General features: G+C 41.0%; 3 protein-coding genes, 1 non-coding gene and 1 pseudogene across 11 annotated transcripts in view; 2 read left to right on the top strand and 3 right to left on the bottom strand.

Moving 5' to 3' along the window:
- The first annotated feature begins 417 nt into the window (after nucleotides 1–417).
- On the top strand, nucleotides 418–22,935 carry LOC118817115 (deleted in malignant brain tumors 1 protein-like). The gene is made up of 16 exons (XM_036583820.1): nucleotides 418–651; nucleotides 2,273–2,584; nucleotides 2,749–3,054; nucleotides 5,393–5,689; nucleotides 9,122–9,427; nucleotides 10,598–10,888; nucleotides 12,084–12,422; nucleotides 14,510–14,605; nucleotides 15,623–15,934; nucleotides 16,070–16,375; nucleotides 17,496–17,792; nucleotides 19,255–19,560; nucleotides 19,637–19,927; nucleotides 20,621–21,004; nucleotides 21,240–21,359; nucleotides 21,835–22,935. The coding sequence occupies exons 1-16, from the start codon at nucleotides 609–611 to the stop codon at nucleotides 21,891–21,893; spliced, it is 4,065 nt and encodes a 1,354-aa protein (XP_036439713.1). The 5' UTR covers nucleotides 418–608; the 3' UTR covers nucleotides 21,894–22,935.
- A 3,951-nt stretch (nucleotides 22,936–26,886) lies between these two features.
- Nucleotides 26,887–37,563, top strand: LOC118817117 (annotated as a pseudogene).
- Nucleotides 37,564–49,109: 11,546 nt separating this feature from the next.
- LOC118816952 (C-type lectin domain family 4 member M-like) lies at nucleotides 49,110–64,083 on the bottom strand. 2 transcript variants are annotated; one of them, XM_036583556.1, is made up of 6 exons: nucleotides 63,651–64,083; nucleotides 63,433–63,528; nucleotides 59,833–59,997; nucleotides 52,898–53,043; nucleotides 50,798–50,892; nucleotides 49,110–49,395 (listed from the first exon to the last, which is right to left on the bottom strand). In XM_036583556.1, the coding sequence occupies exons 1-6, from the start codon at nucleotides 63,757–63,759 to the stop codon at nucleotides 49,251–49,253; spliced, it is 756 nt and encodes a 251-aa protein (XP_036439449.1). In that variant the 5' UTR covers nucleotides 63,760–64,083; the 3' UTR covers nucleotides 49,110–49,250. The 2 variants fall into 2 exon arrangements, with proteins under 2 accessions (XP_036439449.1, XP_036439450.1); XM_036583557.1 differs by lacking the exon at nucleotides 59,833–59,997.
- On the bottom strand, nucleotides 52,564–52,750 carry LOC118817178. Its single transcript, XR_005007976.1, has one exon. It is a non-coding gene; the product is annotated as a U2 spliceosomal RNA (small nuclear RNA).
- Nucleotides 64,084–67,760: 3,677 nt separating the features above from the next.
- The window catches only part of pcm1 (pericentriolar material 1), a 60,671-nt gene continuing 56,342 nt past the window's right edge, over nucleotides 67,761–72,089 (bottom strand). For 6 of the 7 annotated variants that reach the window (XM_036583553.1, XM_036583551.1, XM_036583550.1 and 3 more), the window contains 5 exons: nucleotides 71,732–71,804; nucleotides 71,371–71,582; nucleotides 70,181–70,273; nucleotides 69,896–70,019; nucleotides 67,761–68,679 (listed from right to left, as the gene is read on the bottom strand). In XM_036583553.1, the coding sequence (XP_036439446.1) occupies nucleotides 68,654–68,679; nucleotides 69,896–70,019; nucleotides 70,181–70,273; nucleotides 71,371–71,582; nucleotides 71,732–71,804 (528 nt within the window). In that variant the 3' untranslated portion in view covers nucleotides 67,761–68,653. The remainder of the gene's footprint in view (nucleotides 68,680–69,895; nucleotides 70,020–70,180; nucleotides 70,274–71,370; nucleotides 71,583–71,731; nucleotides 71,805–72,089) is intronic. The other variant, XM_036583549.1, reaches the window with a different exon arrangement.

The following is a 72,089-nucleotide window of genomic DNA, read 5'->3' on the forward strand; positions in this document are numbered from 1 at the left end:
TTGAAGAGTGTTACTACAGTTGCACAGCTGTAATTAGCTATTTGGTTACATTCCTAGCAGTAATGTTAGCTATCTGCATTTATCAGCTGGTAAAACAAAAAGACAAAAAAGAATATTTCAAAACAGCACAACCCCAAAAATCCACCCAAAAGCAGTTAGTTTCTCCCATCTTCAAGGTACATAATTAGTGGAGGCTTTTTCTAGTATTTGAAAACTGAGTATTTCACTCTAAAGAATATTGTGGAACCAACTCAGGATGCAAGTCAGCATGCTTACAGCAGATAAAGTGATTTAACGTTACATGTAATGTAAAGTTACATTTTTCATTTTGGCCACAGTGCCCCTTTAAGTTACAAGGCATGAGAGGCCTTGCTATGTGGTTGCAGAGATAAATCGTCTCTTTGCATTCCAGCTCATTTGAGTTATAGATTTTGGCTGTGCAGGTGGTTCTCCTACACAGTGACCCACACACTGGACTGAACCTGCGTACATGACTCTAGTGATGTTCTCCTGTTGCACAAGAGGAGATTACATAATACCCTTTCTGAAATACTGAAGAACTGCATATAGAAGGACAGACGGCAGGCTCTGGACAACAGTGGACAACCATGTTAACTGCTGTGATACTGATGATCATCTGCTCCACTGCAGGTAGGACAGGAGCTGGGGGGACAGGGTTTAACTTAAACGAGGTGTCTATACATAAAGATAACATAAAAGAAGTAAGAGTTGAAATGAAATAGCATTTCTGCTGTGGTTTTTCAGGAACTAAAAGAGCTTTGAATACATCTCTATATATCATTAATAACATATTTCACACAATACTGGCAGGATTGTGAATAAGAACTAGAGGCCATTGATCTAACCACTTCATGTCTACCTATTTTGGAATTCACTGTTACCTTTGTTGGTTGCTAACTGTTAACTTTTGACTTTAACTTTTTTTAAGAGTTTTGTTGCATCAGTATGAATTTTGGCAAATCACAGTTGGTAAGGGACCATGTTTTAAAACCAAGGCACGTTTATTTACATACTATGAGCAAACCAAGCATGAAAAAACATGAAGACAAAGCACTTAGGAGTGAAAAACAATGGATCATTGGATTAACTTTGTAAAATATTAAAAATTGTGAACTTAAAGTAACCTTCCTGTCATGCTGGAGTCCTTCCAATATGTATTCTTGCTTTGTGTCTCTGGGTGAAAGTTTCTTGCGCCCTCACGTCAGAGAGCAGGGGAGGGTATATCTTTATCTAGTGCAGTGCCAGGGCTGAGTGTGCACATATTATTGCTATAGCGTAGCAACTTAGTGTTTCAAACGTTGTATTGTGTTTTTAATGTTAATTCAGCCTTTTGTCTTATGTTTCATATTACTACTCTCCCCCTGTTAAGGTGATTTGGGCTTTCAAAATAACTCTCGAACACCGCTGAGGGACGCGAGTGACGGCGGGAGGAGAAGAACCGCGAGTGAGATGGGGGGGGTGGAGCGCGAGTTCCGGGACCCGCTTCCTGGGTGCCGCCTCCAGTCCCTACAGTGAGGTCACTTTAATTTGCCTTACATCCAACCTGGGTGGCTGACGTCCTCCTCCCGCCCTCACTTGCATCCGTCAGCAGTATTCGGGATTCGGGCCTTCGTGCCGGATCTCGTGGCAGTCATCGGGGCCCGGGGGATGGGAGCATGGCACACCTACCTATACATTTCATGTCATCATTTTCTGATAGGGTGATTAAGGTTGTCCAAATAACTTAAATATAGTTTTAATGCTGGAGGCATGATTAAGTGGTTTATGCTATCAAAAATATTCTACCTACAGTTGTATGTACTGAGCTCTTGTAGGACATTTTGACAAGGTAGGACAATTTGACAGTACACCAGATCTTCCTAAGAGGCAACATAAGTGGCTGCTTAGAGCCACCAGGGTCCCCCTAACAACTAGTTTGAATGGCTCTATGGCTCTATTTTTGCTTTGAACATCATAAACATCAGTTGGGTAACCAGTGTCTTAAAGTCTAGTGGGTGAAGAAAATCTACTCTTCAGATGTAAATATTTAGCCAGAAAAAATGTAAAAATGATTTATGGGCCTGATTGAGGGATAAACTGTAAATATGCGACAACGAGCTGCATGAAGCTGTTTCGGCCGGTAGTTTGAGACCACTGCTCTGGATGGTGTTTTCAACAACTACTTGTAGTGACAATGCATCTGTTTAATGACTTCAGTACAGTTCATATCAGAAGTTGGTGACTGAACTTCCTCTGTCTCCTCTTCATTCAGAGATGTCTGAGGTCAGAATGGTGGACGGCGATGGTCGCTGCTCTGGGATACCTCAAGTCCTTCATGAAGGACAATGGAGGAAACTGAGCAATGGCCACATTGAATACAGTACTATTGGGTTGCTGTGTAGAGAGCTTAACTGTGGAGACGTAGTCAGTGCTACATTTGGAAGTGATTTCAGAGGCAAGCATGGTGACCAATCTCTAATTGACCTGTATTGTGATGGCAGCGAGTCTCTTTCAGAGTGCAAAAAGTACCGCTCATCCATCCAACCTGATTATCTCAACATCAGCATTACTGTCAGCTGCTCAGGTGAGAGTTTATCAGGCTCAGATTTGGACTGATGTTCCAGTGTGACCACATTATGAGACTTGCTATGATATATTAAAATAAAAACAATGTATTTTACCCTCACTTTTTGCTTTTTATTTTACCCTCACTTTTTGCTATTTTATTTATTTGCTCTGTCCTCTCAGACTCTGTGAGGCTCGTGGATGGGGCTGGACGCTGCTCTGGGAGAGTGGAGGTGAAGTCCCATCAGTCCTGGAGCTCAGTATGTGAGTCTGACTTTGACCAACAGGATGCAGAGGTAGTCTGTAGGGAGCTGGACTGTGGGACTCCACTAATTCTACAGGGGGCGCTCTTAGGAGAAGGGAAACACCCATTTGGGACCAAAGAGTTCCAGTGTAAAGGCTCAGAGAACCGTCTCCTTACCTGTAGCACCTCAGACAGAGAGGAGCACACCTGCACACCTGGCAAAGCTGTGAGTCTCACCTGTTCAGGTAAGGATTGATCTATCTATTCTCCATCCATAAATGCTTTCTTTTATAGCTGCTGTTGCTAGGTTGGATAGGTGTTAGAAAAAGTCTAATTCAACCTAATGATAAACTGCAGGACACAAATCAAAAATACATAAATGGAGATTGTGTGATAGGTCACAGTGTACTGGGTGTAGTTTTTGGTCATGCTATTGAGGACAAACATCTGATTGACAGGCTAAGAAGACGACATCAGCTGTTGTAGCTAGCTAAATCATAACCACTAGATATTGGAGCACTGCTAAAGTTACTGAAAGGAATTTGCCAACATTTACACTGGTAAAGTCAAGCTGCTCAGTGGCAGCGCTTCGGAGAGAAAAACAGAAATGAAGTGGATAAAGTACATGCCCATGTATTGTCGCTGTAAATGCCCATTGCACTCAAAATGAGCTTAGACCTTCTCTATGGCCAAAATGAATGAGGTTTTCAGGGTCCTGTGTACTTTGTTCTCCTGAATATCACTGGATTATGAGGTCATCAGAGCCGTATTACTAATATTGCTAATCCTACTGTGCATCAATTCTTGTTCTGATGAGTTGTGCTACCTTATCGAAATCACATTTGGGTCTCCTTATCAAAAAGTACCATCAGCATTAAAACTACTAAGCTGAAGTCAGCTTCTTATTCGTCAGCTTCTTGTTAGAGTTTTCCTGTTCCACCTTAATTGTCTTTTTTTTAATGGTTAACTTCTCTTGGATGGCTTGTTATGATTATACAGATCCATATGTATGTAAAAAAAAATAAATTACCGTAGCACATAGTTCACATATTTCCACTGAAAACAGACTTTCTCAGTACATGTGAAAAAAAGTGATTTGTGGAGCATTTACTGGCCGCTTGGTTTTGTACAAATAAACTTGAACCTTTGAACTTGAACTTGAAAGGATTTTGCAGTTTTGTTGGCCTATTTGTTTTTGCTGTTCTGTCTGTTTAAACAGTGAGGGCTGTGTTCCATAATGGTCAAAGGTAAAAAGGACAGTGTTTAGAAACCGGGAGGCCAGGGGGCGCTAACTACTTGTGTAACGGTGCATATTCCTATTCAACTTTCACACAGACCAACTGCAACTCAAGGTCTAAGCTCAATTTCTCTATGGCCAAAATGAATGGGGTTTCTATCACACCCTGTGATAAACAAATATATTCAGACCCGATACATTTTGTACTGTGTACATTGTTCTTCCGAATATCACTGGATCCCATGAATTATGAGGTTGTTAGAGTCATATTAGTAATATTGCTAGGGCTACTGTGCATCAATTCTTGTTCTGACAAGTTGTGCTACCTTATCGAAATCGCATTTAAGTAGATACATAAAACTCTAGGTCGGATATTTTGATAGCCTAAATCTCCTGATCAAAAAGTACTATCAGCATTAAAACTACTAGGCTGAAGTCAGCTTCTTATTTGTCAGCTTCTTGTTGGAGTTTTCCCATTCCACCTTAAATGGTGCAGCAGTTGTGATTGAAGAATCTCTGGAAGAACGAAATGCACAGCATGTGCAATGAACATATACAATACAATAAAGCTTGCAAATATATTGAGCGAGAGTATAATGTATTCTCTGTTAAAAAGTCTTGAACACAGGGACACGAGAAGGTGTTTTAAGTTGGGGGTACTAAAATTTTAAGCAACGTATATGTGATGTGACCGATGACATCAAGCCAAATAATTTGTCTTTTTTTCCATTTTATTTAATTAATTCATTTATTTATGCAAATTTACATCAAACAAAACATGTCATACTGTGCTATAATGAGAAAAGATATACATATGACTGACACATCCAACCGCTGGTGTACAGTTTCTCTCTCTGCTCTCTTATTCTGGACAAACTCAGCGACCAATTGGATTATTGATTTGTGGCATGATGTCACGCCCATAGTCTCATGCTGAGACTAAGACTGAGACTGGGAAGGCATACTGACCAGGAGATATAACAATTGATAAAGTTTTATTATTACGTTAGATTATTATTTTAAGTTAAAAAACAATATGAGGCTACTTTGGGGCTCAGAACTGTAACTCTGGATAGATTTTCCTCTTTGAACCTCAGATGGGTCTTTACTTCGCTCAAATTATTATAAAATTCAGAACGTTTTGTAAGAAGTACTTATTATTTTTAAGAGTTGCAATCCTGAAATCAGGGGGTGCTGCAGACCTGTCAGCACCCCCACACCCATATCTTGAGATCTCAATTATTCAAATTACTGTCCAAGAAACTGTAAATATGTCTGATTTTAGGAGCTTTTCTTCTGGGAAAGGTATTGCTAATACAGTGATGGGCTTTCTGCGCTCTCTCCAGGACCTGATGATGTGAGACTGGTGGACGGGAGCAGTCGCTGTGCTGGGACACTGGAGATGTTTCGTAGTGGAGAGTGGAGGGGAGTGACTGCAGACAGATGGTCCATGAAGGAGGCTGCTGTGGTGTGCAGACAGCTGGACTGTGGTTCTGCTGTTAAATCTACAATGAGTGTCCCTGGAGGAGACGAGACCAGATGGGGTTTTCATATCGCCTGTAAAGGATCTGAGTCTGCAGTGAAAGAATGCACAATTTTGTACAGCTCGAAGATCAGATATCCTGTAGGAGTCGTCTGTTCAGGTATTTCAACTAATAACAAATGAGGTTTGAGAAACATTTGCAAGGTATAGTGGGAACCACAGCACTTAAAGACTTACACAACATAAACTATGTATAAATGAACAGAATGAAAAACACTTTGCTTTTAAATCAACAAAATCAAGAACTATCACTATTCTCTGAGGCCGTGGGTACAACCACCTCTTGGGCTAAGAAGTGTCATTATTCAAATACACTACATTCTCACACGCTTTAGGCTATCAACATACATACACATACACCTACAACAGTGTAAATGATATGAATCCACTCACTTTAGGTAATGCTAAATTAGATAATTAGGTAATTGAAATAATTTCACAAGTGTTTTTTTACTTGCAAAATTATTAAGTCCAGAGAAGCCCTAAGGTAGGTTTAATTTTCTGGATTGTTTTCTGGAGATAACAAGTTAATTATCCTGTGAAGTCCAGAGAGGCCATGACGTGTTGCTATAATTTTCTGGATTGTTATCTTGAGACAAGTTAATCATTTTATGATCTCAAGATAACAACTTTGTTATCTTGAGATAACAATGAGTTAATTATCCTGTGATCTCAGAATAAAGTTATCGTGAAATAACAAGTAAATTATTTTGTGATCTCAAGATAAAGTTGTCTTCCCAAAGCATGATCTCACTACCATTCAACATAATCCTTCAGCTAGCGCAGAGAATATCGCACCATAGAAATGGCAAGCAAACCTCCACCTTTAGGGTTTCTGGCTTTTGTTGTACACCAACAGAAGGGGCTTCTGCTTCACTCCTCATGGTCCTCTTTATAGTCCAGTGGGAAATGGCTCCAGTCTGGAATTTGTGTTCTGACTTGATCAGCATGTCTCTTCATTCTCTGTCTGTTCCACAACTTCACTCTATAAGAAAGAGGTAGAAGACTCGAATCACTGCCTCCATGTGTCCACTTTTTTACCAGTCTGAAATTCCAAATGAAAACAGCATCTCCAGAAGTCTGAAGCTTCTGAATGTCTCATGATCTACTCACTACATTAGTCATTTCTGCTGGATTTTGGACTTAAGATCTTGTTAAGTACATAAAATCTTGACTTCAGCTTTCTGGACATCAGCATTTTCATCTGTGAAGGTTTTGTGATAAGTTCTGTCCTCCAATTTGTGTGATAGCTCTGTACAATTAGGCATTACAGAATAAGATGAGAATAAGAGTTTCACACTACAAAGAGACACTAGACAAGGATGTTCACTGTCTCCATCTTTATTCTCAATTTTTATAGAACCACTAACAGCAGCAATCAGACAAAATAGACACATCAAAGGTATAATTACACAAAACACACAACATAAGATCAGCCTCTATGCAGATGATACATTCTTATACCTACAGGATCCATGTAACTCTCTATAAGAGACAATAGCACTTATGAATACATTCTCCAAAATATCTAGCTATTCAATCAACTGGAACAAATCTATAATTCTGCCAATCTACAAAGGTGGTCGTAATGGTGTACCCCAAACCCTATTCCCTGTCTTCACCATTGGCAACATTAAATACCTAGGCATCATTATATCCTCCGAACTGTCAGAGCTGTTTACTCTTAATTTCAAACCACTGATAAAAACCACAGAAGAAGATCTGCAACGTTGGATGATGCACTTACCTATTTCATTACTTGGTAGAATAGCAACTATAAAAATGTCCATCCTCCCAAAAATAAATGACCTATTTACAATGATCCCCTGTCCAACCACCCACTAGCTGGTTCAAGTCACTAGATTCTGCAATAACTACATTTTATTGGAAAAATAAAAACCCAATAATTAAACTACACTACAAAAAAAGCAAAGAACTAAGACTCGAAGCACCAAATTTTTATATATATTATCTGGCAAGCCAACCGCAATACATATATATCTGGACACATCCTGAACAAAAATATCATTCATGGTTAGAAATAGAGCAGGAAATCTGTAAGGAAATATCTGTATCAGACCTTCCATTTATCAATCACACAATAAAACAGCATACATGTTTCCGCAATGCTGTCATATCCACAACTCTGAGGGCCTGGTGGAAAATGCTCGACATTACCAATTGCACCTTAGCACCATGTAAACACACTCCAATTTGGCATAATCCCAGTTTCCTGCTTAACAACTCACCATTAAACTTCACCGCATGAAAACAAAAAGGGATCACGCATCTACATTATGTTTTCAAGGATAACACCTTTATCTCATTTGAAGATTTGGTCCAGACATTCAATATCGGGAAAAATCAATACTTACAATATTTTCAACTCAAATCTGTATTGAAGTCTAAAATAAATATTACAAATAACCATCTTCACCCACCCAAACTAATTGAAGACATTAATAAAACAAAAACTAATAAGAAATTGCTTTCAAAATTCTATAAACTTCTCGCTAATTTGGATAATATTGTTGTACTTCCAAGTTTAAAATGGGAAAAAGATCTCAGAATCTCTCCTGGGGTTGACTTCTGGACCCGACTCTGTAAAACCACTTTTACAATGACAACTAGTAGTCATTGTGATCTCCAGCTGATTCATTAGAAAGTAATTCACAGATCACATATCACACAACATAAATTGTATAAAATGGGACAAATGGGCGCAGACATACGCTCCTACTGCACTTTAGACACTCCTGATACCTATTTTAATGCTCTATGGACATGCCCACATATACAACAATTCTGGCACTTTGTCATCGACTTTATATACCTCACTCTGGAGTGTAGCATTCCATTATCCCCTCTGCGTTGTATGCTGGGTGACTACACCATTTTGAACCCCCACAACAATTATACCACCGCCATACTCATTACCCTTCACTATAGCCGAGGAAATTATCCTTAAACACTGGAAGACCAGGAACTCCATAAACATTACACAATGGAAAAAACTACTTTTAACGCATATATCACTGGAGAGATAAAATGCTATAGAAATGAATCAAATGGCAATATTCAACACTTCATGGGAACCATTTATTAAAAATATCTACCCGTTAGCACTGTAATCCACCCACCACTGTCTAAGCCTGTTAATCAATCCCCTCATTTCAGTAAACACTTAAATACTTGCAGTAGTTAGTTCACATATACATCAAGTACACATATCAACACACACCAGCTTATATACACACACACATATACACATGCACAAATATGACATGAATATGAAATATTACATTTTGTTAATCCGTTTCTTACATTGAAAACATTCCATAATATTCCATACATATGTCTTTCTTGGAACAACTTTGCTTGAAAAAAAGATTTTAATCTGCAAGTTGAAGAATCATAATCTATGTTTGGTTGATACAGTATTGTCATTTCTGATAGTGGAGAGATATCAAGTTATCCTTTCCTTATATTCCATGCTTTATTACAAACTCTGCATTTCCCTGCATTCTTTCAGACTCTGTGAGGCTAGCAGATGGAGCTGGACTCTGCTCTGGAAGAGTTGAGGTGAAGCCCCATCAGTCCTGGACCTCAGTATGTGAGGCTGACTTTAACCAGCAGGATGCAGAGGTAGTCTGTAGGGAGCTGGGCTGTGGGGCTCCACTAACTCTACAGGGGGCGCTCTTTGGAGAAGGGAAACATCAATTTGGGACCAAAGAGTTCCAGTGCAAAGGCACAGAGAAGAGTCTCCTTACCTGTAGCACCTCAGAGCGTCAGGAGCAGAACTGCACACCTGGCAAAGCTGTGGGTCTCACCTGTTCAGGTAGGAATTATACAACCCTATTTCCAAAAAAATTGGGATGCTGTAAAAATGTAAATAAAAACAAAATGCAATGATGTGCAAATCATTTAAACGCTATATTTCATTGAAAATGCTTCAAAGACAACATATCAAATGTTGAAAAATATTTGAATGTGAATTTGATGCCACTCTAAAATGCAAAGAAGAAATCATACATAAACAGGATCCAGAAATGCTGCCACCTTCTCTGGGCCTGAGCTCATTTGAAATGGACTGAGGAGAAGTGGAAAAGTGTCCTGTGGTCCGATAAATCAACATTTGAATTTCTTTTTGGAAATCATGGACACTGTGTCCTCCGGGCTAAAGACCACTCAACTTGTTATCAGTGCACAGTTCAAAAGCCAGTATTCATGATGGTATAGGGGTGCATTAGTGCACATGGCATTGGTGACGATGTGCTCATCTGTGAAGCCACCATTAATGCTGAACAATATATACATGTTTTGGCAACATATGCTGCCATCCAGACGACGTCTTTTTCAGGGAAGACCTTGATTATTTCAGTAAGACAATGCCAAACCACATTCTGCATGTATTACAACAGCATTGCTTCATATTAAAAGAGTCTGGGAGCTAAACTGACCTGCCTGCTGTCCAGACCTGTCACCACTGAAAACATTTGGCACATTATAAAATGAAAAATTCAACAAAGGAGACCCTGAACTGTTGAGCAGCTGAAATCCTATATCAAACAAGAATGGAAAACATTTCACTTTCAAAACTAAAGCATTCAGTCTTCTCAGTTCTGAAACACTTACAGACAGTTGTTAAAATAAAAAAGGTGATGAAACAGTGGTAAACATGCACCCATCCCAACTTTTTGGAACATGTTGCTGCCATCAAATTCAAAATGGGCGTTTTTTTTTTTTAAACAATAACATTTCTCAGTTTCAATTTGTTGTCAATTTGTTGTTGAAGCATTTTCAATGAAATATTGCATTTAAGTGATTTGTACATCATTGCATTTTTGTTTTTATTTACATTTTTCACAGCATCCCAACTTTTTTGGAAATGGGGTTGTACATGACTCTGACTCAGAAAGCATGTTTTTAAAAGACTCTTGTAAAAATGTCTGGATTCATAAGCACAGATGATTAATACAGCAAGTGATGTTTTTACACTCGTTTTCAGAACCTGATGAAATGAGACTGGTGGAAGGGAGCAGCCGCTGTGCTGGGACAGTGGAGATATTTTATAATGGACAGTGGAGAAAAGTAGGAGCCGAGGTCTGGAACATAAATACGGCTGCTATGGTGTGCAGACAGCTAGACTGTGGCTCTGCTGTAGCAGCTACAAAGATAAAATCTGATGGAGATGTACCTGAAGTGGGTGTTCTGATTTCCTGTAGTATGCTAAAAATGAAGAAATGCCATCCTATGAGAATTCGGCGTATTGAATACCATGCTGGAGTGATCTGTTCAGGTAATTCAACAAATGAAAAATGTAGTTAGTAGGTAGATTATTTTTTTGAGCAGTGTCTTGTGGTAGAATGTGGTTGGAACTAAATCAGTTGTCCTGAAAGCTCTCTATGTAGAATTGCACAACTGAAATGCACTGTTTCTCCCTGCAGTCTTCCTCCACAGGGCCTAAAGTGCACTATATGAGACATAGCAATCAATTGAGGTGTGGACTCGAGTCATATGACTTGGACTCGAGTCCGACTCGAGTCACAAATTTGATGACTTTAGACTCAACTCGAGAAAATCGAGAAAGACTTGGGACTCGACTTTGACTTCAAAACCAGTGACTCGGACTCTGACTTGGACTTGAACGTCATAACTCGGAAAGACTCGAGACCCAAAGTGGAAGAATTGTGGAGAGTGTCTGACTGCAGATGGGATTCTAGACTTTGAAAACACCACAAAGACACATACACAATATGGACAAAAGTATTGGGACGCCTACACGTTACGCCTACAGGGGCTTTTATTACATCTCATTCTAAATCCATAGGCATTAATATGGAGTTGGTCCCCATTTTGCAGCTTTAACAGCTTCCACTCTTCTGTGTTTATGGGAATTTGTGCCCATTCATCCAGAAGAGCATTTGTGAGGTCAGACACTGATGTTGGATGAGAGGGCCTGGCTCACAGTCTCCATTCCAGTTCAACCCAAAGGTGTTGGATGGGGTTGAGGTCAGGGCTCTGTGAGGGCCAGTCAAGCTCTTCCACACCAAACTCAACCAGTCAGGCCCTTATGGAGCTGCTTTGTGCACTGGGTCTCAGTCATGCTGGGACAGAAATGGTTCTTCCCCAAACTGTTCCCACAAAGTTGGAAGTGCAGAAATGTCCAAAATGTCTTGGTGCTGAAGCATTAAGATTTCCCTTCACTGGAACTAAGGGTTCTAGACCAACCCCTGAAAAACAACCCCATATCATCATCCCTCCTCCACCAAACTTTACAGCTGGCACAGTGCAGTCAGGCAGGTAATGTTCTCCTGGCATTCGCCAAACCCAGACTCGTCCATCAGACTGACAGATAGAGAACTGTGATTCATCACTTCACAGAATACGTTTTCACTGCTCCGGAGTCCAGTGGCAGTGTGCTTTACACCACTGCCCCAACACTCAATTTGGAACTGGTTAGCCCACCATCTCCGTTTCCACTCCCATGAGAGAGTCTAGGAGCCTCCAGGGGCCAGAGGTCTTCAAAGGCCACAGCTTCACCATCACCTGCTCCACTCAGCCGCAGTACCCAGGAGGATCCTTCCACCTTACACTGCCCTGGACCAGTAGAAATGACTCCCAGGCAGCTGTCAGTCACTCAGCCTCCTTCCTCTTTCCTGCTGCCGATGATTCCCACCAGGGGATCTACAGCTGTGTCTATGAGAATCAAGTGAGCTTTCAGAATGATGAGTTTCAAGAGGAGAGTCAGAAGTATTCTAATCGCTGGTCTCCTGGGCCTTTCATCCACAATTTCTCCTCTGAGAGTGAGCCTCTCTCCCTCATCGTCACAGGTAATTTGCTATTACAATTGTAGCTTTATGTCATGTTCACATGGGTCTTTGTTTAGTTGAGATGTTTTCCTGTTTCAGATTCAGATGGGGCAGCTGGAGTCTAGTCAGAGGACACAGAGAAGAACTTCCAGCAGCCCAATGCTGATGAGCAGTAGAGAGTGCCTGCAGAAGAGCTTGGATTAAGAGGAAGGCTTTTTAGGAAAAATGAATTGTAATGTAGAAATCTCTGCTGTCGGAACGAAAACTTGTATCTCCAAAATGGAAACTTTACAGGAGAAGCAAATAACATGCTTTACTTATAATGTAAGTCAATGGAACCAGATTTTTTGTCCAAGTAAGTTTGGGTTGTTTCTTTTGGTCCATTCATCAGGAAATTTACACACAATATAAAGAGCAACAGCCATTTTCAAAATATGTCAAAAACTGAAAAATGACAAAAATGGAATTATGAGGTTTTGTTCCAACAGCAGCGAAATGATTCTACCCAAATACTCAATGTGTATTTGAAGAAAATTATACAGACTTTTACTATTCATTAACATGGATCTAAATAAATCTAGATTTTTATCAGCACATTGAAATCTAGTTTGGTTAATGTTACGACTTCCATATACATTTTTAAGTGCACACATTTACACAGATGAGCCAAAATATTATGATCACCTGCCTAATATGCTGTTGGTTTGCCGCGTGCCACCAAAACAGCCTTTGCCTGCCGAGGTATGGACTCTACGAAACCTTTGAAGGTGCCGCAGGGTATCTGTAACCAAGATGCTAGGAGCAGATTCTTTAAGTCCTGTAAGTTGTGAGGTGGAACTGCCGAGGATTGGACTTCAGATGTTTGATCGAATTGAGATCTGGGGAACTTGTAGGCCTGCGCAACACCTAGAACCCTTCATCATGTTCCTCAAACCCTATCCAGCCCTATCCGCAGTGCCTGGGGAACAGTTGGGGGTTAGGTGTCTTGCTCAAGGGCACTTTAGTCACGTGCTGTCGGCTCAGGGGATCGAACCGTTTCCTAACCACCAGCCTCCGACTGCCCCAATGTACCCGGCCATCCATGTGATGTAAAAGGAAACAGAACTCATTAGAACAGGTAATATTTTTACCCTTTTCACCAGAAAATACGATCCAAACTGAGAAAAGTATTTAGATAGCCACATACATTGCTAACTTTAGCTTTCAGCTTCTTGTCCTTCTCATTTAGTGATTTCTGTCTGTAGAGAGTTACTACAGGCTGTGCTATTCGGCTTCCTAGCAGCCAAGCTTATATCGGTCTGCTGGCTAAGGTCGGCGTCCTGTTGACCTGCTGGCCACTACTTGTCCACCCTTGGACGACCGAGTTGGCATATAAGGTCTAACTAGTTTTCAGTTTCCTTAAACAGATCTTTAATGCTCAAAGCCTTTTATTTTGGAAAATAAACTAAGACAAATATTACAAACAACTGAGAGAAAAAAATGATCTAATTGAAAATGTTATTGCTGACACCGTGCTAGATTAAAATTATTTACTAAATTCATTTACAAAGGAAAATAAAAGAAAGAAATGAAGGACTGAAAAAAGTGGACTGTGAGTGGAAAATGAGTGATGAAAAGTGGCATTTTGTCTAATAGTCTGCTTAACTACCAGTGAGCCACCAGGATAATGCTGAGCAAAATGCCAGTGGACCACCAGCTTTGTAATCAGTGGGCAAACAGTGGTCCACTGTATTCTAGCTACTGGGGCACCTTCAAGATACCTCATCAGTAGAAGTTGTTCCTAGCATGTAAAACCGAATATTGCACTCTAGACACTACGGTGGAACCAATGTAGGATGCAAGTAAGCTTGTTTACAACAGGCATATTAATAGTTGCATTTTTCAGTTTGGCCAGAGTGCCTCTGTAAGCGATAGGGCATGAGAGGCTTTGCTAAACGCAGTCTTTTCTTTTAAATGACTTTCTTTTGAGAGTTCTAGTTTTTGGCTAATAGTTCTCTTATAAAGTGATCTACACATTGGCCTCTGTGAAGGTGTTTGCATGACTCTCTAGTGATGTTCTGCTGTTGCGCAAGAAGAGATCAGATAATACCTTATCTGAAACACTGAAGCATTGCATGCAGAAGGACTGCAGATTGCAGGTCCTGGACGACAGTGGACAGCCATGCTAACTGCTGCGATACTGATGATCATCTGCTCCACTGCAGGTAGGACTCAGAGCTGGGTGGACTGGGTTTAACATAGAAGAGGCACTTGCAGTGTTTTAGAATGTCAGGTAGGATTAAAGAAGTAAGAGTCTAAATTGACTGACTTTGAGCTGCTGTGCTTCTGTTGTGTTTTTTCAGGAACTAAAAGAGCTTTGAATAAATCTACACTGTTAACAATGTTTTTCACACAATTCTCTGAAGATTGTGAATAAGACCTATAGGCCCTGGATCTATCCACATCATGTCAACCTCCTTTTGTGATTTAGAATCTAGTTCGGTGATACATTCATTGGTTGCTAACTGTTCACCTTTGACTTGTTTTTTAAGAGTGTTTTAGTTATATAGCACATTTCATATACAAAGGCAAGTCAATGTGCTTTACATAATACAAGCAAACCAAACATGAAAAGAAAAATGAAGACAAACTGCTTAAGAGTAGAAAACAACAGATTAACATTATAAAATGTGAAAAATTGTTAATTTAAAGTGAACTTCCTGTCACGCTGCAGTTCTTGCTTCATGTCTCTGAGCGGAAGTTTCCTGTGTCCTCACGAGAGAGCAGGAGAGGGTATATTATCATGCTGGTTATAAGATTCTCTATTGCAGTGCCATTTCACAGCTGCTGAGGGCCCCTGTGGCCACCAGTTTCCCCCAACAACTTGTTTAAATGGCTCTATGGCTCTATTTTTGCTTTAAACATCATAATCATCAGCATAAGCTGATTTTCTAGAGCTTTGGCACAACAGTGTCTGGTGGGTAAAGCAAATCTGCTCTTCAGATTTAAATATTTAACCACAGAAAATGGAAAAATGATTTGTGGGCCTGATTTAAGGGTGAATTGTAAATATGTGACGAGCTGCATGAAGCTGTTTCGGCCGGTAGTTTGAGACCACTGCTCTGGATGGTGTTGTCTACAGCTACTCATAACGGCAAAGCATTTGTTTTAAGGATTAATTCTTTGGTACAGTTCATATCAGAAGTTGGTGACTGAACTTCCTCTGTCTCCTCTTCATTCAGAGATGTCTGAGGTGAGAATGGTGGACGGTGATGGTCGCTGCTCTGGGATACCTGAAGTCCTTCATGAAGGACAATGGAGGAAACTGAGCAATGGCTACATTGAACACAGTACTACTGGGTTGCTATGTAGAGAGCTTAACTGTGGAGACGTAGTCAGAGCTACATTTGGAAGTGATTTTAGAGAAAAGCGTGGCAGCCAATCTCTAATTGACCTGTATTGTGATGGCAGCGAGTCTCTTTCAGAGTGCAAAAAGTACCCCTCATCCATCCAACCTGATTATCTCAACATCAGCATTACTGTCAGCTGCTCAGGTGAGAGTTTATCAGGCTCAGATTTGGACTGATGTTCCAGTGTGACCACATTATGAGACTTGCTATGATATATTAAAATAAAAACAATGTATTTTAACCTCACTTTTTGCTCTCTATTGCCCTGTGTCCTCTCAGACTCTGTGAGGCTTGTAGACGGAGATGGACGCTGCTCTGGGAGAGTGGAGGTAAAGGCCCATCAGTCCTGGACCTCAGTGTGTGAGTCTGACTTTGACCAGCAGGATGCAGAGGTAGTCTGTAGAGAGCTGGACTGTGCGACTCCACTAACTCTACAGGGGGCGCTCTTTGGAGAAGGAGAACATCCATTTGGGACCAAACAGTTTCAGTGTAAAGGCTCAGAGAACCGTCTCCTCACTTGTAGCACCTCAGACAGAGAAGAGAACACCTGCACACCAGGCAAAGCTGTGAGTCTCACCTGTTCAGGTAAGAGTTGATCTATCCATTCTCCACCCATGAATGCTTCCTTTGATAGCTGCTGTTGCTGGGTTGAAACACAAATTAAAAAACTATATTTATTATTGTGTTATTCCTTTCAAAAAAAGGATTTTGTTTGTATGTGAAAGGTCACACTGCACTGGATGTTTTTGGGTCGTGCAATTGAGGATAAACATCTGATTGATAGGCTGGGAAAAATAGTTGACATTAGCTGTTGTAGTGAGCCAAATCATAGCCTGTTTTCACTCTCCAGCGCTGCAACTGAGTAGTTTTAATTTACCAGTGAAAAATGTTGGCAAATTTCTTATAATAACCTAAGCGATGCTTCAACACATAGTAGTTTAGGCCCAAGATTCTCAACCCTGGTCCTGGAGGCCCAGTACCTGTTATTGTTCATAATAACTACACAAGTAGGAGTAAAAGTAGGCATCGTCATAAAAACCTGAGTTAGAAAATACCTGCTGAAAAGACTGGTCAAATAGTAATTTTTACATTCAACAAGCAACGCCTGCGCCTTGTTGTAGAAGAGCTAGAGCAGGCACATTGTTGAAAATAAGGTATTGGATCATTTTCAGTACCCATGAACCTCTAAACTTCAGATATGAATGTTTTTAAGGGAGCTCAAGTTTCTTTCGGGAGAGCTAAGCTCTTCTTGGTTTCCAGTACTTCAACGTTACTATTGGTTTTGGTATCTTGTGAAGGAAACACGAGGCTGGGTTTGATCTGCAGAAGCGTCCGCTGACTCCATTTTCACAACCCAAAGCCCAACTGTTGTCCTGCAAAATGTGTCCTGCAAAATGTGACAATATGATTTGACAGAGTTGTGGGGTTTGACCTTTGGGCAACAAAGGTACCAGACAGGATGAGGGATGAAGAATCTCTGGAATAATGATTTCCTTTTCCCTTACAAATATTGAGTAGGATTTTACAGTATTCTCTATTAAATACAACCTCACAATGTTGCTATGAAAGAACGCAGTTGATACAATGGTAACTTATTTAAAATACTGTCCAAGAGACTGTAGTTGTAAATATTTCTGATTTTAGGAGCTTTTCCTCTGGGAATCTTATATCTAATACACTGATGGACTTTCTCCACTCTTTTCAGGACCTGATGATGTGAGACTGGTGGACGGGAGCAGTCGCTGTGCTGGGACACTGGAGATATTTCATAGTGGAGAGTGGAGGGGAGTGACTGCAGACAGATGGTCCATGAAGGAGGCTGCTGTGATGTGCAGACAGCTGGACTGTGGTTCTGCTGTTAAATCTACAATGAGTGTCCCTGGAGGAGGCGAGACCGGATGGGGTTTTCATATCGCCTGTAAAGGATCTGAGTCTGCAGTGAAAGAATGCACAATTTTGTACAGCTCGAAGATCAGATATCCTGTTGGAGTCGTTTGTTCAGGTAATTCAACAAATAAAAATTAGGTCTGAGTAACATTTTGGGAGCCAAAGCAATTATCTTAGCAATTAACATAGACAGCAAAAACTGTGTGTAAATAAACAGAATGATAAACACTTTGCTTTTAAACCTGGAATGAAATCAAGAAGTAGCACTATCCTCTGAGGCTTGGCTTCTTTGTTTTCTATTAAAATGAACACTTTGGGTACAGCCACCTAATGGGCTAAGAAAGGTACCCAGTGTCATTATTCAAATACATTACATTCAATCACCTAATGGGCTAAGAAAGGTACCCAGTGTCATTATTCAAATACATTACATTCAATCACTCACTATCAGGTTTTTTTCCTAAGGGAAAGGCACACCTGTACCATTTCATAACCTATTTCTTGTTTTTATAAAGAGAATAATAAATTTAAAGCTTTAAGATAAGACAGGATGGATGGCAGGGATGTCCAGTCTTATCCACAAAGTGCCAGTGTGGCTGCAGGTTTTCACTCTAAACAAAGTAGGACCGAAATTAAATATGGTTTAATTATGTTTGCTAACTAAAGGTACCCTTGAGGATACCATCCCACTGAGTTTAGTACCCTTTTTCCTCAGAGTGTAGGGAGTTCATGGTGGACTACCTGACTCCGGTGATCCAACAAAATCCTTCAGCTAGTTTAGAAAATGTTACACCATAGAAGCGGTAAGCAAACTTCCAGCCTCAGGCTCTATGTCTCTTACAGTACACCAGCAGACGGGTGTTTTGTTTGAGAATGCTCAACAAGTCCTAGTAGGGGAAATTCCTAGGCTCTTCCTGACACTCTTCCCAGGCTTCTACACAGGCCTGTGGATACTGACTCCACTCTGATGTTCCTGTTCTGACTTGATCGTTATGTCTCTTCATCCTCTGTCTGTTCTCCACATTCACTGTATAGGAAAGAGGACTTCACCTCCTGGATGTAGCTACCAAGTTATGATCTACTCTCAGTTTCAGTTGTTTCTGGTGGATTGTGGACTCAAGAAATTACTTGAGCATGTAAAATCCTGCATTTCTGCCTGCAAAAGTGTCGTCATTGCCTGTAGGGTGATGTGATAGGTGAACAGGAACCTTTAGACTCTTGTTTCAGCAGTTCCTCCTTGCATTTTTCTTATCACATACTTGAGACATCACAAGAGGTCAGCTCTTTTTCTGTGGAGTAACAGACCAATTATTTTTGCTGAAACAACAAGCCTTTTTTCTTCCGTTTTCTTCCCAGCAGGCATGTCTACTTTAAACATTAATGGTTGTACTTACGGGTGGCCATCTTAAAAACTGCACTTGGAAAAAGCTTGTTTAAGTTAAAGAACCATCGTTTTTTTTACAGTGTACTAAAAGATGATACAGGATTGTCAGCTTTGATAGTGGAGAGATATCAAATACCTCTTTCATTATATTCCATGCGTATCACTCACTCTACATTGCTCTGTGTTCTTTTAGACTCTGTGAGACTTGTGGATGGGACTGGACGCTGCTCTGGGAGAGTGGAGGTGAAGTCCAACCAGTCCTGGACCACAGTATGTGAGGCTGACTTTGACTGGCAGGATGCAGAGGTAGTCTGTAGGGAGCTGAGCTGTGGGACTCCACAAAAGCTACAGGAACCTCTGCTTGGAGAAGGGAAACATCCATTTGGAACCAAAGAGTTCCAATGTAAAGGGACAGAGAACCGTCTCCCTACCTGTAGCACCTCAGACAGAAAGAAGCAGAACTACACACCTGGCAAAGCTGTGTGTCTCACCTGTTCAGGTAGGAATCACACACAACTTTCAATCAGAATGCATGTTTTAAGTCTGAATACATGAGCATTGACGTTTTTTTCCAGAACCTGATGGAATGAGACTGGTGGATGGGAACAGTCGCTGTGCTGGGACAGTGGAGATGTTTTATAATGGACAGTGGAGAAAAGTGGCAGCAGATGTCTGGGAAATAGAAATGGCTGCTGCGGTTTGCAGACAGCTAGACTGTGGCTCTGCTCTGGCAGCTACAAAGTCAAAGTCTGGTAGAGATAAACCTGAAGTGGGTGTCCTGATTTCCTGCAGTAGGACAAAAACAATCAAATGCCGTCCTATAAGAATCCGGCAGATCGACTATCTTGCTGGAGTGATCTGTTCAGGTAATTCAAGAAATGAAAAAGTAGGTTTTTCAGCAGTGCCTTATGGAAGAGTGTGGCTGGACCTAAAGCACCTGTCTTGAAAGCTAGAATGTAAGGTCAACAAAGACACAGAAAACATGAAACCTGGGAACAGCAAAAGTTGGTTGTAACTATTTGCTAGATCTTGACAAGACCACAACAGTACATTCTACTATATTTCCTATGAAGCCTTTACATTCAAATACTCTGTAGATGGAAACATGGAGGATTTGCCATCTTACCTATTTGATAAACACATGACTAACTTTAGCTCGGTTGCTAGCCTGACCTGTTTTCCTGACATTTTCAGCCATTGCCAAACACAGTGAGCAAATCTCAAATCTTTAATCAGTGATGTAAAAGTAAGTTGCACCCTCCATTGACCACTGAATCCATTGACCAAGATGAGAGGATAAAGGTCAGTGACAAGCCAGAAACTTGCCAGAGACTTGATTCTGAAGCTCCTTCTTGTGATTACAATGATTGAGATGTTTATGAGCAATCTTTAATTCAATAACTCCAATGTTTAGTAGCATATGAAACTGGCAATTCCTGGAACTACAGATACATACACTGATAACATCACCACCAGACTCAGGTGCAAACAGTTTTTGACCAAATTTTCTTATTATCTTATTAAAATCTTTTTGGCTCACCTTTTGTGCTTGTTCACAGAGTTCCTGGCACATCCCACCATCTCTGTTTCTACTCCCATAAGAGAGTCTAGGAGCCTCCAGGGGCCAGAGGTGTTCAGGGGCTACAGCTTCACCATCACCTGCTCCACTCAGCCGCAGTACCCAGGAGGCTCCTTCCACCTCACACTGCCCTGGAACAACAGAAGTGACTCCCAGGCAGCTGTCAGTCACTCAGCCTCCTTCCTCTTTCCTGCTGCCGATGATTCCCACCAGGGGAACTACAGCTGTGTCTATGAGAATCAAGTGAGCTTTCAGAATGATGAGTTTCAAGAGGAGAGTCAGAAGTATTCTAATAGCTGGTCTCCTGGGCCTTTCATCCACAATTTCTCCTCTGAGAGTGAGCCTCTTCCCCTCATCATCACAGGTGATCTACTATTAAAATTGTAGATTTATGTCTATTTCACTTGTTTTTTTTTCTTTTGAATGGAGATTTTTTTCTCTGTTGCAGATTTAGATACTTAGCCGGTATCACGCTCTGTAAAGCTTTAACCTCAGGCATACTGCACTGCTGTTGCTTTGCCTTGTATTCTGTCATCACATAGTCAAGCAGAACCTTGTTTAATTTTATGTTTGTTTGTAAATGTGTGTTTGTGGTTTAGATTTTTCATGGACTCCATTCATCACCAGAATGCTGCTCGTTCCATTTCTGATGCTGATAACCTGCTCCTTCATCTTTCTCATCTTCAAGAAGTGTGGACATTTCTTCATTAGAGATGCAGGTGAGGGTCTACATTACCAGGACAGAACAACTTCAGCAATGCACTGGTCATTAATTCAGTGATCAGCTTAGATGAAAGTTTGCAACTCATTACCGAATCGTTTGCTTTGGTTGGATCAAGAATGTTAAGCGAATAACATGCTAACTTGTGATTTCTGATCTTATATCTCATACTGCTATCTGTAAAAATGGAGGACAGTATGGACAAAATTCAGGCAACACCTTTTTCATTCATAGAGATTACTGTCATACAATTTCAGAAACCACATAATCAAGTCTATTAGAGACTACATTAGCTGCATTAGCTGTGTAGCTCCACTGCAAAAGTAAAGAACCAAACTTCAGACACCAAACATGTCTTAGTCATTTACTACAATTAAGATAAAGGTGAGAATTTGTGTGTTTAAGATTTTTCACTAAACTGTCACACTGTTAAGGATTTTCTGTTCATCACTGTGGTGCATTGGTGTCTACAGGCAAGGAAAGGGCAGCAGCTGCAGTCCCAAAACAGAGCATCCAGCTGGTCTCCCTGTAGCTCAGAGCTGAAAAGAAGCAGAATGAAGCTGCCCAGAGACTTGGAACAGGAGGAAGAGGATGGGCCGGATTGGAATTAGGTTCATAGTGAGTGTGATGTGTTAAAAAGAAAGAATCTGCCTCTTTTTATCCCTAAAATGCCAGATAATTTGTGTTTAATACTAAAGCCCAACTGATATATCTGTTGGCTGGTAATACCAGCTGGTATTAGCAACCCGTGTTTTTTCTGTAAAGGCAAAAATTTCAGTGATAATTAGTAACTTTTTTTGATCACATGATCACTGGCATACAAAGTTGCACTCTGATTATTATAAAGCGAAACCTTAGACAGTTAAGCCACTTCTGTTTGGGTTTTCAAGCTTCTTAATGGCTTGTTCTTGAAATCTGTAATTGTGTCTGACGTGTTTCTATTTTACCTTCAACTGTGCTGAGGATTATTGTCTTTTTTAATGAATTGGTTCTTCTCATAAAATGTCCAAAATAGTGAGCTTTAGTTTGGTTATCTGGACTTCGAGTAAACTGTGAGGCTTGATTTGCTCAAGAATCCATTCGTCTTCTTGCTGTTCTGTACTGTTTCTGCAAATGTTGCAAAAATTCTGTCCATTATGTGACAGCAAAAATATATCTATATTCCCCCATTCCTGGGTGGGAGAAGTCCCATGGAATCTATTTTCAGGTCAGCCCAGGGGCCCTCCAGCATCTGTCTTGGCAGTTCTTCTTTCCTTTTACGATTGCTGCAGTGTAACTATTCTCTGTTCCTATTGCAGTTCTTACACAGATGGCGAATGTGGCCACATATGTAACATAAAACTGCCAGATTTCTGGTGTTCAGAATTCTGCGCCTGCAATAGCGCCTTTTGGATTTCTGCCTCTGCAGCTATTAGTTCCTTATCTCCCCGAAGATTAGAGATTGGAGGGTTAGGGTTTGGTATACTCCTCTGCTCAGAGCAAAGAGGAGAGCATGGAGAAGAAAGGAAATGGTCAACCTGTTAACATCTTTGTAAAAAGTTATCATCAATAAAGATATGAAGCCACCTCTCAAACATGCAGCATTTGTCAGTTTATTTCAAGTAACTCAACCTAAAGGATTTATCATTTGGTGAGCCAGTCAGAAGTTTAATTGGAAGCAATGTAGAACTGTTCATCTTCTGAAAACCACAGTTTTGTCTTCTAAAGAGCAAACACTTAAGACCCATGTGGCAGTTGCAAAACCAATCAACAAAAGGGCCCTACTACTACTACTACTACCTTTTGTTTTTTTTTTACTATGTTTATTTCTTTCTTAGTTTTGATTCTTAAATTTATCCTAAGTTTTGCCTTGTTCAGATGTTATTTTTTAGTTATAAGTACTTTTTTGGTGAACAGTGGGGAGACAGCTGGCCTTACCTACTCATGCAAGCAGCTTCTGGTGCTCCGTAAATCCGCTCCATGCTCCATTAATGTTCCCATTCCCAAAGAACTACGGAGACTGTTCAGGGTATGCAGAGCTGGAGTTAAAGCGAAGGCAAAGAGGAAGCGTTACAAGCCCTTCATCTCCTCCATCATCATGAGGATCATGAGGACTCTCGGTAATAACGTGGATGAACTGAAAGTGCTGATCGGGACCCAGCGGAAGTATCAGGAGTGTATTGTGGTTTGTCTTTCTGAGAAATGGCTTCACACTGACATTCCGGACTACTATGGACAAGACTAAGCAACAAACTCTGGCACCATTCCCTCCATCAGCAATAGCATCCTCCAAACTCCCTCACTGCCTCCACTTCTTCTACACCCCTAATTACACCCCTCCCTCCACCCCACAGCCATTGCCAGAAGACTTGCATCCCTCCCTAGAGGTGACAACCAGCTAGGTAAAGAGACAGCTGGAGAAGATGAAATTGGGCAAAGCTGCTGGACCAGATGGGATCCGCCCGACAGTACTGATGTACTGAGAGTCAGCTATGTGGGATTCTTCAACCTAAGCCTTAAACAAGGGCCTGTGCCAGTGCTGTGAAAAACATCCTGCCTGATTCCTGTTCCAATGAAGTCATCTATGATTGCAATGACTACAGACCAGTGGCCCCTACATCCTGGAGAGACTAGTGTTGTCACATCTCAGACCTCAGGTCAGCCCTTTCCTGGACCCCCTGCAGTTTGCTTATCAACAGGAGGTTGGCATGGACAATCGCTGCACTTTTGAGCAGTAAGACACCTTGTTATGTGGTCACATCACAGACACTGTGCTGGCAGTGCTGAAAATGGCAGCAGCTGGGCTACCTCTCCTGCTAACGATTCTGTGTGTTTTTGAATGACTGTTGCTGCACCAACTCAGCTGTTGTTGAACACTTCTGCTCTCCTGATATGGAGTACATGATGCTAAGATGCAGGCCCCCTACGGTGAGAATAGTTCATGTGTGGCCTAAAGGGGCAGAGTCAGTGTTACAGGACTGCCTTTAGTTTACTAACTGGAACATGTTTCAAACTGCAGTCACCATGAACTCTCTGGTTGATGCAAATGAATATGCCGCATCCGTCACTGGATTCATCAAGAAGTGTGTAGATGATGTGACTCAAGCAAAGCAGATTTGCACACTTCCAAATCAAATCTGGCAACAGGGAGCAACTTACAGCTGCCAGATGGACCTTAAAGGCTGGCATCAGGACTGCAAAACACAAGTACAGCACACAAATTACAGCCTAGTTCAACACCCACTCAAACCGGCACATGTGGCAAGGGATCCAAGCAATCACTGACTATAAAAGCAAAGTCAGTAAGTCAGTGACCACAGACACCTCACTCTCTGCGAACACTTTCTATGCCCGCTTTGAGAGCACTGCTCAGGCTCAGTTAACCACCACCTTCCTGCCCCTCCCTACAGAGAAGCCAGCCATCATACTCACTACAGATGAGGTAAGGAGGGCACTGATGAGGGTCTCAACTCGGAAAGTCACACGTCTAGATGCCATTCCTGCTTGGGTCCTGAAAGCATGTGCCAACCATCTGACTGACACCTTCACGGACATCTTCAACATTTCCCTGGAACAGTCTACCGTTCCCACCATCTTCAAAGCTACAGCCATCATCCCAGAACACTGAACGACTACCATCCCTTTGCTCTCACACTCATAGTGATGAAGTGCTTTGAGAGGTTGATATTAGCTCACATAAAGAGCAGTCTTCCTAGCACTCTGGACCCCCATCAGTTTGCCTACGGCATAAACAGATCCAATGCACACTGCACTCAACCACCTGGAAGGAATGGACAACTATGTCAGAATGCTGTTCATTGTCTTCAGCTCTGCCTTCAATACCATCTTCCCACACAGAGTGGTCTTTAAACTAAACACTCTTGGAATAAGTCACTCACTGTGCAGCTGGATAATGGCCTTCTTTGCCTGTAGACCACAGTCTGTTAGGATGGGTGACCAGACCTCTCCCCACATCACAGTAAGCACAGAATGCCAACAAGGCTGTGTCCTCTCATCTATGCTCTACACACTGTCCACATACCACTGCATCGCAAAAAACAGCTCCAACACCATCATCAAGTTTGCCAAGAACACAACAATAATTGGCAGCATCACCAACAACAATGAGGGACCAAACAGGGAGGAAGTGAAGCTCCTTACAGCGTGGTGCACCACCAACAACATCTCCCGCAATGTGAGCAGAACCAAGGAGTAGATTGTTGACTTCAGGAGAAGGAGCAGAGCACACAGAAGAGACAAAGGTGGAAAAGTTGACCAGCTTCAAGTTCACCAATGTCCACATAACTGAGGATCTCATGTGATCACTCAACACACCACACATTGTCAAAAAAGCCTAACAATGCCTCCACTTCCTTTCAAGGCTGAGGAGAGTCAACCTGCTACAGCAGCTCCTCTGCAACTTCGACAGGTCCACAGTGAAGAGCATCCTGACAAGCTGCATCATGGTCTGGTATGGCAGCTCCACTGCTGCTCAACATAAGGCCCAGCACATCACCGCAGCAGCACCTTCCACCCATACAGGACATCTACAACAAGAGATGTCTGAGAAAAGCCATCAACATCTCCTCTGACCCCACATACCCCAGCCATTCCCTGTTTCAACCTCTGCCATCTGGAAAGAGGTACCAGAACATCCAAGGCAGAACCACCAAATTCAGCTTTTTACCCACAGGCTGTTAAACTGGTCACACCAGGGACACCAACCAGAACATGAATTCTCTATGGCCCACTACTGATGTAACCCTGATCCACCCAGTTTACTCAGTGTAATGTCTACACACTGAGTTCTACTAGCTTATGGGACTGTATGCACGTTGCACTTCAACTGGAATTCACTATAAGCCGATATAACCAAACATTAAGTTGATAATGCTCATTTACCTGCACATATAACATCTGTGTTGCACACCGGACCTGGTTTACCTCAATATTCTTCCAATTAATACACACTACAAAACATATAAGTTGTAAATCACACAAGTCTACATATTTATTTATAGTGTAGAGTCTAAAGTTTGCGTTTTAAATTCTACCTCCACCTTCTGACTTACAGTTGCTGTTTATGCACATATCTGTATACACTGTCTATGCACATATTCTCATTTTCCTTTGGTCTGTTGTCTTTGCACTGTTGTCTTATTTTATTCTATTTTCCCAAATAGCGAACATATATCGGTTCGCTGGCTTGATAAGGTTGACACCCTGCTGACAGTTTGCCACTACTGGTCCACCCTCGGACCACGCAGATTACTTTTTTTTAATCTCCACAAACAGATTTTAAATGCACTTTTTATTTATTTTAGAAAATAAACCAAGACAAATATTACAAACAACTGAGGGAGAAAAAAATGATGACTAGGCCTGATATAAAATGATTGTATAGAAAATGTTTCTGACATTGTGCTAGAGATTTAAATGATTTACTAAACTAATTTACAAAGTATAACAAAAGAAAAGAAGGAAGGAAAAATAAGTAAATTGGACTGAGAGTGGAAAATGAGCGATGATAAGAGGAATTATGTCTAATACTCTGCTTAAACACCGTTGGGCTGCCCGGAAAACACTGAGCAAAATGCCAGTGGACCACCAGCTTTGCCATCAGCAGCCAACAGTGGCCCACTATCCTCTTACTATCAGGGTTGTTAATCACTCCACACAGAAGTAGCCAGACAGTGTTTCCTTATACTATACAACCCTGTATAGTATAATGACAATAAAATCGAATTCAATTGATTTGGTCCGTTTTTGCGTACATAGTGAGCCAGTTATCCTGAGTAAATGGTCTCTTTAATTTACAGTTTTTTTTTGTTGTTTTTCTTTTTGGAGAATGTTAACGTGACTCTAGTGATGTTCTCCTCTTGCGCAAGGGGAAATGACATAAGACCCTTTCTGAAACCCTGAAGAACTGCATATAGAAGGACAGACTGCATGCTCTGGATGACCCTGGACACCATGCTAACTGCTGTGATACTGATGGTCATCTGCTCCACTTCAGGTAAGACTCGGAGATGGCTGGACTTGGTTTAAATTTGAGAAGGTGCTTAAAGGATTTAGAGTCCGTATTCACGGGAACTGAGTAACTACATTTGTGCTCTGGTTTATCTGGAACTGAAAGAGCTTTGAATCTTCTCTACACCGTCAATAATACATTCCATATAATACTGACAAGATTGTGAAAACCCATCGGCCACAGATCTGACCACATCATGTCAACATCCTTCTGGGATTCAAAAAGCAGGTCCCCGTTACATGTGTTGGTTGCTAACTGTTAAATTTTTTACTACATTCTAAGAGCTTTGATTACAATAAGAAAATTAGGCTCGGCTATGATCACATTTTAGGTCTTAAACAGACTTTCTATTACGCAGCAGTTTTTTTGAGATGCACACTTGCTTCCTGTCTCTGGGTGGAAGTTTCCTGCCTCCTCACATCAGAGAGGAGGGGAGGGTGTATTATCATGTCAGATATGAGATTCTCTCATGTGTGAGTTTTGGTTCATTAAGCTGACTTGACAAAGCCAACTTACTGTCCTTCCTTGTCTTCCTCTTTATTACTCTATGCATTTTTTGGGTGCCGTTTTCATGAACTACAACCACAAAACTTTGCACTATATACCAACCAGGCATAACATTATGACCGCCTCCTTGTTTCTACACTCATTGTCCATTTTATCAGCTCCACTTACTATATAGGTGCACTTTGTAGTTCTACAGTTACAGACTGTAGTCCATCTGTTTCTCTGCATACTTTGTTAGCCCCCTTTTACCCTGTTCTTCAGTGGTCAGGACCCCCATGGACCCTCACAGAGCAGGTACTATTTGGGTGGTGGATCATTGTCAGCACTGCAGTAACACTGACGTGGTGGTGGTGTGTTAGTGTGTGTTGTGCTGGTACGAGTGGATCAGACACAGCAGTGCTGCTGAAGGTTTTAAGCACTGTGTCCACTCACTGTCCACTCGTTGCTGGTCCACGCTGCAGATGTAAAGCCAGAGACGGTAGCTCATTTCTTGCTGTACATTATGAGCTAATCACCCTCTAGTCCTTCACTGGTTGTTACAGGACGCTGTTGGCTGAATATCTTTGGTTGGTGGACTATTCTCAGTCCAGCAGTGACACTGAGGTGTTTAAAACCTTCAGCAGCACTGCTGTGTCTGATCCACTCAGACCAGCGCAACACACACTAACACACCACCACCACGTCAGTGCACCTATATAGTAAGTGGAGCTGATAAAATAGACAATGAGTGTAGAAACAAGGAGGTGGTCATAATGTTATGCCTGATCAGTGTATATGAATAGTGTGCCTGTGCTTTTGGAACCAATCGCACATACGGTTTTAATACAGTATGTGTTAAAACATGATTTTTTTGAGAAAAAAGTTTTGAAAAATCTGAAGGCCTTTACTCACCAAATTTTTATTTTTTTTTTGGATTGTTGTCTTGCGTTGGCATGGCGACACCCAAGATGAAAGAGCATCTGTGTTTCACAAACGTTAAATGAATCCAAATCTCCAAAAACTGCTCAAACGAAACTTAAACTGGGCTACAAACATCTGAGTTATTGCCTAATTGAAAGCACTCATTGTTTCAGCTTCTGAGTGAAGTGATGAAGCTCTAGATATTCACTTTTCCAAAGTGGACAGCAGCCCAGTGCCTTCGTGGCTGTTGTCTGCTTGGCTCTGTACATGGAAATTGCCAAAATTTTGCCCAATAGAGTTTGGTTGCAGACATGCACTCTCAGACAGATGCACTCTCAGCCCCAGTGACGTCATGTGGGCATGCACTCTCTGCCACAGCGGCAGAAGCCGCCCAACGGCATGGTAACTTTTGGCTGCTGCTGCTTAGCGACATCATCACTTAATCCATTTTTCGTCTACAACACGGCTAGAAAAATACATTTAATGTACCTCCCTGTTGAAAAAAGTCATAGAAAACATTAAGTATCTGCTGGTTCCTGGTGGTTTTCAGTAGTCGCTAATAGTAATCTGTATTTTCCTATTGGGTTCATATCACAGTTTAAACGATTTTAATTGTTTAATCTTGTGTTTTGGGACTAATTCCACATACATTCGATTGTTTCCTAATGGTCTCTAATGGCTACCATCAAGCCAATCCCTGTTAGGAAGCAAAACTCTCAGGTTTTATTCCTACCGCTCTAATCGTCTTCAGGATGGCTTTCATGGGTTTCAGCAGTAGCCTGTTTGTTTTTTTTTCTGCGAATAAACCCATTATGTCTTATTGTCGTGGTAGGTTTTATTTTGCAAGTTTCCATATTTAATAACCTTATTATCAGTAAGACTTAATACCTAATATATGTTCAGTGTAGCTCTTGTTGCCCAGCAGTACGCGTTTTGCTGTTTTTCCTCATAAAACCGACAAAAACACTGTGGTGGCAGAGCGGCACTGACGTCATTAATGGGCTGGCAGTGCATGTCAGGCTGAGAGTGCATGTCTGCAGCCAGACCCTTCTCAAATTTTCTTTTGATGGTCCATATTTCTTTGTTTCTTGTCCAATTGTTTTGGATTTCGAACTGTACAAACTCCGCCACACTCACAGCCGAGTATGCGTCTTCTAGACAGGCAAGATCTGCATTGTCTAGTGTGTAGGCTAATAGCTAAGTTAGTTATAGCTTAATTACAGTTACGGCTGCTTAGTGTGCAGCGTTCATGCTGTGTCTGCTTTTAGCTTGAATGTTTCCTCTTGCATGCAGTTCTGTTTTTTGCTTTAACATCATGAAAAAATAAGCCTAAAATGATTTTTTTTTGTTGTGTACCCAGCCACAGTGTCTGGTGGGTGAAGCAGATCTACCCATCAGATGTGAATTTTTAAATTAAATTAAATTTTCAGAAAAAGGTAAAAAACTTATTTACAAGTCAGATTTAAAAATAAATCTGTTTCGGCCAGCAGATTCAACCACTGCTGTAAAGATTTCTTATTTTGCTAAACAGGACTACTTTAGTGACAATGCATCTGTGCCTCTGTGTCTCCTCTTCATTCAGAGATGTCTGAGGTCAGAATGGTGGACGGTGATGGCCGCTGCTCTGGGACACCTGAATTCCTTCTTAAAGGACAATGGAGGAAACTGAGCAATGACTACATTGAATACAGTACTATTGGGTTGCTGTGTAGAGAGCTTAACTGTGGAGACGTAGTCAGAGCTTCATTTAGAAGCAATTTCAGAGACACACATAGGGAACAATATCTTATTAAATTGGATTGTGAAGGCAAATCAGCTTTTTCACGTTGCAAAAAGTACCGCTCATCCATCCAACCTCATTATCTCAACATCAGCGTTACTGTCAGCTGCTCAGGTGAGAGTTTATCAGGCTCAGATTTGGACTGATGTTCCAGTGTGACCACATTATGAGACTTGCTATGATATATAAGAATAAAAACAATGTATATTACCCTCAACGTTTGCTCTCTGTCGGCCTGGTTCGTCTCAGACTCTGTGAGGCTTGTGGACGAAGCTGGACTCTGCTCTGGGAGAGTGGAGGTGAAGGCCCATCAGTCCTGGAGCTCAGTATGTGAGGCTGACTTTGACCTGCAGGATGCAGAGGTAGTCTGTAGAGAGCTGGACTGTGGGACTCCACTAACTCTACAGGGGGTGCTCTTTGGAGAAGGAAAGCACCCATTTGGCACAAAGAGTTCCAGTGTAAAGGCACAGAGAACCGTCTCCTCACCTGTAGCACCTCAGACAGAGAAGAGCACACCTGCACATCTGGCAGTGCCGTGGAACTCACCTGTTCAGGTAAGACATTATCTAGCCATACCTCGCTTGACTGAATGTTGAGATGCTTGAACTGTGTAGTTAACAGTTAGCTAAAATAAATAATGAGGGTATTTAAAATTATGACAGTGTCAAATTCTTTCATATCTATCAAAATAGTGGGTAGAACAGTGCTAGTACCAAGTAGAAGGAGCTTAGATACTACAGATTCACACACTGACTTTGGTAGCACCAGAGGGAAACGTGAGATTAGTGAGCAGGCCAAACACGTGTTGATCAGGTAAATCATTTTTTGTTTGTTGAGCATTTAACTGTGCTAACTGTGTTCCATTATACTGTCCTTGGTATCATGACAGGCTAAATTTAGCTTAGCAAGGAGACTAAAACAGTTTCATACGCCTCAAGACTAGTTTAATATCCACAAGTTTTGGAGAACAAAGAAGAATAAAAAAAATAATAATTGTTGGTGTTGGAGTGACAGAGAGACCTGTTCTGTGGTCATCATCAACACTTTTATATATATAGTGCTTTTCCCATGTTCAAGGATGCTTTACAGTCAGAAAGTATCAAAATACATAATTAATAATACATAACACACACACACACACACACACACACAACTCCATGATTTCCACAGCTAGCGGAGGGGGTCTTCACTGACCACTGTATCCTAGAGTTACAGTCACATGATTTTTCTGTTGTGGCCGCCATATTTGGGACCAAATTTCTGGCTTCACTGCTCCACACGAACGTAACTTGAGGTGAAAGATGGCTAAAATTACTTACCTTACTTTGGAAGAGAGAAAATGTTACCTGGACAAAGTTGATAAAACAGGCTGAGATCCTTATACAGTTCACCCTGAACTCCTGATCCCACTTGAACTGCCGTTAAGCTACCAAGTTTGTGTTTTCCTGACATAAAATTACATATTTATCTCATACTCAGTCCCTCTCCCTATTCTGGAGAGTCTCTCAAAGCATTTAAAAGCACAGAAGCCCACCGGCTTTTCATGTCGGGGTGGGTAAAGGACCCCATGGTGTTGCATAAAGAGAAGAAAAACTCCATCATCATAGGAGGGTAACGACATCAGCTAATTAACACAGATGTGAACAATGCTAGCCTTTAGATAACTTTAGCTAATGTTAACAGCCGAGAGATGAACAGTCGCCCCCTAATGGAGCTGCAGACAGCCGGTATAACTTTACTCTCTGTTCTGGAGATTTAAATGAGGTGTGAATGGGGAAACATAAACGTTAAATATCAGACTGAATGTTGTGGGTCAGAAAAAGACGTTGTGTTCGACAGACAATTTTGGAACTTTGCTAATGCAGTTGTGTCAAGCAGAGAAAAACACTAAACTATACAGTGCAGGGGCTTCAAGACTCGAGTCTGAAACACTGATTTAAAGGTCTTTCTAGTCTCTTGTCATTCTCAGCCTCTGTTGGGCCTTGCAGGGAATCACAGCGAATTGAAAGCATTGCACTAGCGCAGTCACTACCTGATTTGTTCCTTAAAATGGTAGCGACCATGTCATGTCATGTGAAATGCTAGAATAGAGTTACTTAGCTAGCCCGGAAAGAGCTGCGGGGGAAACATCGCAACTACGGTCCATCACACAGAAGGCCTGCCAGGAACCCTTGAATGCCGCAAATGTCCTTAGCCATGAAGGGGTAGCATTTTCCTGCAGCTGAACACTATCATCATCATCATCATCACTTTTGTTTATATAGCGCCTTTCCCATGCTCAAGGATGCTTTACAATCAAAGAGCATCAACACATTAAACAACACCACATTAAACAAAAGGACAATACAGGTAAACATTCAAGTCTAAACAGAACAACGATAACACAGTGAAAACAAGTACGTCTTTAACAGACCAACAGTACAGGCATCCTTATAGCTGCAATACAGTATCACCCAAGTAGCTGGCCCAGGCAGCAACATAGCTGCAATGTACCGTCGCTTAGGCAGCCGGCCCAAGAAGCCTTGTAGCTGCGGCATAGTGCTGCTCATGCTGCTGAACACTACCAGCCCAGGCAGCCCCACAGCTGCAGTGCAGCATCAAGCAAGCAGCCAGCCCAAGCAGGGTTTGATCTGCTTCTGCAGAATCGCCCACAGTTTCAGCCGTTGTGGTCATCCTGTCATGGGGTAGCTTCACTTTCCCTACTCAAACTCAGGCCATACTGTTACTTCACCATCTGTAGGTAACTGCCTGCATTTGACTGGCAAAACAGAGTCTTTTAAAATGTGACCTCGATATGATTTGACAGAGTTGTGGGGGTCTGACTAATGAAAAGCAAATGTACCAGTCAGGGTAAAGGATGAACAATCTCTAGAACAATGAAATGCACACTGCACATTGAATTCCAATAATTCAAAATTTATAGAGAAAATGTAGATTAAAGTAACGCTGTAAAAATATAATTTTCTTCCTTACAAATGTATTAAATAAGAGCACAAAATATCCTTCATTTAAAGGTCTCACGATGTTGCTTTGAAAAATACCTTAAAAAAAGGTAAATTATTTAAAATACTGTCCAAATATTTATTGATTTAAGGAGCTTTTCTTCTGGGAAAGGTATTGCTAATACAGTGATGGGCTTTCTGCGCTCTCTCCAGGACCTGATGATGTGAGACTGGTGGATGGGAGTGGTCGCTGTGCTGGGACACTGGAGATGTTTCGTAGTGGAGAATGGAGGGGAGTGACTGCAGACAGATGGTCCATGAGAGAGGCTGCTGTGGTGTGCAGACAGCTGCACTGTGGTTCTGCTATTGCAACTACAATGAGTGTATCTGGAGGAGACGAGACCAGATGGGGTTTTCATATCGCGTGTTTTGGATCTGAGTCTGCAGTGAAAGAATGCACAATTTTGTACAGCTCGAAGGTCAGGTTCCCTGTTGGAGTCGTCTGTTCAGGTATTTTAAAAAACGAAAAATGAGATCTGAGTAACATTTGTAGGTAAAAGCTGTGACATTACATTCACCCACTCTTTAGGCTGTCAAGTTTTTCCTAGGGGAAATGCACATATTTGTCAATCTATTTTTTGTTTTTGTAAATTAAATAGCTTGAGGTCAAGACAGGGTGGATGGCAGGGATGTCCAATCTTATCCACAAAGGGCCAGTGTGGCTGCAGGTTTTCACTCTAAACAAAGCAGAACTGCAATGAAATATGGTATAATTATGTTCGCTAACTAAAGGTACTGAGATGTACCCTTGAGGATCCCGTCCCAGTGAGTTTAGTACCCTTTTTCCTGAGAGTGTAGGGAGTTCATGGTAGACTACCTGACTCCAGTGAGATCAACTGCACATTCATGCCCACCCCAAAGCATGATCTCACCACAATCCAACAAAATCCTTCAGCTAGTTTAGGAAATGTTACACCATAGAAGTAGTAAGCAAACCTTCACCCTCAGACTCTATGTCTCTTGCAGTACACCAGCAGAAGGGTGTTTTGCTTAAGGTTCCTTAACAAGTCCTAGTAGGGGAAATTTCTAGGCTCTTCCTGACACTCTTCCCAGTCTTCTACACAGTCCAGTGGATACTGGCTCCACTCTGATGTTCCTGTTCTTGATAGGCATGTCTCTTCATCCTCTGTCTGTTTCTGGTGGATTGCTTGAGCATGTAAAATCCTGGCTTTAGCTTTCTGGACAAAAGCATTTCTGCCTGCAAAAGTGTCGTCACTGCCTGCAGGGTGATGTGACAGATGAACAGGAACGTTTAGACTCTTATTTCAGCAGTTCCTTCTTGCATTTTTCTTATCGCCTAATTGAGACATCACAGGAGGTCAGCTCTTTTTCTGTGGAGTAATAGACCAACTATTTTGCTAATTAAAGAAACTCTTTATACCTTTTGAATGCATCTACCTGACTCAAGGTCCAGGCTCAATTTAATCTTTTTAGAGCAACAGGTGCAGTGATGGGCTGGAGGTTAGGAAGCCACCCTTGTGACCAGAAGGTCACCGGTTTGATCCCCTGAGCTGACAGGACATGACATGACTGAAGTGTCCTTGAGCAAGGCACCTAATCCCCAACTGCTCCCTGGGAGCTGTGGATAGGGCTGCTCACTGCCCCTAGTGTGTCTTCACTAGAGTGCATGTATATGGGTGTTTCACTGTATGGAAGCGTTAAATGCAGAGGTCTAATTCCTCTGTGTGCAAAACACAGTTGGCCAGTGGTTCTGAATTCTATTCTGCTCTACTTACAGTGCTAAGATATATGGCAGAAAATGGTTATAATAATTGGGTAAACTTATGCAGTCTTTTCGACATAAGACTATGATGGAACCTTCACAACTGCTTTGACTTCAGTGGCCCTTTTGCATTTATTCAATAACCCTGAAAGTTCTTTTTAACCACAGACCAACCTCCACCTAGTAAGCACAGTAGCATTTTTCAGATGCTCTTCTCCTTTTGCACTTGTGGCAAGGATGTCATATAAGTACACTGTTATTTGGTGAATTTCCTGCAACAAGCGCTCCATGGTTTGCTGAAAGATGACAGGTGCTGAAGACACCATGAAAGGTAGACGATTGTATGCAGACATCCTCTTGTGGATGTGGACTGTTACTTGTTTTTTGGGCCACTTATTATTGACCAACCAGTGGCCATCTTAAAAACTGTACATGGAAAAAGCTTGCTTAAGTTGAAGAACTTTTTTTTTTTAGCGTACTAAAAGATAATATAGGACTGACACCTTTCATTATATTCCATTGCTTTATCACTCACTCACATTGTCCTGTGTCCTCTCAGACTCTGTGAGGCTCGTGGATGGGACTGGACGCTGCTCTGGGAGAGTGGACGTGAAGGCCCATCAGTCCTGGACCACAGTATGTGAGGCTGACTTTGACTGGCTGGATGCAGAGGTAGTCTGTAGGGAGCTGAGCTGTGGGACTCCACAAATTCTACAGGAGCCTCTGTTCGGAGGAGGAGGGAAACATCCATTTGGAACCAAAGAGTTCCAGTGTAAAGGCATAGAGAACCGTCTCCTTACCTGTAGCACCTCAGACAGAAAGAAGCAGAACTGCACACCTGGCAAAGCTGTGCATCTCACTTGTTCAGGTAGGAATCACACACAACTTTCAATCAGAATGTTTTAAGTTTTTTTAAATGTCTGAATACATGAGCATTGATGTTTTTTTCCAGAACCTGATGGAATGAGACTGGTGGAAGGGAACAGTCACTGTGCTGGGACAGTGGAGATGTTTTATAATGGACAGTGGAGAAAAGTGGCAGCAGATGTCTGGGAAATAGAAATGGCTGCTGTGGTATGCAAACAGCTAGACTGTGGCTTTGCTCTGGCAGCTACAAAGACAAAGTCTGGTAGAGATAAACCTGAAGTGGGTGTCCTGATTTCCTGCGGTTCGACAAACACAATGAAATGCCATCCTATAAGAATCCGGCAGATCAACTATCTTGCTGGAGTGATCTGTTCAGGTAATTCAAGAAAGCCTTGTGGAAGAGTGTGGCTTTGAAATAGACCATAAAGATACATTCTTCTGCATTTCCTTTGAAGCCATTACATTCAAATGCTTTGTAGATGGAAACAGGGAAAGTTTGCAGTCTTACCTATTTGATAAATACACTATTAACTTTAGCTCGGTTGCTAGCCTGACCTTGTTTCCCTGAAATTTCCAGCCGTGGCAAAAATGTACCCAGCAGTTACAAACACAGTAGCCAAATCAAATCTTTAATAAGTGACTGTAAAAGTAAGTTGCACTTAGATAAATGAAGAATTCTCAACCACTGACCACTGAATCCATTCATAAAGATGAGAGGATAGAGGTCAGTGAGCTCAGAAACTTAGGGACTCGTTTCTGGAGCTCCTTCTTGTAATTACAATGATTGAGATGTTCATGAGCAATATTTAAGTCAAGCACTTTCAGTAGCATATGAAATTGGCAATAAATGGGACTACTTATACATATGTTGATTACATAAGGTGAAAACAGTGATAAAAGAAAAGAGCCAGTAGGTGGAGACTCCACACTCTATTTGCAGTTTTTGACCAATATTTTTGGTCTTTTCAAAATCTTTTTTTTTGCCTAACTTATTGTTTATTCACAGAGTTCCTGGCACATCCCACCATCTCTGTTTCTACTCCCATAAGAGTGTCTAGGAGCCTCCAGGGGCCAGAGGTGTTCAGGGGCTACAGCTTCACCATCACCTGCTCCACTCAGCCGCAGTACCCAGGAGGATCCTTCCACCTCAAACTGCCCTGGAACAACAGAAGTGACTCCCAGGCAGCTGTCAGTCACTCAGCCTCCTTCCTCTTTCCCGCTGCCGATGATTCCCACCAGGGGAACTACAGCTGTGTCTATGGGAACCAAGTAATCTTTGAGAATGAAGTGTTTCAAGAGGAGAATCAAAGCCATTCTAATAGCTGGTCTCCTGGGCCTTTCATCTATAATTTCTCCTCTGAGAGCGAGCCTCTGTCCCTCACCATCACAGGTGGTCTACTACTAAATTTATAGCTTTATGTCTATTTCATGTGTTTTCATTTTTTAAGAGATGTTTTTCCTGTTGCAGATTTAGATACTTAGCCGGTATCACACTCTGTAAAGCTTTACACCTTAGACATACTGCATTGCTATTGCTTTGCCTTGTATTCTGTCATCATGTATTTAAACAGAGTTGTAGTTAATTTATCTACCAGGCCAAAAATTCTGCTCTGTTTGTTTGTAATTGGGTGTGATTTAGATTTCTCATGGACTCCATTCATCACCAGAATGGTGCTCGTACCATTTCTGATGTTGGTGGTCTGCTCCTTCATCTTTCTGATCTTCAAGAAGTGTGGACATTTCTTCATTAGAAACACAGGTGAGTGCCTGAATCACCAGGACTGAACAACTTCAGCAATGCACTGGTCATTAATTCTGTGGTCGGCCCAGATGGAATATTTGCGTCATCAGATTGTTCTCTTTGGTTAAATCAGGAACGTTACAGCAAATCACATGCGAATGTCTTGACAACATCATGACATGTTAACTGATCTCAAATAGACTTTGCTTTGTAAATTCTGATTACATATATATATATATATATATATACACACACATATATATATATATATACACACATATATATATATATATATATATATATATATATATATATATATATATATTCTGATTGTATATATATATATATATATATATATATATATATATATATATATATATACACTGCTCAAAAAAATAAAGGGAACACTTTAACAACACAATATAACTCCAAGTAAATCAAACTTCTGTAAAATCAAACTGTCCACTTAGGAAGCAACACTGATTGACAATCAATTTCACATGCTGGAAATCATTGGCGATTAGCAAGACACACTCAATAAAGGAGTGGTTCTGCAGGTGGGGACCACAGACCACTTCTCAGTACCTGTGCTTTCTGGCTGATGTTTTGGTCACTTTTGAATGTTGGTGGTGCTTTCACACTCGCGGTAGCATGAGACGGACTCTACAACCCACACAAGTGGCTCAGGTAGTGCAGCTCATCCAGGATGGCACATCAATGCGAGCTGTGGCAAGAAGGTTTGCTGTGTCTGTCAGCGTAGTGTCCAGAGCCTGGAGGCGCTACCAGGAGACAGGCCAGTACACCAGGAGACGTGGAGGAGGCCATAGGAGGGCAACAACCCAGCAGCAGGACCGCTACCTCCGCCTTTGTGCAAGGAGGAACAGGAGGAGCACTGCCAGAGCCCTGCAAAATGATCTCCAGCAGGCCACAAATGTGCATGTGTCTGCACAAACGGTTAGAAACCGACTCCATGAGGATGGTATGAGGGCCCGACGTCCACAGATGGGGGTTGTGCTCACAGCCCAACACCGTGCAGGACGCTTGGCATTTGCCAGAGAGCACCAGGATTGGCAAATTCGCCACTGGCGCCCTGTGCTCTTCACAGATGAAAGCAGGTTCACACTGAGCACATGTGACAGACGTGACAGAGTCTGGAGAGGCCGTGGAGAGCGATCTGCTGCCTGCAACATCCTTCAGCATGACCGGTTTGGCAGTGGGTCAGTAATGGTGTGGGGTGGCATTTCTTTGGAGGGCTGCACAGCCCTCCATGTGCTCGCCAGAGGTAGCCTGACTGCCATTAGGTACCGAGATGAGATCCTCAGACCCCTTGTGAGACCATATACTGGTGCGGTTGGCCCTGGGTTCCTCCTAATGCAGGACAATGTTAGACCTCATGTGGCTGGAGTGTGTCAGCAGTTCCTGCAAGATGAAGGCATTGAAGCTATGGACTGGCCCGCCCGTTCCCCAGACCTGAATCCGATTGAGCACATCTGGGACATCATGTCTCGCTCCATCCACCAACGTCACGTTGCACCACAGACTGTCCAGGAGTTGGCGGATGCTTTAGTCCAGGTCTGGGAGGAGATCCCTCAGGAGACCATCCGCCACCTCATCAGGAGCATGCCCAGGCATTGTAGGGAGGTCATACAGGCACGTGGAGGCCACACACAATACTGAGCCTCATTTTGACTTGTTTTAAGGACATTACATCAAAGTCGGATCCGCCTGTAGTGTGTTTTTCCACTTTAATTTTGTGTGTGACTCCAAATCCAGGCCTCCATTGGTTAATAAATTTGATTTCCATTGATGATTTTTGTGTGATTTTGTTGTCAGCACATTCAACTTTGTACAGAACAAAGTATTCAATGAGAATATTTCATTCATTCAGATCTAGGATGTGTTATTTGAGTGTTCCCTTTATTTTTTTGAGCAGTGTATATATATCATACTATTACGTATAAAAGCGAACAACAGCATGGACAAAATTCAGCCGTCAAATAGTTACAATGCAGAAAGGCTCATACATAACACAGAACTCGTGGGGGAGGTCATCACCATCCATACATTTTACGCTGCCAATGACCCTCCCATGCATACACAAAGATCCACACCCCCGATGCAGAACATTCAAATAAATACACACACATAACTTAAACTAAACAACATAAACAGTACCTCTTTTAACTGGTGCAAGTGCTTCCCATGAGCCTCTTCCCAGCATGCCAGCTCCTGGTTGGCTGTCCCCTCCCAACACAGTCCAAACAACATCCCCTGGGGTATGCGAGAGCCTGGGATTCAGAAAATCCATTGTCCTATTTCACACAAATGCCTCTGGCCATCCGCTTCTACTTGGCCACATATGCAGGCCTCTCTCTGGGCTGCGACCTCACCACAGCAGTCCCTCAAAGTACTCCACTTTGGACATGATGCCTTGTTCTGACCTTGGCAGGCCACCAAACTGCAGCTCTGTGGGCATTCTGTCCATTGGTATGCTGTCTATCATGCCCATGATGCTGGTGTGGCTGTTGCTCGCATGCACTGCCTCAACTCTCTGCCTCAGCAATGTTGTTAGCTGCAGCTGCAGTGCAGTCCAGCATTTCCTCCCTGCAGTCACGCACAGCCCTGGCCGGCGCCAGAAAATCCAAGACGAGTATGCATGCCTCCTGTATGAATGTGAGCTAAAACTTGTGACCCCGGCTCAGACCCCAAGGACACAGAGAGCCACACTCTTCCCCCCTAACTGACCTGCACTGGATGGTGGTTGCCTCCCAGCCATCTGATGTGCTTGTCTCAATGTGTGCCAGCATGCCTGGATGTCAATACGTGTGGTGACACAACTGCTCTTTGTGCTGCACTGGACCCACAGTCTGCAATGGCAGCCAGGCTTGTCAGCCAGCTTCTGTTTCTCCACCAGCTTAGGTTCGCAGTATTGCTTGGCATGATGTCCTCTTTTCCTGCATCACCAGCATGCCAGTCACCATGTAGCTGCTCACTCAGGGGCCGTGCTGCACGGCTTTTCAGCCTCGAGCTGCATCGCACGGTGTTGCTTGCTTTGCTGTCTCCTCGCTGAGGTCAAGCTCTGTTATTATTGCCTCAGTGATGGCCATTTGAAGAACAACTAGTTTGGTGAGCTGTGTCTGCTGCTTCAGTTTCTAGAGACACATTCAGGAAACACTCCAGCAGGAGTGGTGGCTCTAGCAGGCTCTAGCAGGGCTCCACCGCAGCATGGCAGCTTCTTTTTGCAGGGCTCCACCATTCCTCACAACGTAGCTTTCAGCTTCATTCTTCTTGGTCTCTCCCCTTCTTTTTCTTCTTCTTCTACTTCGTCATTTGTTTTGGGTTTTGTGGTAGCGCCTTTCTTGTCCTGGCCGCTGGAGAGCGGTTTGCCACTTCTGATCACCAAGGTACCGACAGTGAAGTGAAGAGTACAATAAAGCTATAATTCTACTTATAGAATAGCCCTTTTCATAAACTTGGCATACAGAAAGGCACATACATAACACAGATCCCACAGGGGAGGTCTCCACCACCCAGTAAACACAGACAAATAAACTAACCAACATCAACAGAAACAACATAAATAGTACCTCTTTTAACTGGGGCTTGTGCCTCCCATAAGCCTCTTCTCAGCCTGCCAGCTCCAGGTTGGCTGTGCCTCCTGCAGCCATCGCCACAACATCACTGTGTACCTTGCAGTGTCAGAAACCACATAATAAAGTCTGTTAGAGATCACTTAACCACTCCATGATGCAGTATGCAAATTACTTGTGCTAATGATTTTCCATTGCTTGTTAGCTACATTAGCATTGTAGCTCCAGTGCAAAAGTAAGATAAAGGTAAAGATTAAAAGATTAAGATAAATGGAAATTTTCCACTGAACTATCACACTATCAAGGAAATTCTGTTCATTACTGTGATGCATTGGTGTCTACAGGCCAGGAAAGGGCAGCAAATGAGAGCATCCAGCTGGTCTCTCTGTAGCTCAGTGTGGAATAGCAGCAGAAAGTGCGGAGATAATCTGGAGAAAAGCTGCCCACAGACGAGGAACAGGAGAAAGAGGAGGAACAGGATAGGAATTAGGTTTATAGTGAGTGTGATTTGTGAAAAAGAGAGAATCTGCTTCTTTTTCATCCTTAAAAGGGCAGATGGCTGGTAATTATGGCTGTTATTAGTGACCCACATATTATCTGTATATACAAAAATATCAATGATAATTATGCATCTGATGTGTTCCTATTTTGCCTTCAACTGTTCAGAGGATCACTGTCTTTTTTAGTGAACTGGTTCTTCTCACAATATGTCCAAAACCGCAAGCTTTAGTTTGGTTATCTGGACTTATGTGGACGTTTGGTTATGTGGGCTTATGTGGACATTTGTCCAAGGTACTTTGTGAAATCTTCACCAACATCAAGTTCAAAGGCATCAATATTTTTCATGTCCAACTTTTTTATTGTCCAACTTTTTTATTGTCCAGATTTCATATGCATAAAAAGATCACAGCCTGAACAACAAACCATTACATTTTAGCATCTTTTCAAGTTCTTTCATCCTTGTTCTGCCAAGTGTCAATCCTTTGTTGTTAATAATTGATTCAAGTAAGCAAAAGCTGTCCACCACTTCTGCATCTTTACCATCCATTTTAAAGTTAGCCATTTTTCCTGTTATCATTATCTTTGTTTTCTTCTTACTGAGCTCCCATATTTTCACTTTGTTCTTTAGCTTTCCTTATAAGAGCCTTCAGGTCTTCCTGATTTTTGGCTATGAGTGTTGTATTATCTCCATATCGAAGGCATTGATGATTCGTCCACAAATCTTCTTCCCCCAGTTCTGCTTCTCTCAATACATATTTAGCATACAGGTTGAATAGGTAAGGGGATAGGGGGCAGGCTTGTCCTACTCCTTTGCTGATGTGTAACCAGTCTGTCTAATATCTACAGTGACTGTGGCTTGTTGATCAGTGTAGAACAAAGAAATGCTGTCGTATTCCCATTTTCCTGAGGACATTCCGTAATTTCATGTTGCTGATATAGTCAAAAGCTTTGCTGTATTCAATGAAACATAATGATTTCTTTCTTAAATGCCTTGGCTTTTTACAATTATCCAGCGTACATGAGAAATGATATCGCTATATATCACATTTGGTATGACGTATTTAAGTTTTATTTAATAATTAGCAACATTTGATTCCTGTCAGTTCTTAGCAGTGTCAAGTGACTTTTGGAGTTTGTTGCTCATAAGAGCTTAGAGTTTAATAATACTTCAACATGAGTTCCATATTCTACTCTAACGTAAAGATCATTTCTTGGCTTTTTGGTTGCTAAAACATACAAACTGGGAATGTTTTAAACAAACTCTTGTACTGAAGAGTTTTCAACATTTTTGCAATCAAAATATCTTGGATGGGTATTTAATTTGTGGTGCATATTAACCCATTGCTTTTTAAACTCTAAAATAATAAACTTCACTTGACACTAATGAGAAACCTATAGGGATTAAATGTTTCCAATTGTTTTTCAGTTTTTGACATAATTTGAAAATGCCTGTTGCTCTTTACATTGTGTGCAAATTTCATGATTAATGGACCAAAAAAAAAAAAAAAAAAACAGCCCAAAACTACTAGGAAAAATGTCTGGTTCCATTGACTTGCATTTAAAGTAAAGTAGGTTTTTTCCTTCTTCTGTAAAGTTACCCTTTTGGAGATACAAGGTTTTGTTCCAACAACAGTGATATCGTTTTTTGTGCTCAGTTTTCTGATATTGGATTTGATTAAATGGATTATTTTTCAGTTTATTTCAATGTTCTTAATTTCATGTCTTAACGAGTACTTAAGCATGCTTTATTTTTACTACTGAGCTCTCAAATAAAAATAAATCAAATGGTAAATTGCACTTGTTTATTTTGTACTTCTCTTGTATTTGTGTTTAAGTAATCTGTAATCTTAGACTATTCAGGGATCAAGTTCTAGTTTACTTTTCAGTAGGACCTACTGTCGTGCATCATAGCCGGACGCACACCTCCCTAGAAACGTAACTACAACTTGTGGTGACACAGACCACATCAACAGTGATTGGTCCGCTTGGTAGCATCGCATTTCCTCCTAGATATTTCTGGCTTCTCCTTCTTCATTGCCATTTTTAAATTGAGAGTTGGACAAACATGGAGTTGAGGAGAGATTAACTGACTAACTGGTGCTCTGCTATCACAAGTATAGACGATACAAACTTATAACAGCGAGAGCAAAGTCAAGTGATCCGTGTTGGAGTGACAGAAAGCTGAAATCTAACCTGTTCTGTAGTGCTTTAAGCTGTAGCCTGCAAGCCTAAGCTAACGTGAGTGTACTGAGCCATCCACCACAAACTGATGCTTACAAAAACGCCTGGTAACACTTTATTTGGAGTGATCCTTTGTAGATGATTAATAAACTCTTAACAGATTATCAGTAACACAACAACATATCAGTGAAGTAGCAGTAGTGAAGCATCTGAATACACTGAAGTAAATATCTTGCAGATGTTCTGTTGATACATCATCTACAATAAGTAGATGTTTTGTTAATGTTACTTCAATTACATAAAATCTAACCTTACCAATGTTACAAAAAACCTAACCTTAACCCTGACCCTAATCCTAACCTTAACCTCAACCCAAAACCTAACCCTCACCCTGGCCCTAATTATAACCCTAACATTAACCTTAACCCAAAACCTAACCCTAACCCTGGCCTTAATCCTAACCCAAACCTTAACCTCAACCTCAACCCAAAACTTAACCCTCAACCTGGCCCTAGTCCTAACCCTAAACTTAACCTCAACCCAAAACCTAACCCTTACTCTGGCCCTAATCCTAACCCAAACTTTAACCTCAACCTCAACCCAAAACTTAACCCTCATCCTGGCCCTAGTCCTAACCCTAAACTTAACCATGAATTCCGATCTGGCTGTTCAGACTGAGTCACATTGCTGCACATCGGATACGTATCAGATTTCAGTACCGCATACGAAAGCGTCTCAAATCGGAATTGAAAATGCCAGATTCAGTGTGTTTATCTGTTCACACTGACACATAGACGCACATCTGTGTCACATACGGAGAAAAAGATCAGATTTGGGCCACTTTTACCTGCTGTGTAAACATAGCGCAAGAGTCTTTGGGCAAGACTCCTAACACTACCTTCACCTACCTGTGCAGAACATGATCAAATTGTAAGTCGCTCTGAATAAAAGTGTCTGCCAAATGCTGTAAATGTAACCAAAGAAGACCATGATTTACTCCATTCACTGTTGGAGTCATGAGGGGAGCTGAGGAGGTTAACAAAGGTTAAATAATCACTATACAACTTTTAACAAGTCCAAAAGTGAAAGGTAACAAAACCAGAATAAACAATGAATTATTTTCAATATATTCACCCAAGAATCTCCCTCTTCCGTTGAACCCAAGTTTAACCCAAGTCACTGCTCGTGATGCTCTGAGTGAGTTCAAACTGTTCCACTCTTGCGCAATAGCTCACCACATTTCTGCAGAATCTAAGACAGATCAGATAACGAGTGTCACTTTCTGCACATATACAAAATGACACCTACACAATATTTCCTCACACAGGAAACAAACACTCTCCTGTACTGCCTGCATATGCTGCAAAATTCTGCCATCATGTGAAAATATCCACAAATTTTATCAAAATGTATCTGTAACCCCCCCTTTTTTGGTGGGAGAAGTCCATCTGTAGGTCAGCCTATGGCCCATCTAGCAGCTGTCCTGTCTTTCCTTTTGCAATTGCTGCATGTAAACATTGTTTACAACTGTGATTCTTTCACTGATGACCAGTGTGGCTGCATAGGTAATGTACATTCCCAGATTTCTGGTGCTCAGCATTCTGTGCCTTTGCAGTTTCTCCCTCTTTATTTCCCTGAAGATGAGGGTTAGGAGCCTTTCGGCACTTGGATGAATGCTTTCCATTGCCGCTACTTTGGCTTTCTTTGACGTATTGGTTTGCAAATCACAGTACGGGTCCAGTCTTTGTCAACAACTTGCCTGTATCTATATTATCTACATGTAAATGATGCTTAAAAATGGAAACCTTATCTAATATTCTATACTTTTTACTATAGTTAGTTTTAAGAAGAAGAACAGTTTTAATGCCTCAGAAGCATGTCATTTATCTCTGAATGATTTCTTTCTTTTGCTGTTTTTCCTGAAATGGTCTTTGTAAGCAATAATGTGCTAATCTGTATTCTCTGCTCAGAGCAAAGAGGAGAGTATGGAGAAGAAAGGAAACGGTCAACCCGTTATCATCTTTGTAAAAAGTTATCTTTAATGTAAGATATAAATTCACCTCTCAAGCATGCAGTTTCTGTCAGTTTATTTCAAGTAACTAAATTCAAAGAATATATTATTTGGCGAGCCAGCCAGGAGTTGACTAAATTTGAAGTCAAGACCTTCACAGTAGCTGCAAAACCAATCAACACCTTCTGAAAAGACCACGAAAGAGCACTACAACTACTGCTACTGCTACTGCTACTGCTGCTGCTGCTACTACCACTACTACTACTGCTGCTGCTGCTGCTACAACTACTGCTCCTATGGATACTACTGGTACTACTTCTACTATGGCTACTACTACTACTACTGCTGCTGCTACTACTACTGCTGCTACTACAGCTTCTACTACTACCACTACTACTGCTACTACTACTGCTGCTACTACAGCTTCTACTACTAATGCTGCAACTGCTCCTACAACTGCCCCTAGGGATACTACTGGTACTACTTCTACTATGGCTACTACAGCTGCTACTATTACCACTACTACTACTGCTGCTACAACTGCTACTACTACTGCTAATACTGCTATTACTACTGCTGCTACTACTGCTGCTACTACAGCTTCTACTACTACTGCTGCTACAACTGCTACTACTACTGCTATTACTGCTATTACTACTGCTACTACTACAGCTTCTACTACTATTGCTGCTAATACTGCAACTACTACTACTGCTGCTACTGCTACTAATACTACTACTGCTGCTAATACTGCAAATTCTACTACTACTGCTGCTACTACTACTACTACTACTACTACTACTACTACTACTACTACTACTACAACTGCTACAGGGAGATTCACTGGAAAAAGGGGTCCCAAATATTCTGTTGCAACTACCGTCCCATTAGGGTGAAGCAATGTGAACCAAAAAATTCGCTACATACCTTGACATATGTGTAATCGATTGCATTACATGCGATGCTGGAAGTGATCTCCGTTTCCTGCCAGACACATGATGGGGTGCAGGGGTATTCACCCAGAAGTTGCAAACAGAGGTTAAACGTTGCGACGACCGTCCGGCGCCTACCTCATCGCCCTGACACAGGGGCATCCTGGCTTGTTCGAAGCTCCATATACTGAGAAGCACATTGCACATTGTTTCGTTCAGATTGCTTCGTCCTAGAGAGAGTTATTACAGAATGAATAATGAATCTCCCTGTACTACTACTACTAGCCTAGTTGGCTCCAAAGCCACACTGCATCTGCCTTCTCAGCCACTTCTTTTACCACATGTCCTTGGCAATGAGCTCACATTCTGGCTCTTGTGTGTCGGGGTGGCAACGTGTAATATTCTTACTCGAGGATATGAACAACACCGTAATAGTTCAAAGTGCTGTTTAACCATAAAAGTGCTGTTTCATAGAACTGTTAGCTTATACATTTTCTCTGCCACTTCAAATAATTAACCGCATACTCGAGTTCTTTCAATGTTTATGGCATGGTCTCATTATTAAACAAGCCATGCAAAAGTTGCTTTTCATAAAGGTTCAATCCTTCACTCGCTCTTGGTTACTGTTACTACATTTTCTGAGGAGGGAATGACAGCTACAGGATTTTCAGCTGCAGGCGTAGACAATTTACTCGTGAAATTGACCATTTATAAAATTATGATTACCATATCTCATCTCTAACGTTCCTTCAGAGAACTTCAACAGGACTCCTCAAAACAATCCTGCAGTCAGAACCGCGGTGGTAGTAAATTAGTCCAAATTATTAGGCCAAAGAGATGGTGGAAACATTCCTGAGGACCGTGTGAGGCCTGAAGTTCTCTATTCTGATGTCTAACCATAAATGATGTTGCAGAAAAACGTTAAGATTACTTAGCTAAGTTGGCTTCTTAGCTCAGCTGCTGAGTTTGATAAATCAGTCAGACTTTATGACGCTCACAACTGCTCACAACATAAAAGTGCTTTACACAACAAACCTGCATCACTATAAGGAGCTTTTGAAGGAGTTACATGGATATTTGTTTGGTTTCATGAGCCTCTATAGAAAAAGTTTCTGACAGCCTTAAAGTGCATAAAAATAACAGTAATTGGTACTTTTATGATGTTTGTAATTAGGAGTTAAGACCTCTCACTAAATACTTCTTACACGGCTTCTTAATCTTCTCAGAAGTGTTGATGGCACATAAAACAAACAATATAAAAAATCTGAATTGGCCAACTATTGAGCATCTTTGGTCAAATTCCATGTTTGGTTATTCTGTAAGTTAAAATAAGTTAACATTGGGGGTTCCCACGTAGTGCAACCATCTTAATGTTGGCCATATCATCAGGAGATTCCAAGTTCGATTCCTGGTGATGCTACAGCCGTCTGTGGTCGGGAGTCCAAGAGAGCACAATTGGCCCCCTGGGTGGGTAGGATGGCCCCTTGTCTCCCCTCATCACTCAGCGCAATACTAGTCCGCGCAGACGTCTGTTAGATGATGCAACAGATCTGGCGGTTGGTGCTTTCCTCCCAGCGCATTTGGCTGTCCAATGATGTTGCGGCATTTCGAAAAGGTGCGGTGGCACTTCACAGGTCTCAGAGGAAGCCTATACTAGCCTTCGCCCACCTAGCGCTGGTGGAATTCTGTGATCAGGGAGTCTTATTTAGTGGGTGGAATTGGATACGACTAAATTGGGGAGAAAATTGGGGAAGGAAAAAAAAGTTAAAAGACTTTATTTTCACGTTTTAATGCCGTCACTGTTTATTTGCCAAATTCAACATATGGGGAAAAAAATGAAATGTCCCCTGTGCAAAAGCTATGGCACATTTTATATTTTAGGTTTTATTTTTTCTAGTATGTCAAATTCAGCATATACACAAAAGTTTTGCGCTAAATTTTGCAGAGAAAAATGCCATATTTAAGTGTGCTTTCTGTACACAATGTGTTAAACTTATTTACACTTAGAAAATCAACAAAACATAATTTGTCCAGGGCCGTTTTCAGAGTCGACATAGCCAATAATGTCAGTAAATTGCAGCAGCTCTACTCAACACCAACTGAAAGTCATGGCGGTTGATAATAATATATCACACATGTTGTTTTTAACAGGCCTCTCTTTCACAGACCCAGTTCAGAACAGTGCTGCACCTCTCGTCATTCCAGGTGTTCGGAGGTTCGTAGTTTGGCTTGCTCTCTGCGCAGTCCTCTCCAGTTCGATATTCATTAGGTTCTCCATTTATCCAGTACCTAGAGTTTCAATAGAGAGAATAAAACACTAGGTTCTGTCTTATGAAAACCATCTTCACGCTGTACTTAGAATTTACCTCACCTTTTTTTAAATAATTCTTTAGATAGTTTTTAGATCATTTTTGTCAAATTTTTTTTTGGCTCACTGATACAACAAAACAAAAGCTTAAGAAAAAAGTTCCAGACAATCTTATCTCATGGCACAACACACTATTGTATACTATGGCTGGCCCAGATAATTTGAATGCTTAGTTTATTATGTTAGTCTTAATTCAATATTGTAGACTAGACAACACATTTCATCAGCAAAGGCCTTGAGAAAAAAAATGCTATGTTATCTAGGTCATAGCTGTTACCCCAGGTGGTAGCTAAGGTGTTGCCAGGCAGTTGCTATATTTACCCAGGTGTTGTATTTCAAGGTCATTGCTATGTTATCGCAATGTCCTCCCAGGTGGTTATTAAGGTGTTAAAAGGCTACTTCTGTGTTATCCCAGTGGGTTGCTTAGATGTTGCTAGGCCATTACTATGGAATTTTATGGAATTGGTTGCTAAGGTGTTACTAGGCTGTTGCTATATTTTCCTAGGTGGTTGCTAAGATATTGCTTGGCCATTGCTATGTTACCTAGGTCATAGCTGTTGTCCCAGGTGGTTACTAATGTATTTCAAGATCATTGCTATGTTTTCCCAGGTGGTTGCTAAAGTATTTCAAGGTCATTGCTAAGTTATCACAGGTGGTTGCTAAGGTATTTCTAGGTCATAGCTGTTATCCCAGGTGGTTACTAATGTATTTCAAGGTCATTGCTATGTTATCGCAGGTGGTTGCTAAGGTATTTCTGTGTCATACCTGTTATCCCAGGTGGTTGCTAAGGTATTTCAATGTCATTGTTATGTTATCGCAGGTGGTTGCTAAAGTATTTCTACGTCATTGCTATGTTTTCCCAGGTGGTTGCTAAGGTATTTCTAGGTCATAGCAAAACTAAAGAAGCAAACTTCAGACACCAAACATGTCTTGGTTGACTGGATACATTATTAATCATATGGAGGCCTGCTACCTGGCCTGAACCTGACAGAACTCAACAAAATGTTGGGTTTTGGGATGGATTTGGGTCGATTTGGGTCAACTCAAGCACTTAGTAACAGAGTAAAGCTCTGTAAAAGAGCTTAAGATAATAAGCTAAAATAATAATGCATCTCTTTCAGCAGGCACAGGTTTTAAATTTAGCAGTACCAGTCAGGCCCAGCTGGGCTGGGTTTCAAAGTCGTGGGTACGAGTCATGTACAGGCTTCAATTTCATACCCGTGCAGACATCTGATTGCACTTGCATTTCTAAATTCATGCCCTGATTTATTCTGAGCTGACTGGAGTCAAGCCAGAGCCCGTACACAGTCAGCACCACCTTACTCGGATGATGGTGAGCTCCCATCCACCCAGGTCCATGTGGATTGACTCTCACTCAGCCCAATCCACACCTGCAAGTTCAGCTCTTGTATGAATCTCTGAAACACAAAGAACGTTACACTCAGGAATGTTGCGGAACGTGTGTGGACCTCTAGACCAGTTTAAAAACAACTGGATAGCATATGACATTTACTGTATACTATTTCAATTATTTTTATTCTGCACAGAAACAAAAAATGAAACACTTCAGTGGTTTCTGCATTAATATTGCTGGTACACTGTGGGCCAGTTTCCCAGACCCAAATCAAGCCTAAGCTTAGAATAAAAAGAAATCTGCGAGTAGGATTGTGCCTTGAGCATATGGTGGCAGTGTGAGAGGAGACTGATTGAGGGAGGGGAGAGAACTCTGAGAAATTAGACTGGAGTTCTGGGTGGCTTCTGCCCAGAGCTAGAAGGCCTGACCCCTCCAAAAATGTGATAGACTGACTTAGGAGTGAGAAACAGGGAGGAGTTGGGATGGTTGTAGGGGGAAATAGAAGGTCAAGCAGGGAATTTATCGGGCATTACACTGGAAGGTGGAGGGGTTTCTGCCCCCCCAAATTTCCGGTATCCCGTAACTCCATTTCAAATGGAAATCTACCACTGCCACTGCAACTTAGTCCAAGACTAGGCTTCATCCATGTCTGGGAAATCAGCCACATGAATTTATGTTGACTTTACAACAAAAACACGTTTTAGAGGCCTTTTTGACCCTAGATTTTCTTAAAAGGGTCTTATCTTTTTCCTGAATAAGGACAGTTATTAGTGCTTAACAATACAAAATACAAGCACAATGTAAATAGCTTCACTATTTTTTGTAAATATTAACAACACAATCGTTTCGGCACTGAAGACACAAATTGATTAAATTTTAAATGCAGAATTCTTTGCCATTCTTTGGGTTATTCAAGTTTTCGGCTGTGCATTTGGGGTCTTCACTGTCGTATTTTGAGCTTAATAATATCCCACACAATTTTGACAGAAGACGGACAGGCCAGTGTAGCACTCACACTCTCTGATTACGAAGACCTGCGGTTGTAACACGTGAAGAATGTGGTTTGGTGTTGTCAAACCACATTCTGCACGTGTTACAACAGCATGTGCTGGGGTTAGGGTTAACTTGCACTTAACCTGCATTTGTGGATACAGCAATGCACAGTATTTATTGTCAAAGGTTTTTCAAAGTATTCCCCAGCCCGTGTGGTGATATTCATCACAAAAGCATGTTTTGCCTTGCCCTTCATGCACAGATTTTTTTGGATTCCTTGAATGATATTGAAGGAATATCGGATTGGATGATTCCTTCCTTATGATGATATTATGCACTACAGAGGAGGAAATACCTAAAAGCGTTGTGGTATGTTATTTTGAAACTGTTGGATTTGTTGCTGACGCAGTGACGAGCTTCAAGTCATCCTCGCTCATAAAGGACTCAGCCTTTTCTGGAAGCTCCTTTTACATTCAAGCATGATTCAACACTTCAGTGTTTCTAGTCTTAAGTTGCCTATTTTGGAACATGTTGTAGGCATTGATTTCAAAATAAGTATATATCTAGTTTTTGTACTGTTTTTGTTCAAATAAGTATCAAATTATTTTTTTTTATAAATCACTGCTTTCTGTTTTTATTTGCATTTTACCAACTGTCCCAACTTTTTGGGATTTGGGTTTGTAGTAGATAGATAGATAGATAGATAGATAGAGATAGATAGATAGTTTATTGATCCTGAAGGAAATTTAGCAAAAAGGAGGTACTGCAATACCAGGTCGATGCATGGAGCAAACAGAGCAAGCCCCTCTTCCGTCCCCTTGTTCTAAAAATCAACTTAATATGTAGTCCTCATATAGAGGACGTATCAGATACTAAACTGATAAGAACAGATACTACACTTGATCTTAGCCAAAAGGCAGTGAAGCGATGTCAGTATGTCAGTGGTTCTCAAATTAGTCTTCAGGGATCCTTAGACACCTTACTCAGGGAGACAGACCTAAAACATGGAACATCTGGGGGTTCCTGAGGACTGATTTGAAAAACCACTGTACTGAGTGACCAATATATGTGCTCACCTGTTCCTCACGGCTGTTGATGATCACCAAGTCTGACCCTCTCTCTCTGCAGTCCTGTCTGCTTTGGTGCCAGTTCTTCTCTCCTGTGCCGATGTAGTACATACTGGTGCCTCTCCTTGTCCATCCATCTGGGCAGGTCTTTTGTACTGCAAGTACAAAGACTCTCCTGAATGTGGTAACAGCTCTTTGTCCCCCCGAAGTATTTTTAAAAGAGTAGCTTTATAGAAGAAGGTGTAGTATCCGAGCTTCATGTGTTATCTGACTTTGTAGGTTTGGAATGTTTAAGTTAGGGGGCCCCTGGTCCACAGGTCCAAGGGTCAAGGTTCCCTTCCTCTTTTAGTTCTAGAAGAATGAGACTATTTTAAGAAGGACCATATGTTCTGCTCCCTTTGTCGAAAGCAGTCACCCTATATAAAGCAGTAGGCTATACTGTTCGGAAGGGGACACTTTAGAATTGGCATGGATCCCCTCTCAGGTACTTTATGGTGCTTGATATGATACTGTTTTACTTTGTAATAAACATCTTATAAAAGGAAGATGGTATCAGCGGAGACTCCATCATCTTCACATCATTGCTATTTAATAAACAACAAGACTCCTTTAACTGATTCAAATCTGCCACCAAAAGTAGTTGGTCAAACATAAGCTCATTTTTCACTCCACTCGTGTAAATTTAATTGAATAAAACATTCAAAATAATTTGATGAAATGGTTACATTTGGTATCAGCTAACTGATCATCATAACTTGCTGTTTTCCAGATACAAGATATTAGGTGAAAAACAATGACTAGGCTACTAATGTTACCTGAGGTAACAAACGGTTAGCACTTGTCTACAGTTCTTGGTGTAAATTTCAAACCACCCATCACCTACCACCTACCAAGTCCTCAAGTGGCCACACACATCAATGGAAACTTCACCAAAAACAGTGGTTTCGAATTTCTGGACATTGCACATCCAGTGTGTGGTGGCCTTATAAGACCACTGAGGTGTGAAACCAAAAGCAGGCAGACAACTCTCCTAATTTTGAGTTATTAAGTTATAAAAGTTAATGTTTCAGCCACATACATCACTAACAGGTGTATGCAATCAAGCATATAGCCTTGCAATCTCCATAGACAAACATTGGCAGTAGAATGGATCACAGCTTAGTGAATTCAAATGCAGCACTATGCCTCCTTTGCCACAAGACAGTTCGTGAAATTTCTGCCCTGATAGATCTTCTCCAGTCAACTACAAATGCTATTAATATGAAGCATCTATAAGCAACAACAGCTCAGCCACGAAGCATTAGAGCACTCAAACTCACAGAGCGGGGTCGCAAAGTGTTAAAGCTCATAGCACGTAAGTTCCAAACTGCCTTTTGAAACAACATTAGCAGAAGAACTGTGCATCAGGAGCATCATAAAAAGGGTTTTTCTATGGTTGAGCAGCTGCACACAAGCCTAAGATCACCATATGCAATGCCAAGCGTTGGCTAGGAAAATGTTCTCTGGAGTGATGAATCATGCTTTACTCTCTTGCAGTCTGATGGTCGAATCTGGGTTTGGCGGATGACAGGAGAACAAATCCTACTGGAATGCACAGTGCCAACAGTAAAGTTTGGTGGTTTTTCAGGGTTTGGTCCCCTTAGTTCCAATGAAGGGTGATGTTGATGCTACAGCAAACAAAGACATTGTATATAATTATGTGCTTCCAACTTTGTGTCAGGAGTTTGGGGAAGATCCTTTCCTGTTCAGCATGACTGAGCCCCTGTGCACAAAGAGAGCTCATAAAGACAGAGTTTGATGAGTTTGGTGTGAAGAAGCTCCAGTGACCTGCATAGAGTCCTGACCTCAACCCCACTGAACACTTTTGGGATGACCTGGAACGTCAATTGTGAGCCAGGCTCTCTCGTCCAACATCTGTGTCTGACCTCACAAATGCTCTTTTGACTGAATGGGCACAAATTCCCAGTGACACACTCCAAAATCTTGTGGAAAGAAGAGTGGAGAATGTTGTAGCTGCAAAGGGTGGCAACTCCATATTAATGGCCATGCTTTTGGAATGGGATGTCCTATAGTTGTGATAGTCAGGTGTCCACATACATTTGCCAATATTATAAGCTAGACGCTATCTTAGAACGTCATTCTCAGTGTTCTACAGCTTTCTCAGTCATTTTAGAATCATCTGCAGCTCGGTTCATCATTCTGGACTCAACATTTCTTCATTTTCACAGCTTTCTATAAAGTAGTTGAAATCTGAGTACCAGTAGTATTAGCCCCATTATATAATCATTTTACAACAGCAATATTTTTTGATTAGTGAAAACAGCGATTATGAATGCGAGCGTATATCCATTATTTTGCCCTACACATTATTCTAAGCACACTTCAGAAGTGAAGGTCATCATCATCATCATCATTAACCGCTTAGTCCAGATAGGGTCGCGGCAGCAGTTGTGAGAGCAGAGAATCCCAGATGATTCGCAACATCCTCCAGCTCATTCCTGGGGACCCCAAGCCACCCCCAGGCTAACTTGGAGATATAATCTCTCCAGCGGGTCCTGGGACGACCCCGGGTTCTTGTCTCAGTAGGCCGTGCCTGGTACAACCCTACTGGGAGGCGTCCAGGGGGCATCCGGATCAGATGCCCGAACCACCTCAACTGGCTCCTCTCAATGTTGAGGAGTAGCGGCTCTACTCCAAGCTCCTGCCGGATGACCGAGGTCCTCACCCACCCCCCTGTGAAGAAAGCTCATTTCCGCCGCTTGTATTCGCGATCTCATTCTTTCGGTCATTACCCAAAGCTTATGACCATAGGTGAGGGTCCGGATATAGACCAACCAGTAAACAGAGAGCTTCGCCTTATGGCTCAGCTCCCTCTTCACCACTACAGTCCAGTACAGTGACCGCATTACTGCTGCCGCCTGTCCCAGCCTGCGGCCGATCTCACCATCCCTCTTCCCATCACTCATGAACAAGACCCCGAGATACTTAAACTCCTCCACTTGAAGCAGGTCCTTTGCCCTTACCTGGAGTGGGCATGCCACCCTTTTCCGGACTAGGTGAAGGTATCCTACACAATTAAAAAAGATTTTCAAGTGTTCTTTAGTAAAGAAAATGTTTGTATATAGAACCTTCAACACTCAAAGAACCCTTTGCATGATTAAATGGTTCTTTGCATGGTGAAATAGTTCCAAAGATTGATGGAGAATGTGTTGTAGATGGTTCTGTATAGACTGTATATGGCTTCACATTGTAACAATAGCAGAACCCTTTTTGATGCTATATAGAACCATATACAGCACATTCTTCATCAATCTGAAGAACGCTTTAATCATGCAAAGGGTTCTTTGAGTGTTCAAAGTTCTATATAAAACCATTTTCTTCACTTAAGAACCCTTGAAGAACAATCTTTTTAAGAGTGTAGTTCTATGCATTAAATGTTAAGTAATGTTGATTTGAATGCTTTTTGTTCTGCGTTCTCTGAGGTCTCTTTAACATACTACTCTGTGTTTTTCTTTGCAGGTCTTCATCGCAGCTTTGCATCTGTGCACGTAGCTGGTCAAACTGATTCTGGATTGGACTGTAACTGCTCTTTCTCTGTCGTCACACGTCTCAGACGTTGGTCATCCTCACAGGTAACACTGGCATCAGGTTTTACACCATCGGCTAAAATGCCCATTTGAATAAATGAGGTTAGCATTAAAGGTGGTTTGGTGTGAAATGCTCAGTTCTAGAGAGTCAGAATTGTTCACCCTGGTGGTGATAGGAACCAGACATCCACCTCTAAAAGCTCCCTCACAGCAAGTTATTATATGAAATGGTTATGAATTCACTGACTGTGACGTTTAAGACACTGTTTTATGATAGTTTTAAGAAGATTTTGGCCCAAAATGTATTTTTTAAGGCATTTAATGCTGGAGAGGTACATGGAGGATGTTTTGAAGCAAAATGGACCCAAATAAAAAAAAAAAAAAAAATCCCCATCATCATCATTCCATATAAATAAAACTCAGAACACTCGTGTAGGTTCACTGGTGGTTTTGGATAGTAAATAAAATGTCTATATTTATGTTGTAGTCATGGCGACCCCTGGTTCCTATCACCACCACTGTAAAGAAATCTGAACCATTTCACACCAAACCACTCTGAATGTTTGCATCACAACCACTGAATTATGGATAAATGTTCAAAAATCAGTAGAATTCCCTTTTAAGTGTCACCAATGCAACAAAAAAAAAAAGCTTTTATGAAGTTTGTGAATGGCCAAAATGCTACCGCAAAATAGTAGTGCCACATAAGAGACATGAAAATATATATATATTTTTTTTAAACATTTTTTTCAAAATTCAATGTTTGCAAAACTCAAACTATTTAAGAATGAACAGCAGGAAAATACAACTGGTGAAATATAGATAATGTCATAATTAAATTACAACCTCATTTCCAAAAACGTTGGGACACTGTGCAGAATGTAAATACAAATATAATGCAATGATATGCAAATCATGTAAATCATATTTTTGAAGGAAAATACTACAAAGACAACATATCAAATGTTGGAACTGAGAAATTTTATTGTTTTTTGAAAATTATAAGCCCATTTTGAATTTGATGCCAGCCACACGTTCCAAAAAAGTTGAGATGGGGACATGATTACCACTGTGTTTCATCACCTCTTCTTTTAACAACACTCTGTAATCCTTTGTGAACTGAGGAGACACTGCTGTAGTTTTGAAAGTGAAATATTTTGCCATTCTTGTCTGATACAGCAGTCTGATACTGCTCAACAGGTTAGGGGCTCATTTGTCATATTTTTCATTTCATAACCCTCCAAATGTTTTCAGTGTTGACAGGTCTGGACTGCAGGCAGACGAGTTTAGCACCCAAACTCTTTTAATACAGAGCAATACTGTTGCAACACATGTAGAATGTGGTTTTACATTGTCATGCTGAAATAATCAAGGCCTTCCCTGAAAAAGACGTCGTCTGGATGGCAGCATATGTTGCCACAACATGTATATATCGTTCAGTATTAATGGTGCCACTGATGTGCATGTCACCCATGCCATGTACACTAATGCCATCACTAATAGGTGCACTAATACCCATACCTTCATGAATACTGGCTTTTGAACTGTGCACTGATAACAAGCTGAGTGGTCTTTAACCCGGAGGACAAAGTGTCCATTATTTCCAAAAAGAATTTCAAATGTTGATTTGTTGGACCACAGGACACTTTTCCACTTCCCCTCAGTCCATTTTAAAGGGGCTCAGGCCCAGAGAAGGTAGCAGCGTTTCTGGATACTCTTTATATGTGGTTTCTTCTTTGCGTTTTAAAGTTTTAACTTGCATCTGTGGGTGCAGTGATGAACTGTTTTCACAGACAGTGTTTTTCAGAAGTGTTTCTGAGCTCACGCAGTGATTTCCACTCCAGAATCATGTCCATTTTTAATGCAGTGCCACCTGAGGGCCCAAAGATCACGGCCAGCAAATACTGTTTTTTGGTATTGTCCCTTGCATGCAGAGATTTCTCCAGATGAATCTGGGTTTGGCTGATGCCACGAAAATGCCGCCTACAGGAATGCATAGTGCCAACAGTAAAGTTTGGTGGAGGAGGGATAATGGGCTGTGTTTGTTTTTTTTAAGGATTTGAGCCCCTCAGTTCTAGTGAAGGGTGATGTTACAGCATACAAAGTCATTTTAGACGATTATATGTTTCCAACTTCATGGCAGCAGTTTGGGGAAGATCCTTTCCTGTTCCAGCATGACTGAGCCCCAGTGCACAAAGAGAGCTCCATAAAGACACGGTTTGATGAGTGTGGTGTGAAGGAACTCTAGTGGCCTGCACAGAGTCCTGACCTCAATCCCACTGAACACCTTTGGGATGGATTGGAACGTCAGTTGCACAAATTACCAAATTCTTAGGAAAACCTTCCCATGGGAAACTCCATATTACTATCCATAGTACTGGAATGGCATGTCCTATAGTTGTGATGGTCAGGTGTTCACATACATTTGGCCATATTATAAGCTAGACACAAAAAGGTATTTTAAGCTGTTTTTTTCTTTTTCCAACTTTTTGGGAACACCAAGAAGTTATTAAATGACAAATATTACACTGTAAAGTTCTACTTACAGTAATTTCTTTGTGTTATTTGCCTGAGTTTTGATCACCACTATGGAAACACAGGACATTCTGACTATTAATCTTCCTAGAACTTCATTCTCAGTGTTCTACAGCTTTCTCAGTCATTTTAGAATCATCTGCAGCTCGGTTCATCATTCTGGGCTCTAACATTTCTTCATTTTCACAGCTTCCTATAAAGTAGTTTGTCTGAGTACTAGTAGAGTATTAGCCTCATTATAGAATCATTTTACAACAGCAATAAAATTTTTGATCATTAAAAACAGCAATTTCTTAATTTTTGAGTGCTAAAATATGTCCATTATTTTGCCCTACACATTATTCTAAGCACACTTTGAAGGCATCCTACACTCTTCAAAATGATAGTTCTTCAAGGGTTCTTTAGTAAAAAAAAAAAATGGTTCTATATAGAACCTTAAACACTCAAAGAACCCTTTGCATGATTAAGGGGTTCTTTGCATCATCAAAAGGTTCTTCAGGGAAGCTCTTCTATTGTTACAGTCTTTACATCATAACAATAGTAGAACTCTTTTTGGTGCTATATTCAACCCTTTTCAGAAAGGTTCTATGTAGAACCATCTACAGTACTCTGCAATCTGCAATCTGAAGAACGTTTGAGGATGCAAAGAACCCCTTAATCATGCAAAAGGTTCTTTGAGTGTTCAAGGTTCTATATAAAACCATTTTCTTCACTTAAGAACCCTTGAAGAACCAGTTCTATGCATTAAATATTAAGTAAAGCTGATTTAAATGATTTTTGTTCTCACTGTGTTCTGCGTTCTCTGAGGTCTCTTTAACATACCACTCTGTGTTTTTCTTTGCAGCTCTTCACGTAGCCGGTCGAACTGATTCTGCAGCTGGTTGCAACTGGTCTGTAACTGCTCTTTCTCTGTCGTCAGACGTCTCAGGCTGGTCCTAAGTTGGTCATCTTCACAGGTAACATTGGCATTGGGTTTTGCAGCGTTGGCTAAAATGTCCATTTGAATAAACGTGGTTAGCATTTAAGGTGGCTTGGTGTGAAATGCTCAGTTCTAGAGAGTCAGAATTGTTCACAGTGGTGGTGATAGGAACCAGATGTCCACCTCTAAAAGCTCCCTCACAGAAAGTTACTACATGAAATGGTTTTAAATTACTGCCTGATGTTTGAGGCACAGTTTTATGATAATTTTGAGAAGATTGTGGCCTAAACAATTTTTTTTATGCCTTTAAAGGCGGAGAGGTACATGGAGGATGTTTTGAGGCAAAACAGTCCCAAAAAAACAAAATATTTATGACTATTTTACCATCATCATCATTCCATATAAAATTCAGAAGATGTATAGGTTCACTGGTGGTTTCTGATAATAAAATGTCTATATTTGTGTTGTAGTCATGGCGACCCCTGGTTCCTATCACCGCCACTGTAAAGAAATCTGAGTCTCTACAATCAACCATTTCACACCAAACCACTCTGAATGACTCTGTTTACATATTAAACACTGAATTATAGATAAATGTTCAAAAATCAGTACAATTTATATTTTTGCTATATTGGAAACCTTTGAAAGGGTAACCAATGTAACAAAAATCATGATTCTTTAAGATATGTTCAGCTTTTATAAGGTTTGTGAACAAGTTTGAATGGCCAAAATGCTGCAGCAAAATAGTAGTGCTACATAAGTGACATGAAAATAGCTCTTTAAATTTTTATTCAAAATTTAATGTTCATAAAAATCAAACTATTTAAGAAGGAACAGCAGAAAAAACACAACTGGTGGAATAAATACATAGAGATGGCTGCCATCCAGTCAGCTCCTTGTTACTATGCAGTTACTCTACACTGGTTGTTGTTTACAGGCTCTGACTTTTTATTCTACATACAGTTCTTCAGTGTTCTAGATACTCAAACACGAATCATGACGTACCTTATTATGATGACAGTAACATATCTTCATATCGGACATCTAGTTACGATTTTCTTCAGTTAAATTACAATAACCTTCAAGTAGTCCAGGACATTGCTAACACAATGGTCCTCATTTACCAACCATTCTTAGGAAGAAATATCTTCTTATGCAGTTTTTTACAAAGATTCTGACGTTCACCAGTGTTTCCTTATTTGGGATTTGTTCTCAGGTAAGAACAGAATCTACACACTCCAGAGCACAAAGGTGTGAACAGTTTTGCAGTTTAAGAACACGTCATGAATCATGGCTGAGCATAGAGCTGGGCGATATGGCCAAAAAATGTTATCACAATAAACAAAATTCATATCGTTCGATATCAATACATATCGCGATAAATGTCAAATCATTATTTTTTTTCAAGTTTGAAGGCTGATTCTTGGTCCTGGGTGGTTAATTGCTGTTTTAAACTATCCTTTATGGTCGGAACATGACAAACACTCACCAAACAGTGGAACATTTCACAGATCTGTCATGGGAGAGTGGGAGAAAGTGTCTGGTGAGCTGTTTCTACCAGCTGGAAAAGCACGGCTATTGTTGTAATAGTCATAATTTAAGAAAGAAAACAGATTATTTTTAGCTGGTGCCGAGCGCTCGGCTACCCCGCTACAAACAACATCACAGTGTTCAGACACCAGCTAGACGACTGGATTTCCTCCTTTTAGGTATGTTTAAACTGAAAGCGGTGCTTTTGTGTCTTGTTTGATCTACAGTATCATCAATTCTCCGTGTTGTGGAGTGACAGAGTGCTACTTTAAGTTAGCCAGCTGCTAAAAACAGCTAGCCTGGAAAGATAGCGCTCTCCTGCTCTCCAATGCCTCACAGCTTCCTCAGTTTACTTTCCATTTAAATCAGGGCTGTAATTTAGATGAACTCACTTCTTTCTTTCACTTTCGTTGCTTGGGAATGCACCAATACTAAAATATGACTGTCCAAGCGCTGTAACTGCGCTGTAGTTGTGAGGAGTGTGATTGTGATTTAACGCTGCTAAAGCTGGTTTGGATGTACAGAAAGAGGTAAGTTCACTATAGGACAGTACAGTTACACCACTGACCTCGTCACTCACACTCGGTCACAGGAGAGCAGATCGCCGGTCGCTCCACTCAAACAGGGAACGTATAACTTCGCGTTTCAGCCGTTGCTAAAGACTCATCTTACTCGTCGCCCCCTCCCTCTCTACTCATGTCGAAAAACTCGGAAGGGCGCCCTCTCCTGGCGACAGCAAAATAGTGTCACTTTCCTTGCAGGAGAAAACGCCACCAAGGCTTTCGCTGAACGTGGAAGTGTGAGAATGGTGTACAATACCGAACATTTATTGAACATGTCGTATCGCTCTATCGAGGAAAAGTTATATCGTGATTATCGTTATCGTTTTATCGCCCAGCCCTAGCTGAGCAGCTGCACAAAAGTCTAAGATCACTATACACAATGCCAAGCATCTGCTGGAGGGGTGTAAAGTACACCACCACTGGGCTCCAGAGCAGTGGAAATGTTCTCTGGAGTGATGAATCATGTTTTTACTATCTTGCATTCTAATGAATGAATCTGGGTTTAAAGAGAACCTACAGGAATGCATAGTGCAACAGTAAAGTTTGGTGGAGGAGGGATAATGGGCTGTGGCTGTTTTTCAGGGTTTGGGCCCCTCAGTTCTAGTGAAGGGTGATGTTGATGCTACAGCATACAAAGACATTTCAGACGACTTCCAACTTTGTGGCAGCAGTTTTGGGGAAGAGCCTTTCCCTGTTCCAGCACGACTGAGTCCCTGTGCATAAAGCGAGCTCTATAAAGACATGGTTTGACGAGTTTGATGTGAAGGAACTCCAGAGCCCTGACCTCAACCTCACAGAACACCTTTGGGATGGATTGGAACGTCAATTGCACAAACCACCAAATTCTTAGGAAAAGCCTTCCCATGGACAACTCCATATTAATGTCCATGGTACTGGAATGGCATGTCCTATAGTTGTGATGGTCGTGTCCACATACATTTGGCCACATTATAAGCTAGACACTAGAAGATATTTTAAGTTTTTCTTTTTCAACTTTTTGGGAACACCAAGAAGTTATTAAATGACAAATAATACACTATAATGTTCTACTTACAGTAATTTCTTTGTGTTATTTGCCTGAGTTTTGATCACCACTATGGAAACACAGGACATTCTGAATATTAATCTTCCTAGAACTTCATTCTCAGTGTTCTACAGCTTCCTCAGTCATTTCAGAATCATCTGCAGCTCGGTTCATCATTCTGGGCATTTCTTCATTTTTCACAGCTTCCTCTAAAGTAGTTGAAATCTGAGTACTAGTAGAGTATTAGCCTCATTATACACGTCACAAATCTGAGGTAGATGTTTTAGGACCTTTTTAAGAACACATTTAAGAACGAAACTATGTTGGTCAGTGAGGCCCAGTGTCAGCTGAGGCTAATGTTAAGGATGCTAACATTTATGACTTACAGAAAAGGCGCAGGGTGATATTGAGCGAGGCTTGCAGGATGCACATCACTCCTAAACACAGCAAACCCAACCTGTAAACTCTATAAGCTGCCATTCCTGCAGTGACAAACAGACAAATGATGAATGACAGACAAACACACTATGCCGTCCCTTTAAAACTGTGGAAATACAGGAAAGAAGATCTTTCACAGATCTTCACTCAACACCAGTTATCCTACCTCTGTGCTCCGTCTTGCTTGGACTGTCCATAGTATCTCCTACAAAGTCTGGACTCCCATTTGGTTGGTTCCCATTGTTCCTTGTTCTTGTTGGAGCTGTGGAAAACATGCTTATTTCTGATCTTCTGCGTTTGTAAGTGAGCTTAATTTCCTGAAAAGCACTTATTAGAGGAAGTTAGAGGAAGACTTCCCCAATACTTCAGCCAGCCTAAACTGCTGAACTGGCTTAAAGCTCCAGTCTGGCAGACAACAGGCTAATTTTTGGTGCTACCAGAATAACTTTTTTCAATCAAGGACTGCAGTGCTGTACTGACTTTGTAACTTTGCTGCTAGCTTTGTTTACACGTTGACAGTGTCAGCAACCCACCTGTTCTGTGGTTTATAGATAATCTCACACTATTTTTACTATGTTGTACAGCTACTTCCTGTGTAAAAGGCTTCAACTTCTTTATTTACAAAAAAAGAACTGGTTCACCGCAATGTATAAACATGTCCAAAAAACAATTTTGTTAAAATATTTTTTTTATGCCCTTATTTATTTTTATTACTTTTTTTTCAACTGTATGTAGTTTTAACAAAGGTTAGAAATATTAAAGCAATGAGCCATTTGAGGCTGTGCGTTACTGCGATATTATCCCTGGGATAAAACATAAAATATGATAAAATACACAACTTTTCAGAAAATAATTGAAGTTATTGGTAATATTAATTGACGTAAACAAGTACTCCACCAAAAAACGTAGTTCCTTTGGAGTACAATATCGTTGCCAAGCAACCATGGACCACTGAATGAGAACGTTCGGTTGCCCATCGCTGTATATTGTGGTAATTTCATGAACTTTTTAATTTTTTGTTGTAGAAGACTGAACATGCGATAACGCAGCACTGTTTATTGCAAAAACCTTTTGGTTTATCTGTACTTTTTGGTCACCAAATTACCACCGCGAGTCTTATTTAGCACCAATCCAGCGGTGCCTCTCTTCTCACGCTGGGGCTGAATCTCAAACGGCTCCCTGCTGCATACATAGTGCACTACATAAGAGTTTAAATACTGGATCCTGCAGAACGACGGAGCAAAATACATTCATTCATACAGTCATTTGGGATTCAGACACATCCACACTCGATAAATGAGGCGCTGTTGGCTGCAGAGGCTAGAATTTCTAAACTTTCATAGCTAGAACACTGTTCAGGAAGTACGGAGCGGTTTGGGATTCAGCCTGGGTTTTTGAAGCATGCGAGTCATTCAAATGAAATATTTAGACTTTTATACTGCCGTTTTACAGTGAATCATGCCACAAGAACTTTAATTCAAGCCTGTGATATTAATGATGGAGTTGTTTAGGCTGTTGGCTCTTTTAGCCTGTTAGCTAGCTGACCAGCCTAGTTCTAGTTAAGAACATAAGCTGCCAGCCCCTCAGTTTAAACAAACAACAGGTTCTTACTTCATCAGTTCACTCGGTGCTCCATGTGAGCAGCATTACTGTCAAAGATCATACCATTAACAGCAGGAGTGTTTTTCCTGACGTGGCGCAGTGATACAGAGTTCAGTCGTTGTGAGGTGGTCGCAAGTGCGCACAATCTATAACGTAGATTTTACAACGGCTGCAAACGCTACTCAACCAATCAGATTTTTTCTGTTTTATAAAACGGAATATACATGAGCTGAATGAACGGTACTGACTTCTGTGATCTGCATTGTACTTTACATTAACCATGTACGTCTGCAGTGAGACTCTCACACACAATGTACTTCAAATAAACAAGATATCAAATCATAACTGCATTTTCACAAAGTATCAATACCCACAACACTCATATTTAAATCATACTGAAAAAATGAAGATACTAGAATACAAATTCATTTCAAAAGATGTCAAACAGCATTCGACAGGATTTTGGCTGTTTTCATACATTATCAAATGGATTTGATAAACACATTTATATGCATTTATTTTGTGTGCTACATTTCTATGTGTAATATTTCTCCATACATTTAAAAAATAAATGCATTTAAAAATATTTAGTTAATACGGCAATATATACTGAAATACATTTCAGTGTTTGGAATGTATTTTGTTCTGCACAGCAATGTACACCGATCAGGGATAATATTATGATGTTATGCCTGATTGGTGTAAGTACTAAACAAAATACAGTGTTCCTCTATAGAATCTGTAGGTGCCTGTTTTCCAGCCTTGACAGCCACCATGTGGGATCGGGGTGGAAGTGGGTAAAAACAGACATGATCATATGAATCCTATCTAATCCCTGACTGGTGGAACTGGTGCCATTACAACTCTCCCCATGTCATAACCATCCCCGCTGTCCCCTACGCCTGTATTTCTTGCCTTTGCTTGAAGCCCAAGGTTACTAGATATGGGCTGAGATGCAAGTGTCTTATGTTGGTCTACTACACCATCTAGTGTTGATTCAATTAACGTTTTATGGTTTAACACAGGACACAGTGGACAGTGGGAAATGAATGCATATGAAATTCAGCATATGTTCTTCCTATAAGCCGAAAGAGTAGTGGTGTCACCGGGTATGTGACAGAATTTTGCTGAAAGGCTTGCTTTGTTGTGCATTAGTTGTTTTATTGTATTTACTGTAGAATTTATTCAACCTTTTCCTGAGTGAAATAAACAAAGTGTTCATTCTTGCATACACAACCATATGATAAGGGTCCCCAAGTAAGATGTCGTTCAGGACGCTGAATGTTGACAAATGGCCCTGATCAGATTTTGCTGGATGTTTAATGTAACACTTAAGTTTACACTGTGTTTCTTGAGACAGTAGTGCTCCCTGGACTGTACTAGGCCTACAAAATCATCAGTATATCTATATAAATAACAAAATGACACCGATTTTATTTCACTGGTACCCCGACCTTATTGCTCTTTGACACCTTCTTAACCTTCTACTGCACACATTATGAGAGCATTTAAGAAATAAAAAATAAATCGATTCACTATTCTTGCATAAAATCGACCTGATTATTAAATTCAAAAACACTTTTAAATAATAATGTGTGCAGGGGTCCTTTTAGGTTAGGCAAAACTGTGCGACAACGAGAAGGAATGATGTAGAGCCGTGTTCCCTGAAGTGGTGAGATCTGGCTTTGTGACTGGCTAAATCAATTCCACTGTCACTCAGTGTTGCTTCTAGGCAACAAACATACTTCTGCAAATTCTCATAACAAAAAAAATGATACTGAATATTAAAAAAGAGGTTTAAAAGTGTCCACTAAGAGACAGTATGACCAAATACATGCTTTTTATTGACTTATTAAAACTCTTCCCTTTATTGTTAACCTTGTCTTTGTTGTTAAATATGTATATAGTTAGTGTACGGTGAGAAAAATGGGTTTGTTGCCTAGAGGCAACATCATGCAACAGAGGGTTAAAATGTTCTTTATGGGCCAATTTAATAGCCACCAATTTATGCAAATTTCTTACTGGAACGGTCGAGTACAAGAAACAAACTTAAGTGGAAAACTTGGCTACAGCTCCAGATGACGGTATCACTCATTAGCTGACTCCTCTTTATCTAATCCTTATTGGCCGATGCCTACAGGCTAGATAAAAGAGAGATTCCACAGAAAACCTCTGCAGAATTTATTTAGTTTTCTGTAGAAGCTTCTCCTTTATAGAGAAGCTTAATGTGTCAGATCTGTTCACAGTGGTGGGGAGAAGAACCAGACGCCTGAAGAGCTTAAGGCCTTTAAAAGCTACATCACTGAAAGCTACTGTAATAAATGGTTATGAACACACTGCCTGATGCCTGAGAACGTTTTACAATAGATTCATGAAAAGCTTTTAATTCATTCATGGTGGAGAGGTACATGCAAGGTATTGTGAGGCGAAACAGAAGACTTGTGTAGGTTCACTGGTGGTTTTGGATGGTAAATAAAATGTCTATATTTGTGTTGTAGTCATGGTGACCCCTGGTTCCTATCACCACCACTGTATAGATAAAAAACTGAGTCTACAGTGAACCATTTCATACCAAGCCTCCCTGGATGACTGAAGTATGCAGCAGTTTTGAAAAACTGATAAAATTTCCCTTCATCTCTTGATTTTACTGTGAAATAAAGACACTTGGGCTAGCTTCAGAGGGAAACGGTAAAAATGAACATTTTATTAATTTTCTTAAAACCTCGACGTTAACATCCGAGAAAAAACAATCAAACGGGGCGAGAGAACCCAAAAGCACTGAGAAAGACTTAAAAAGAAAGGGAAAAAAAGGAAAAGGTAAGAATGAAGAGCGAACACACAGAGTAAAGAGTGCATTAAGGCCGAAACATCACCCACATGGGACACAGAGGAGAAAGAAGCGGAGATCGTTGCTCACGTTTCCTCTCCAAAACCAGCTTTCTGCTCATGGTCACGTTCCACCTCAGCTAATCTGAGAGACGACCAGAAAAAAAATAACCGACCTCAATCTGATTTCAGGGTCTTAAACGTCTAGCTGACCTTAAGCCTTCATGTTTATAACCTGCTTTTTTGGGGTCAAAGTGCATATTTAGGAGGCTGTGGGGCCGTTTAGTCAGGCACAGAGTTAAAAGAAACAAAAATAAAACATGCCAAGGAAGGACGAAACGCAGAGGGAGAGAAAGAAAGAGATAAACGAACTTCACGTTTCGTAACAGGACCCGCCGCGACGGTAAAAAGTGTTTCCAGTGTGAGGCTTGGCTTTAAGAGAAGAGGAAAATAAGAGCAAAACAGAGTGAAAATCACTCGCCTTTTTCGAAGAAGGTCTCCTAGAACCGCTCTAAAACATTCAACGTAAAATCAACTAATACATACAGAGCCTTGACCTGTAAGCCGGTAAAATAAGCTTGGATAAACGCCACTGAAACGCAACAGCGCTCTACGTCGGCAAGGCTTAGGCTGAACTTATGTTCCAAGATGAAGTCTTGAAGAGTTAAATCACATTTGATAAGAGTGAAGATGATGCTTCTGTAGTGTCACTGCGAGGACGTGCTGTAAAAACGGCCGTTTTCACGCGCTTTGGGCTCCGATGGTTTCTGCAGAGAGAACAGAAGTATGATAGTAGAAGTAACATAGAAAAAGTAACATAACCCATATTAAAACACCTCCTGAATCATGAACCAATGGTGCTTTGGGAGTCTCTTAACCAATTACTTGACAAAGGTGGCAGAACCACAACCAAAAAAAAATGGCCACAAGAAACGAATTGGGTTGAAAAGAGCTAAATGGCTAAAAATGAAATGTTTCTGGCCATTTATGTGGGAACTTCTTCTAATTTTGGAAAACAGAAGGGCGTTTTGGGCACAAAAAAGACAGAACAGCAGCTCTGGGTTTGTTGCCTAGAGGCAACGTTGTGCAATACAGGGTTAAAATGTTCTTTATGGGCCAATTTAATAGCCCCTCATTTATGCAGGTTTCTTACTGGAGTGGTCAAGTACAAGAAACAAACTTAAGTGGGAAAACTTGGCTACACCTCTAGACGACACTAACACTCACTGGCTGACTCTTTTTTATCTAATCCTTATTGGCCGATGCCTACAGGTTAGAGAAAAGGTTTGGGAAGTAGGCTGCTAGCATTACTCCACTGAGTGTTGACTGGCTGGCGAGGTGATCAGCCTCACCGACGGTAGTTCGTCGGTGGTTCGCGCTCACCGACATCATGAATGTACACAACACACTATTTGGAAGTCCTATAATGAGCTTAAAAGCGCTCAAACAGGAGAGCAGCATATTTTATGCTCTTCTGTGATGAGAAAATGAGGACATTTTCCTGTATAAAAATGATTCAGCATTTACAAACTACAGTGAATAAAAGCTCCATAGAAACCTATTCATTCTGGAAGACAATTCTGAGCGGCAATTCGCCTCAGTCGAAAATTTCTGGTAGAACTTTGTCTCAGTCTTGTCTACACTGGGAGGGCATTAACAGAAGGAGAAAAAACTAAATTACTACATGGAAGCTACATGTATAAAGTACTACTTTATATCTGCATACGGACTTCTAGTTTTCTGGAATAATGACTGGGTTTGTACAAAATACAACCCACTAGAAACTCCCTCATCCTGTTTTATCACTGAGGAAATGTGTAAAAATGTATTACAGGCGTCTCCTCATGAGTCTCATTAAAGACCTCTGTCAGTCTGAAACCCCTCCGTCTCATTATAACAGTTTTATAACCGTTCTCTGTTCCTGTGTGGAGTTGCTGGGCGCTGTGCTGTGTAAAGGAGCCGAGTAGAGTTGACTAGAGCTACCTGGCTCTTTGAGACCGTGTGCGTTGCCCACAAGTCCAGTCATTCCATCCGCAGCCCCATTCAGAATCTCAACAGAGAGGCTATTGTTCCTCTGTTCAGCCGTGATCCGCTTACGCAGCTCCTCCTGAACACACACAGACAAACACAGTAATTAAAGTACAGATAAACCTACACAGACACTGACAATCAGTTCATTCTCCTATCAAATAGCTGAGGTACATTTCCAGATAATTCACTAACAATAGTATTACCGCCATTACGATAACCAGACACAGCCGCTCTTACCTCACACATTACTGAGAGCTGAAGAGGGAGGTCTTCAACCTTCACGAAATCCTCCTCGTCTGATTTCTGACTAGTGTTCCCGGATCCAACCTCCTGCATTTCAAATGATTGCAGTTTAATTATTTTAGTTACATATAAAACAATGTAATCAAAATGGATCCAGATACATTTACAGGCATATCCCAATGTTTGTGCTTCCCTGGTCAAAGAACACTGTTGATGTTCTAAAAGAAAGTTAACACATTCTCTACAAAGAACCCACTTCTGCTAATTTTAATACAATTTACGGTTTATCTGTAATGACTTTTAAACATTGGGGGAAAAATACAACATAAAACAAGGTCTGTGCAAAAGTCACGGCTCATTTTATATTGTGTGTTGTGTGTTAAACTAAATAGAAAATATGCACTAAAAATTAAAAAATAAATAATAAATAATAAATAAATAAATAACAAAGAAAGAAAAAAGGTGTATTTAAGTGTGTTCTCTACAGAAGTCCAGAGAGGCCATGAGGTAGTTATAATAATTTTTTTTTTTTGAAATGTTATTTTGAGATAGAGTTAATTATCTTCAAGATAAAACTGTCATCTTGAAATAACAAGAGTTGTTATTTTAACATAAGTTAGTTATCTTGTGATCTCAAAATAGTTATCTTGAGATAACGAGTAATTTATCTTATCTCAAGATAAAATTATCTTGAAATAACAAGTTACTTACCTTGTTATATTGAAATTAAAGCTGTTATTTTAAAATAACGAGTTAATTATCTTGTGATCTTAAGATAACTGTTATCTTGAAATAAGTTACTAATCTTGTTATCTACGTCCAGAGGGCTATGAGGTAGTTATACATTTTTGAAATGTTATTTAGAGATAGAGTTAATTATTGTTATCTTGAAATAACAGAAGTTGTTGTTATTTTATGGTAACAAGTTAATTATCTTCTGATCTCAAAACAACAAAATTGTTATCTTGAAATAACAAGTTACTGATCTTGTGATCCAAGATAACAATCCAGAAAATTACAGCAACAACTCATGGCCTCTCTGGACTTCTGCGGTTCTCCGTGGAGAATGTGTTCATTATTTTCTCTTAGAAAATCAACAGAGGTCATTTGCCCAGGGTGTTCTAACTTCTGCCTATGACCGCAGTCATGTTGTAGAAGAGAGATCTAGATGGAAAGAGACGTACATCAGCGTTGACCATAACAGGGGAGTCTGTCTGAGGGCTGGCAGTGGCAGACCCAAACCCCTGAGCACTCTCCTGTGCTAAAGGGGCTTCTGGACCTGAGGGGACAGCAGGGGCAGCAGAATCCTCCTTCCTCTCCATTTCTGCGACTCCCGCCTCCCGCTCCTCCTCCGGAGAGTCCATCACCTCTATGGACTCCGATTTAGTGCTTTTAACTGCAGAATCAGAAAGAAGTTTAAAGAGAGACTGAAAAAAATAAGGTAAAAATAACTCCAACAAAGAGAGCTGGAGTTTCAGGACAGCCTGAATGAGTTTATGAGTGAATGCAGTGTTAGAAATGAGGGAAGATGTGTTGGAAACTCACCCTCGTTGCTTTCTGTGCTCTCCTGGTCCGATTTGGACTCCTGAGCTGCTCCGTTTGGTAAATCTCCACTGCACTGCAATGAACGTCACAATGTTTCCAGGGAATTAGGGTTGGATCATAAACTTCTATTATTTTAATATTGTGCTGTATTACTGTTCATGTTTAAAGATAGAAAATCTACATTTCATACAATTTATTCCTTTAAAATATCTAACAAATTTTTACATTTGTTCACACAGTGGCATTGAATAGCTTCCTTTAGTGACCGTCTAGAAACTTAAAGTTGAGTTACATCAAATTTCTTGCTTACCAAGGTCCAGATCAACAAACAGTGAACGGTGAGAACTCTTACCGATAA

The sequence above is a fragment of the Colossoma macropomum genome, unplaced genomic scaffold (genome assembly GCF_904425465.1).
Source record: "Colossoma macropomum unplaced genomic scaffold, Colossoma_macropomum, whole genome shotgun sequence".
Lineage (NCBI taxonomy): Eukaryota > Metazoa > Chordata > Actinopteri > Characiformes > Serrasalmidae > Colossoma > Colossoma macropomum.

Bases quoted from the DNA above. Each gene is read 5' to 3' on its own strand.
- LOC118817115 (XM_036583820.1), top strand. From the start codon at position 609: ATGTTAACTGCTGTGATACTGATGATCATCTGCTCCACTGCAG. The intron at 9,428-10,597 runs GTAGGAATTATA...ACTCGTTTTCAG, and splicing joins TGTGGGTCTCACCTGTTCAG to AACCTGATGAAATGAGACTG. The intron at 17,793-19,254 runs GTAATTCAACAA...GTGTTCTTTTAG, and splicing joins TGTTGGAGTCGTTTGTTCAG to ACTCTGTGAGACTTGTGGAT.
- LOC118816952 (XM_036583556.1), bottom strand. From the start codon at position 63,759: ATGTTTTCCACAGCTCCAACAAGAACAAGGAACAATGGGAACCAACCA. The intron at 63,529-63,650 runs GTAGGATAACTG...TTGTCACTGCAG, and splicing joins AAGCAAGACGGAGCACAGAG to GAATGGCAGCTTATAGAGTT. The intron at 59,998-63,432 runs GTAAGTCATAAA...TGGACATTTTAG, and splicing joins TATCACCCTGCGCCTTTTCT to CCAACGCTGCAAAACCCAAT.